The sequence below is a fragment of the Mchenga conophoros genome, linkage group LG23 (assembly GCF_057382185.1).
Source record: "Mchenga conophoros isolate Kocher_MC1m ecotype Shallow Benthic linkage group LG23, M_conophoros_male_GT1.1, whole genome shotgun sequence".
Taxonomy (NCBI): Eukaryota; Metazoa; Chordata; class Actinopteri; order Cichliformes; family Cichlidae; genus Mchenga; species Mchenga conophoros.
In genome coordinates this window covers 53266460-53338548 of record NC_140547.1, presented here as the reverse complement: position 1 = coordinate 53338548, position 72089 = coordinate 53266460, and the positions used below count along the sequence as shown (strand labels likewise).

The 72089-nt window shown below is 42.0% G+C and overlaps 1 protein-coding gene across 1 annotated transcript; it reads right to left on the bottom strand.

The window, feature by feature from the left end:
* Nucleotides 1-31851: 31851 nt before the first annotated feature.
* Nucleotides 31852-69509, bottom strand: pudp (pseudouridine 5'-phosphatase). The gene is made up of 4 exons (XM_085265812.1): nt 69369-69509; nt 68670-68888; nt 64714-64943; nt 31852-33145 (listed from the first exon to the last, which is right to left on the bottom strand). The coding sequence occupies exons 1-4, from the start codon at nt 69430-69432 to the stop codon at nt 32969-32971; spliced, it is 690 nt and encodes a 229-aa protein (XP_085121938.1). The 5' UTR covers nt 69433-69509; the 3' UTR covers nt 31852-32968.
* Nucleotides 69510-72089: the final 2580 nt, after the last annotated feature.

Below are 72089 nucleotides of genomic sequence, written 5' to 3'. Positions count from 1 at the left end.
TGTTTATCCGTTTGGTTCGTATACCCACAGTGGAAACTGTGAACTGACATAATGGTCCTCAGTTGCACATCTCTGAAATTTTAATCTCCTCCTTGCAATCTTCAATTTGTTTATTAGCACTCTTGCCTCTCAGCAACAAGGAATTTGACTCCAATATCTACCCCGGGTCTTTCTGAGTTTGCAGTGGTTCTCTCCAGGTGCACCCACTTCCTCCCACAAAGACATGCAGTAAGTAGGATAAGGTTTATTTCTCAATTGCCAATAAATGTGAATGGTTGTCTGTCTCTCTGTGTTAGCCCTGCAACAGTCTGGTAACCTGCCTGGGGTGTACAGTATGCCACCTCTCGCACTATGGTAGCTGGAATAGGCTCCAGCCCCACTGGGAACCCTGATAAGAAAAAGTGCAAGAGAATGGACAGATGGATGCTGTGGCAACCTCCATCACAGTTGTGCATCAACAGCTGCAATGGAGGTTGCCACAGCATTTCTCTAAAAAGTTTCAGAAAACTGCTTTACAGTTGACGAGTTAACTGTAAGGGGAAAAGGGCATTACGCAGTGGATTGGACACAATTTACTTATGATCAAAGAAGCATCATTAATTAGATTTAGATTATGTAATTATTTTATATTTTATTTATATCTGTAATTTATATTTTATATAGTGATGTTTATCTGCATCATGATTTTACTGGAAAGCACTTTGGTGTACTTTGGTCTTTAAAATGTGCAATATATATAAATTTTGATTGATTGATTAATATTAATATTGTCAATAGTAAATCCATATAATAGACTGGCCAAAGAATCTGCCCAGGAACATGAGAAGCTTCATTTATCTGTTGAAAGAAACCAAAGCAATCCAGAACAGGACAAAACTCCGTGACCATGGTTTTACAGGCACAGCAGGCGTGGATGTTAAAGTTGCCCAGGATTAACAGACAGTTATATAATGATGCATAATGACGAGAAAAGAAGGGGGCAGACGTAATAGGAGAGGAGAGAAGTTAGATTAGTGAAAAAGAGTGAGAAAAGACACCAAACAAAGTGAAAACATGATGATAGGGACAGCAAGGAAATAAGTGAAGGATGCAGAAAAGGGAAGAAAAGCAAGAAAGAGAGAAAAGGAGAGAGGAAAACAAAACTGAGTGGATAAGATGACCTGACAAAACGAGAAAAAAGGCCAGATATAAAGAAATAATTTACTTCATGTAATAAGTAATAGAGGTTCTCCTTGATTTGTCACCTGATTGCTACTAGTAGCCTTTTTACACTGTTAGTTCTTCCAGAAAGCATCTTTGTTGAAGCGTGGCCTTTCTACACTAATTAGCTGATGGAGATGTTGGATTCATGAGCAAAGGCTGGCAACATCCATCAGAAGTCTGGTCTCTGTCAGCCTGTCTGACTTCCCTAGAAAAAACACAAGTATTACCAGTGCACTGGGTTGTCTGCATATGCCCCCCATTTAACTAACTTTAAAGGATTTCACAGAAATAATAAGTGAGTAATGTGTTCAAATCAGGAGCAGCCTGTAAACTTTGACAATCCGCCAAGCTAAAAAAGGAAGCAAATATGGATATGTACACAGCTAATCACTGAAGCAAAAAAAGCAGGAAAGTGTGGAGGATTGCAGATTCTTTTCATGTATGGAATGAGGTGCCAGCGCATTTTTGCATGAATTCATCCCATTTGAACTTAATTGAAACCCCTCTCCTTGGGTAGGCATTACATTAATTCTTCCAGACAGCAGCTCTTATCAAAATGCAGCAGGCCTACGCAGGTAAATAAAGGTCTAGTGTGGGGAGAGGAGGTTGCAGTGTGCTACTAGTGAGCCGTGGGTGCATATAAAAAGATATTAGATCCATTCTAATTATCCTCTTGGAAACATGGTGGCTTGGCCTTCCCTATTTACAGCAGAGGTCAGGGAGAGAAGTATATCAGTGATTATGAAATCAATATCTCTGTACTGAAGGGCCAACTGATTCCAAAAGGCCAATTATCGTGGCAGCTTTTTCTTTACTGCAAAAATATAGTTTGATTAAGAGTTTTAGTTGTGAGCGCTGCTTACATGAAAATTAGAAAGATATACAGATAAGAGCATTCTGATAACTAAATTGTTGACTTGTTTGTATTATTTCTATCACTCCCAGAACCCCATTAACTCTTTGTTAAACATGGCCCAGATTGGAGTTCACAGCAGGACCATATAAACCCTTACATGGCCCTGCAAACTCAAGGACAAACTACCTTCACTTTACAAACTACTGTAACATTTCAAAAGACTGACCTAATGGTGACTGTAGGCCAATCCTGTGAAATGCTTTCACCATAAAACTGGGGAACGGACACTGGCCAGACCAAGAAAGAGTTCACCCCTTTCTTAGTATGGCCATAAACCTCCATCGCAGAATTGGACAGTCTAGTGGCTGATATGGTATCTGTAACCCTAACAGTTTAGTGTATGTCGAAATTTCTTACTAACTTTACTTTTTGGAGTATAACCAGCAAAGGTTAGCTCAGTCCAATTACAGTGGAGTGATTCTTAAGTGATGCATGAAAATTACTTTCTTGAGTTTAATCTGCGGTTGAACTTGTGGTGTCAGAAGCAAGATGGCACTTCCCAATCCAGCACACACGGCTGCAGTCCCAAAAGCAAGAGCTTCATGAGGAGAAGGCATCAACTAGAGAAGATCCAGCATGGGAGACAATCTCCATCCATATCATCCTCATAAGCAGAGCGCCAACAGCTCAACCACAACATGTGGAACAGATGGTGAGCTGATGGCAATGATGAAGGACTCCCTGGCAGGACAGCAAAGCAGCAAGGAGGTTCTCTTGGCAGAACTCAGAGGACTGAACACCTCTTTACCACAAAGCGATCAGTTGCACTTAGCTCCTCAGGTGTGAAAACCAAGAACTGGTTCTTGTAGAGAACCACTTGCCAGTTGTCCAGTTGCTTGGAATCATTAGTTTGCCTGCCTATCGATCCCGCTTACTGGTTCTTGCACTCTTGCTACAATCAGCTGATTTCAGTTCATGTGTTAGAGGAGGAAAATAGTGATGTAGTTGGCTAGTTTTATTATTTTTTGCACAAAAGGATGAGAGCGCGATGGTAAAGTGGAGACTGCTCCAGGACAGAAATAACTGCATCACACTGTTAACACAACTTCGACTCTTCACAAGCACCAGCACAGACAGCATGCTAACGCTAAGCTAGCCAAGAACCCAGAGTGATGTTAAAGCTGAGTAAATGCTGACCCCAGCACTGTGATAAAGGGAGCTGTAAACTGCAGTGAAGCTGCTGAACTTCAACAGGTAACAAACTGATGAGCAGTCAGGCTGCAGCCTGTTCATGTTTCTACAGTAGAATCACCGTGGCGATCACTTTAAACTCTCTTTGTAACTGGTCTTTGATTTGTGTTGTTTTGTGCTATACCTAAATACTAAGAGAAGGATGACATGTGTCCTCATTGGAATTGGGATTTGTGTTGGTGTGTGGGGCTGTAGCCTGTAGCTTTATATTGTTATTTATTTTTGTGCCACTATTCTGAACACATGTAAATAATAATAATAATTAAGCACACAAAAAAAATTGCAGGTGCAAGTGTTGCATTTTAAGGAGAAATTTATTTTGAGCAAAGAAAAGCTAAATTTGAGTCAACAAAATGCATTGCTATGTGCAAAAAATGTATTTCAGTGTTTGCTATTATCCACACACACAATAGCAGCCCCTCTGCTAAATGTATGGATCACAAAATATGATCCACATTTCAAAATGTCTTGATAAATAATTTAAGGTGTTGGATAATGATATTAAGAAGGTGTCAAGAAGGCAAATGATTATGGTTCCTGTGAAAAATATACAGGAAAAGAAATAATAAGCTTTAACGCCAGAAATTCTAAGTGATGTTAAACTACTTTTCTTCATATCCAGAGTGACACAGATGAGGACCTTACTTTGTGTCAAACAGCAGGAAATTTCTATCATGATATAGAAGGCCAGATTCAAATGGAAGCCAAAAAGCTTCCTATTAAGGAAATGTGGAGGAAACCTCTGCTGTGTGCAGAAGCCAAAATAAAGAAGATGAAAGAGAAAGCATAAGATGGAAAAGAAGAGAATAACCAGAGAGAAGTTTTCCAAAGAGAGCATTTGAACATGATAGATGAGGAATGCTTTCCATTTGGAGATGCAGGGCATTGACTAAACAAGAGACAAACAAAAGAAAAAAAAACCCTTCAAGAAACAACACCAGGCTAAACAGAAGAGAAGGGGTGCTTTTAATGTGGAAAAAAGAAGCTATGACTGAAGTAAAAATAAATAAATAAATAAAAGCTTTTAAAACAGAAAGGGAGGCGAAAGAAACAATTTGGAAAGCCTTCATGGATTAGAGGAATGCTTCCCATGGATAAGGGATGCTGCAGAAAGAAAACATGAAAAAAGTAAAAGGTTTCTTTTTGCAAAAGAAGTCAGGGAACAACGCCTAAGAGGAAGGTCTTTGCTACTGAAAATAATTCCACGGTTTGTGACAGTGAGCCCTTTATGAAAGAAAAGGAAGAAATGATGATGATGATGAAGGTCTACATTAGAGAAAAGGCAGGTATCCAGAGAATGAGTGATGCTCTCCAGCTGGAAAAGCAAAGCACTGAAAAAGAAAGTGAGAGAAAGAAAACTTTCGGTGCCAAACAGGAAACTATTTGTGAGTAAATAAATAAATGGTAAATGGCCTGTATTTATATAGCGCTTTACTAGTCCCTAAGGACCCCAAAGCGCTTTACATATCCAGTCATCCACCCATTCATACACACATTCACACACTGGTGATGGCAGCTACATTGTAGCCACAGCCACCCTGGGGCGCACTGACAGATGCGAGACTGCCGGACACTGGCGCCACCGGGCCCTCTGACCACCACCAGTAGGCAACGGGAGAAGCGTCTCGCCCAAGGTCACAGCGACCGAGACTGTCCAAGCCGGGGCTTGGGGACAACGACCGAGACTGTCCAAGCCGGGGTTCGAACCGACAACCTTCCGATTGCAAGGTCAACTCCCAACTCTTGAGCCACGATCGCCCCTCAAAAGTCTGTTGAAAGTTGTTTATATGTTAGTCTCTTCCTGAGGACAGCCACAACTCCGCCCCCGCGTTTGCCAATCCTCGGCAGATTTAAATAATCACAGTCAGAAGGTAGGAGTCCAGTAAAACAATTGAGCTCACCTGGTCTCAGCCAAGTTTCCGTTAGGAGCATGAGATCCAAATTGCGGTAAGTAAAAAAGTCCTTTAAAATAAAGGTTTTATTAGCTAACGAGCGGACATTAGCAAGGCTAATCCTTAGTGAAGTCCAAGGCTTAGTAGTGGAAATAGGCGCCCGTTGAAGCGTCCGTAGGTTCTGGAAGTTTACTCCTCTCCGACGATGTCGCGGAGGTCGCAGGCATGGGTTTATTGTAGTAATCCCAGCGACAGGAACCAAACAGAGGTAGATTATGGTTGGGGAGGTCCAGTGTTTCACGTAGTCAAATCTGGCTGCCTAAAAGTATTGATCATTCCGGGGACGTAAGAAGGCAACCTTCAGTCTCACCAGTCGACCGCTTCGCCTTCCCTGGCGCCGGCAGTGCCTGGGTTGTAGGCCAAATTTTAATAATATGTATGCATTAAGTCCATAGTAACTACATAAATTGCAAAAAAGTGCAATGAAATACATATAAAATTGAAAATCGTTTTTGGTTTTTGTACATATATTAGAAATGTAAGAGGCTTATCCCTCAAAACTGTAAATACAAAAAAGTTTCATAAAATAGTTTCCAGCCACAGGAAATTTATTTTGAGTGTCTTCATAGTTTTATTTTTGAGATACACTAAGTTTTATATACTGCAGGGAAAACGAAAATAAATATTATAATGCAAACTTGCAAAAAAAGACAGCATGTGCATCAAAATAAACTATTTCCAGCAGTGCAATTTGAGTTCTAAGCATCCCAGAAACTATACAGAAAAGCATAAAGTCAAACATAACTTTTAAAAACACCTGTCCCCTCCAACTACTGACCAATAACCTGCGTCAGCACCACGTGGAAGCTCCTGTCAGGCATCATAGCGGCTAAGATGAACAGGCACATGGGTCAATACATGAGCGGGGCACAGAAAGGGATGGGCAAGAATACCAGAGGCACAAAACACCAGCTACTGGCAGACCAAGCAGTAAGCTGAGACTGCAGGACCAGACTGACCAACCTGTGCACGGCCTGGGTTGATTACAAGAAGGCCTATGACTCAATGCCCCACAGCTGGATACTGGAATGCTTAGAATTGTACAAGATCAATGGGACCCTAAGAGCCTTCATCAGGAACTCAATGGGGATGTGGGGTACAACACTAGAGGCCAACTCCAAGCCCATAGCACAAGTCACCATCAAGTGCGGGATCTACCAAGTAGATGCTCTGTCCCCACTGCTGTTCTGCATAGGCCTGAACCCCCTCAGTGAGATCATTAACAAGACTGGCTACGGATACCGACTACGGAACGGAGCAGTTGTCAGCCGCCTCCTGTACATGGATGACATCAAGCTGTATGCCAAGAGTGAACGAGACATCGATTCACTGATCCACACTACCAGGCTATACAGCAATGACATCGGGATGTCGTTCGGACTGGAGAAGTGTAGTCGGATGGTAACAAAGAGAGGGAAGGTAGTCAGAACTGAGGGGATTGAACTACCAGAAGGCAACATTGCAGACATAGAGGACAGTTACAAGTACCTGGGGATCCCGCAGGCAAATGGGAACCATGAAGAGGCCGCTAGAAAGGCTGCAACCACCAAGTACCTGCAGAGGGTCAGGCAAGTCCTGAGGAGTCAGCTGAATGGTAAGAACAAGATCCGGGCCATCAACACGTACGCCCTGCCCGTGATCAGGTACATGCTGGGGTAATAGGCTGGCCAAAGGAGGAGATAGAAGCCACTGACATAAAGACAAGAAAGCTCCTTACCATGCATGGAGGGTTTCACCCCAAGTCCAGCACCCTGAGGCTGTACGCTAAGCGGAAGGAAGGGGGCCGGGGACTGGTGAGTGTCAGCACCACAGTCCAGGATGAGACAAGGAACATCCAAGAATACATTGGGAAGATGGCCCCAACTGACCGAGTGCTCAGTGAATACCTCAGGCAGCAGAAACCCAAGAAAGAGGAGGGAGACGAGGAACCATCATGGAAGGACAGGCCCCTGCACGGTATGTACCACCGGCAGATAGAGGAGGTGGCTGATATCCAGAAATCCTACCAGTGGCTGGACAAAGCTGGACTGAAAGACAGCACAGAGGCACTAATCATGGCAGCACAAGAACAAGCTCTGAGTACAAGATCCATAGAGGCTGGGGTCTATCACACCAGGCAAGACCCCAGGTGAAGGCTGTGTAAAGATGCCCCAGAGACAATCCAGCACATAACAGCAGGGTGCAAGATGCTAGCAGGCAAGGCATACATGGAACGCCATAACCAAGTGGCCGGCATAGTGTACAGGAACATCTGTGCCGAGTATAACCTGGAAGTCCCGAGGTCAAAATGGGAGATGCCCCCAAGGGTGGTGGAGAATGACCGAGCTAAGATCCTGTGGGACTTCCAGATACAGACGGACAAAATGGTGGTGGCTAACCAACCGGACATAGTGGTGGTAGACAAACAGAAGAAGACGGCCGTAGTGATCGATGTAGCGGTTCCGAATGACAGCAATATCAGGAAGAAGGAACACGAGAAGCTGGAGAAATACCAAGGGCTCAGAGAAGAGCTCGAGAGGATGTGGAGGGTGAAGGTAACGGTGGTCCCCGTGGTAATCGGAGCACTAGGTGCGGTGACTCCCAAGCTAGGCGAGTGGCTCCAGCAGATCCCGGGAACAACATCGGAGATCTCTGTCCAGAAGAGCGCAGTCCTGGGAACAGCTAAGATACTGCGCAGGACCCTCAAGCTCCCAGGCCTCTGGTAGAGGACCCGAGCTTGAAGGATAGACCGCCCACAGGGGCTAGAATAGAACTTGAATATATTGAACGAAACTTGAATATATAGAATGATCTTCTGATTATGCATGTCAGATGCTTTGGTTATTAGTAAATTTGGTTATGTTCATTAGAAAAAAAGTTTTTTCTGTGCCAGACACTAAAAATTGTGAAATATCACAATATTGAAAAAGTTCCAAGGCTATTATTTAGGTAAAGGTTGATAAGACTGGTTTTATCTTCATATTCCTTTGTGCCATTTAAATCATAAAAGTAGTCAAATAAAGTGTTTAAAATATACTTTTCTTTCATGACAAACCATACTTCACACATACTTCATCACAGTAAAAAAATGTCACACTATATGTTACTTATCATGGTATGATGTACTAATTTATCTGTTAATAAACATGAATTGTGATTCTTTTATTAAATAAAATACCTGTTATACATTTTTAACTATCGAACAGAGAAGTGTTTTTATTTAAACTCTTACAGGCTGATATTTGGAAAAAAAAAAGACACATAAAAGGTAGGAACACAGAACACTTTATTTGTGTATTTCCAGTACCCAGAGGAAGAAAAGAGTATTCTGTAGTAACAGGGCAACACTGACCTTAAAAAAACAAAGAAAAGAAAAGAAGGGGAAAGGAAAAAAACAAACAAAATACAATTAGGCTGTCTAATCAAGTAAACAAAATCCTTAAACATTCCCTAAAGAATGTACACCAGGTTATGTTTAACAGTTATTATCATTATTATTAGTAGTAGTAGTAGTAGTAGTATCATTATTTGATAAGAATGCAATGTCATATAGTGCGATGATGATATAATGTTCATATTTCAGCTATATATTATTATATATTTCAAGTCTGTCACATTTATAGACAACTTGCTGGCAGTGTTGGTATATAGTGTTATATGTTATATATATATATATATATATATATATATATATATATATATATATATATATATATATATATATATATATACACATATATAATGTGTATATAATATACTTTTTTTTTAACTAACCCTAATCCTTCAGATGTCTAATTAAAATCCAGTCTGTGTAAATGCCCTGTCCTATATCAAGCCCTGTTTGGCACACAGGGGAGTGGGTGGGCATAAGCTTCCCAGTCTGTGCCAACTCCCAGAGGATTTGGTTTCTGTCATGGTCTCTTGGAAAGGCTTTAATTTGATGCTGTAATAATTCCTTTTAGTAAGGCTACCACGTACTTTACCTCCTCGGGGCATGCACAGGGATTTGTAATTGGCTGTCGTTCCACTACTATTCCACTGCTGCTCCACTATATTTAACCATGCATGCCAGGAAATGCTGAATAAATGCTTCAGTGATAACATTACAGCCTTAGGTTGAGTCTATTTCTGCTTTACATCAAGTTGAAATTAAATTTACAAAAGCGAATTAAATTCAATAACTATCATCAAGACAAAGATCCAAATGTATGTGAACATGTTCATAAAATAAAAGAATAATGTTTATGAGCTTGTTACATCTATCTGTGTGATAAGTCATATTTGTTATTATCAAGTTTATGCTTGTGAAAATGTAATAGAATATTTGACATGCTGTTTCTGATTTATAAACAGGGTTTTATTTATTATTCATTTATAATGAGGAACTCAGGAGAACATAACTATAAGAAGCTAATTTACAGGTGACGTAAACATGTATCACCAACAGCTAAATGTTATGGTGTTCATGCTATGAGATTCCACCAGCAGGTCTGCAGTTTGTAGTAGGCAGGTTTAATATCAGCAGTATTAGTATAAAAAATATTTTGGCAGCTCTACTGTCATGAAAATAAGAAGATGCTGAGAGACTTAGAAGATGCAATTCTTCATATGTATTTATAAAAGAGAAAAAATCAAGTTCTCAAACACACAACACATCAAACACCATACAGATGGACAGCAGAAGACCACACCGGGTTCTCCTTTTGTCAGCTAGAAAGAGACAACTGAGCTGGTCTGTTCCACGGACTCTAAAACAGTAGATTTTTTTACCCCTGTCCTGTTTGGCACTGTCACAAGCAGAGTTATCATTATTATTGTCTCAAGGCCAAGAAAAACACCAATATATACTATTCTTTTTATTATTAACCTTTATTTTACCAGGAAAAGTCCCATTGAGATTAAAAACCTCTTTTTCAAGGGAGTCCTGGCCAAGAGGCGACAACATGTTAAAATTACAAAGTTACATACATGTTATAAGTAACAATTACATATACATATATTCTGGTCATAGTTTATAACTGCCGAGCAGCACACGCGATTAATAATGCATGATATGTTTGGAGGCAGCAGTCAGCCCAGACAGTGTGTGTCTGTGAGTACCTGTTTGTACACCTGTGTGAACACCTGAGTGTGTGTGTGTGTGTGTGTGTGTGTGTGCGTGTGTGTGCGCGCTTGTATTCACAAGGTTTCTCCATGTAAGGGTCTAATAGTGGGTCTGGTGAGCCATAGCCCCATCCCCCAGGACAGGAAACAGGGATGGAGGAGAGCCAGGCCCCAGACATCTAGAGGTCCCCTAGAGCACGAGAGCCAAAGGAGGACCACAGGAGGGGCAATCATGCCACCCACCTGGAAAAGAGCTAAGGGGGGCCCCAGATGGGGGGTCACCCAGCAGCCACGATGCAGAAGCCACAGGGGGCTGGAGCAACAATCCCGCCTATGCCAGAGCAGATCAAGCCCGGGCTCAGAGACCTAAGATCTGAGGCCCCTCCACACCACGGAAGGGGCTTGACAGAGCCAGGGGTAAACAGCCACCAGGAGTGAGCCAGTACACATCTGAGCACCCATGGATGGTTCCCTTTACTCAGGGGTGGAGACAAGCAGACCGCCCCCAGTCCTGCAGCAGCAGGGAGGCCCACCAGCCCAGATCTTGACCAGACAGCCAGCTTCTCCTCCCAGCCCCCCACCCCAGATGGCAAACCGAGAACAGGTGTGTGTTGAAGACCCCGCGCCTCACTCCACCCACTCAAATGTGGTGTTGATGCTGTTCTAAAATAGTAGGTAAAAAAACTTCGGTACTTCAGTGGCCTCCTCACTCATTAGATTTTAGACCAGTAAAGCAATCTTGGAATTTTTCAAGGGGAAATTTGTATGAGCAGCAGACAAATTTGCAGTGTTTGCAGGTTTCAACCTTATAAACAGTACATTTGCATAATGACTGAAACCAGCCCACTGAAGGAACAATGGGCTTGCTTTCTTGCTTTCTTATTATTTATTGTCATTGTCAAGAACAATGAAATTGCGTTTGGGGCTTCCATACAACCCAAAAAAAGAAGAAAATAATAAATACCCCTTAAAACCCAAGTGTACATATTTAACCCAGTGTGACTCCAATGCAATAAGACAATCCTTAGCAATAATGTTCGTAGAAATTCAGACAAAGACCTGAGAAACATGACAAAATACAACAATGCAACCCATTCAATATTATTGTACTGTGAGATATGATATCAGATATGATAGTTATCTATTTAAGAAAGAGGGGGGGGGGGCAGGAGGGGGAAGAGAATAAAGATATGATGCACCAGTGCAGACCAGTTCATTGCTATTAAGAAGTTGGATATGGTTATTGTCCGTGAGAGGGGGGCAGAGAGTTCAGGAGCCTCACAGCCTGTGGATACAGGCTGTTGGCCAGTCTGGATGTTCTGGCCTGTATAGACCTGTACCTTCTCCCTGAGGGCAGCAGATGGAAAAGGTGGCGCGCAGGGTGATGTTGGTCCCGCAGGATACTGTGCACCCTCCTCAGACAGCGAGTGGGGAAGATATTACTGATCTCTGGCAGACTTGTTCCAATAATTCTGCCAGCTTCTTTCACCACCCGCTGGAGTGCTTGCTGATCGGGTGGGAGGTCAGTTCCTTAATCTTAATTATGCAAATTCTCATGACCATTGATCAACAACCACTGATCAACAACCATTGATCAATGGCCATGAGTAATCGGATCAGTATTTAAGGTTTGACTCTTATCATCCACTGGAGCATAAACTGGGTGTCATCAGGACGCTACAACACAGAGCGAACACCATCCCCACAGACAGCGGCCAGGGAAGCAGAAGAACATCACACCAAGAAGGCCCTGAGTAAATGTAAAACATTGATCAATAAGGACCAGAATCTCAGCACCTCGGCGAATTTATCCAACAAATAATTAACGCAGGTCTCAAGGCACCAGCAATGTGTACCTAATAAAGTGGTTGATGAGTGCATTTGTATAGTATATGCCTGTGTGCAATTAGCATTGCCAACTGAATGCTCATAATAAAGAGTCATTTTAATGTTACCACTGACAGTGTGCTACTGGCCTTGAAATACTGTCATTAAAAACATTAATGTAATGCTGGACAGTGTTCAGGAAAGTGAGAGAACTAGAGTCCTAACTGACAAATGTACAAACTATGAAATATGTATTATTGCATGATCTGTCTGAGAAGGAAAGACAAGTGTCGTGGGATCAGCTGCAGGGGTTGATAAGGAGACATCTCTGCCATCGCTCCACCACACCAAGATGTTCCAGGATTAATGGAGTGAAAAATCAATGAAGGGTGGCTCACGGCTGATGACCCTGCAGCTACCCTAATGACACCATCCGAGGTGCAACAGGCAACACCGTTTATCTAACACGCAGAAGCCAAGTTTCTCACCATACAATAGAAAGCACCGTTAGGTAACTGTGATACTGATTTGGTGCTACATAAGTATTGTATTGAACTGAATTCAAAATCCTGCTCCACACATACAAGGTCTTAAATAATCAGGCCCCATCTTATCTTAATGACCTTGTAGTACCATATCACCCTATTAGAGCACTTCGCTCTCGCTCTGCAGGCCTACTTGTTGTTCCTAGAGTATTTAAAAGTAGAATGGGAGGCAGAGCCTTCAGTTTTCAGGCCCCTCTTCTGTGGAACCAGCTTCCAGTTTGGATTCAGGAGACAGACACTATCTCTACTTTCAAGATTAGGCTTCAAACTTTCCTTTTTGCTAAAGCATATAGTTAGGGCTGGACCAGGTGACCCTGAATCCTCCCTTAGTTATGCTGCAATAGACGTAGGCTGGGAAAGATGCACTGAGTGTGCACTCGCCCCTTTTCACTCACCATGTGTTATACACAGCTCTACATTTATTATTATTTATTGTTAATCTCTGGCTCTCTTCCACAGCATGGCTTTGTCCTCTCTCCCTCACCTTCACCCCTAATCATGGCCGATGACTGCCCCTCCTTGCCGGAGGCATTAACCTGTTAAAAGGGAGTTTTTTCTTCCCACTGTCACCATGTCCTTGCTGATGAGGGCTGATATGATTGTTGGGGCTTCTCTCGGCTATTGTAGAGGGTTTAGCTCGCAATATTAAAGGTATTGAGGTGACTGTTGTTGTTATTTGGCACTATAAATAAAATTGAATTGAAACTGTTTTCCACTGATCCCTCACGCGTTGCCTCTTGCTTTGGTATCATGTGTGTATTGTCCCAGTATTCTCTTGTCCATTGTCTTTGTTATCCCTGTCAGGTGTGTTCCTTGTTTTCATGGAAGAGTTCATGTTTCAGATTTTTGTTCCTCACCTGCTTTTCTTTATATTTTTGTAAAAGCTTATCAATAAATCTGTTTTAAGTAAATATTTTCTTGCATATTATACATTTTCTGCAGAGAGTGCCACAGAGTTGGTGTAAAGAATCATTATTTTAGGACCAACTAGAAAATGGCTATATGAAACTTTTTGTCCAGCATGAAGTCTTGAACTTCTTTAAATGTGTTATAGTAGCAGAGACCCTGGAGATTTGCTTCTATTTCTGTCTTCGTTTTATTTGTCACAAAGGAACATTTTTTTTAAAAATAATTCAAAGTCTGTGCCATCACTGAATCTCCCCGTCCTCGCTGGGGATAATCAGAGTCTGTATACATGAACAGCGTTTCTAGGCCAGAACCTCCTGCTGCTAGCAGGCTGTTTTCTGTGGGCCTCACACTGGTTTTCTCAACACCTACTAGCTTATGATAGCATTGATAATGTGCACTGATATCATCAAGGATGATACTCCAGGATGTTTCCAGATAAATCTACATTACACTGGCCTCATCACATCTCGTGACCTCAACTCACATTTAAACAAACTTGTCTCCATCTATTAACCCACTCTAGGCACAGACAATAACATTAGAGGCAAAACTATTGCTGAGTTATGGGGTTGACAGTCAACAGAGATGTCTTGGACACTAAAAAGGTGAATAATTGAATTTATATTAATAAATCTCAAAATGCTGTAAATGCTTATTGGACTTTGAGGTTATATTTGTAGAATATAACCTGAAGAATTGTCACAGGTTATGGTGAAAAACCTACACCACTGGCCAATGTTAAAGCTTTATAAACTTTAAGTGTTCACCAGCAGAGACGGGCAGTTGTAATCTGTAATCTGTTGGGCAGCAACAGACGTGTGCAGATCTGAAATATCTACTCATCCAGGAGAGAGTGCGACCACGCAGAGTTTAAAGCTTGGAAGTAATCACATTACTTTGAGTTTGATTCTGTACAAAGTGACAAAAACATTAGCATCCACTGTTCACTCTGCGTGGGGAGTAAACGTCTTTCTACAGAGAAAAATTAAACTTCAAATCTGAGCGAGCAGCGAGCACGCTGCCACGGGAATGTGACATTCACAGAGAAACCCCCACTGACATGACCGCTGTGGGCAAACCTCCACCCGGCCCACTCCTGCTAAACAGGTGACAGTAGCTTTAAGAGTGACAGGACTCAGTGCTGCTGAATCTTTGATGTTATTTATTTTCTGCTGTGTTTTACTTGCATCTATTTCAAAGAGTGAGTGTAAATACAAAACATTATTATATTTTATCTGCTGGAATGTGCAGACAATAGGTTTAAATGTTAAACACAGTCAGAGAACGTTGCGTATAGTTTAATTTTTGCTTGATGCATAAAGTTAAAAGATTAAAACTAATAAAACAAGTTTTTAAAAATAGACTTTTCCATTTGATTACATTTTATATGATCTATTATGCAGAAAATATAGAACTGGGCTGAAAGGTCTGTTGCTTTATTACGTATTCAGGTTGTGTATCGTGGTTTTTTAAAGTAACTAATTAAAATAGTAACTAATTACTTTTGAAAATAAGTAATCAATAAAGTAACGGGATTTCTGTCTTGGAGAAATAATCAGTAATTAGTAACTAATTACTATTTTCAAGTAACTTGACCAACACTGTTCATCAGTAAAAAGCTGAGATATCAAGTAACCATTTAATTGTTGTGCATTTAAAATGTTTATGAGCGAAGGAAAAGTTTATCAGTTCAATAAAAAGTTCTCAGCAGCGGGGGTGTTTTTGCGTCAGCAGTGTCAGCTGTGTCTTTTATCAGTTTTATGGTCAAAATTCAACCTTTGAGTTTGACATTGTGAGTCCCTCCTTTCTAGTCTATAAGCATCACCAGTTATTGTTTGTTATGCGAGAGTGCTTGAAGAATCATTTAGTATTTAAAGACAAATCTGATACTCAAAGAAATAAAGTTTACTTGTCTCATTTCCTCCGTCCAGCAGATCTGTTGCCCACCACTGATACTTCTGTCATGCACCCTGTGTGGACAGCTAGAGGCCACGCTACTGCATATTGACTTACTCTACAAACTCAGGCATTTAATTCTAAAGCTGTCACCTTTTCTTTGTTTCTCCCCTCCTGCCAAGTTCATAAAAGCATATAAGATGAATTTCAACTACCACTTTAACACCATAACACAAGGAGTTTAGTAGAAACAACTGAGTTGTGTAATACACTTGTTGCCATGGTTTGAGAGCTGTTGACCTCTCTGCAGATGAAGCCAAATGCTTCCATTGACCTGGACACTCCCCAAAGTACCCATCTGCTGCTGACTGCCTGGCCATCTAAACCTTTCATACAGAATGTCCAAAGAGCCTTTTCTAGCCACTCGGCACAATAATAACAGTATTAGTTGATCATATTCAGGCAGCTGGAGGTACTGAGGTAATAGGCTTGTTTCTGACTGAGATCTGTATGTATGAAATTCTTTGCTTTGCTCTGACACTACAAAGCACTCTGCACTGGACAAAGCAACTGTAATGCCTGCATGGCAGGTATAGTCTGTGTCTGGTATTGGGCAAACATTCTCTCCTTTGAGGCTCCACATTTAGATCTGTAATGTTGTGTTAAAATACTGGTATTACTGACATAGAAATAGGATGTGGGGCACTGTTCTAAAAATCTGGAGGGTAGAGTTACAGGCTGGAGCCTCTGCACCATTATTTAACTTCCTGAGACGTTGGCAGGATGCAATGGCTGCAGTTTTGTCCGCCTGTACTGTACCTCCTTCCGTCCAACCGCACACTTTGAGTTCGCTATGAGCCCTTTCTGCCTCAGAGACTCCAGCACCTCAGCCGCCCACTGCACATGCTCCATCCAGGTGTTACTGTAGATGACGTCATCCAAATAGACATCGGCATATACGGTGGGTGGCTGCACCACCTGACCCGTGAGATGCTGAAATGTTTCCAGGCTCCTAACAAGCCAAATAGAAGCTTGACAAATTGGTACAACCTGTATCTAGCGGAGAAGGCAGTGTTTTCCTTAGACTCTGGAAAGAAGGTGGTGTAGCTAGTAGCCCTTGGTCAAATCCAGTACAAGCAATGCCTAGCAACCCAGAGCATGGGGTAGGTATCAAACTGAAACCTCATTCACCTTGCAGCAATCCACACAGAACCGGATAGACTCATCTGAACTATAGAGCTATACGCAGCAACGTGGGGGTTCTATTACCCCAATTTCTAGCATGGCCGCCAATTCCCTCTAAAGTATTTGTTGCACATGTTCAGGCTATCTGTAGGACCAAGAGCACACCATCCCCTGGATACCCAATTCTATAATTATAGAATTATAAATTGATTCAGTATTTAATGAATCAATATCACATTACTCAAACTAAAATCGATTTGAATCGGGGAAATCGATTTTTTATACCTACCACAATCAAGCACCACTCTGTTGCCCTGATTTCTTTCCCAGGTCCCTCACCAGGGGATGTGCTTGTGTAAACTTGCTTATTCCAGGTAAAGCTGGACTGTGCATCACATGCTGCCCATGTTTTGATGCCATATTTGGCAGGTTTGCTCGGCATATATTGACAAAATAGACACCAGCCATGAAACACAAACAAACATTGGTCAACAGTCACATGGAGGCCTAGATCGTACAGCAGGGGTAAACCCTGTATCCACTTGTCCCACATGACCCTTATTGTCATTCAAAGTACAATATTTTCAATCGATGGTGTCATGAAGAGCTAAAATGATGACTTGATGTCCTAAACATGGCTGACTGCGTATCTGGTGGGGTGTGGAACCATTCTGATCATATTTGCAGCACTCAGTTTTTGGAGTTGGGAAAGGGACCATATTACTGGAGGGGACTGTTTCTGCTGGTGGCTGAGAGACAACAGGAGGGTCAACACTCTCGTTCTCATCAGATGAGAACTGCAAGCCACACCGCGAGAAGCATCAAATTTCTCATGGGTGCAATGTCTTCAACATTTCACAAATTACCATGAGAGAAAGGCCTATGCACATAGACTTTGACCTCATCGTGTGTAGATCCCAAAGTAAAACTCGCACAAAGGCAGAAAAATGTATTATTTTGTCAAATTTATGAAGCCGTACATGGTCCTCTTTTGTAAATCTCAATGAATGCACTTTATGGATCATATTGTTGACTTCCAGACCGATCTTAAATGGATGTACACCCTTCCTTTTTCATGACTTATAAAATTGTTGTTTTCATGTCACATAAATAAATATATCTCTGAGAAACAGTGAGAACAAAGCACAATGTCACTGAGTGTGAAGAATAAAACACATGAGACGTAAATATGTACCTGTGCATCATGGGCAGAAGAAACATGACTAAATTTGGCTACCATGCTTTTGTTTTTGACTTTTATTTTATTTTATTGGTGATTATTATTGTTTTTATTTTAAAGAAAACAACAAAACAGTCATCCTGCTGTGCCCTCCGGATTATTTCATCTGAGCAGCTCCTTTGATAGAATTGAGCGCTACAGGTTGGTGGTAAATGGGCAGCAATGTGGTCATGTGGTCATCTGGACAAGGCATCTGGAACTGTGTTGTACTTTTCCCTCCTTTATTCCTTAAAGTGAATCCCTGTAGACATGCACTAGGTGTCTGGACATCAAGGACCCATAATAGTGTTGAATTATCTGTGAACACAGTGAAAAATTCCCATTCCAAGTATGTCCATCATTGCAGGGCCAATAACACAGCATAATAGTTACCTTCTCCACTATTCAGGATTCACCAGGACATCCTCCTTGTTCCTCTGTCTTCTTCAGGCCCATGTCACTAACATCAGTGTAAACCACAAAGGGCAGGTCAACGTTTACATGTTCTCGGATGGGTGGGGCGACCAGACAGTGCAGTGCAACACTCCTGTGTCCATTTCCATTTGCTGCTCGGCGTTTTAATGTATTCAGTCATTCAGCCATTTATGAGAAATTGGGGACAAACTGGCGCTACCAACTGGCCACGCATAGGAAAATTTGGAATGTCTTGATGATGCAACTGGGAATTCAGCCACTTTCTTAGTTTTATCCAGATCCACCTGAATACCTGCAGCTGACACAATGCGACCCAGGAATTTGAGGGATGTTAAGAAAAAGTTAGCTACAGTTTTTGAAAAATAAACGGCCTGGATGTCCTCCTTCTGCTCCTATGATAAAGAATTGATGATGTCATAGGTAAGAACTGGGTTGGAAGTGCATTTTTAGACTGTTAGCCATGAGCTTAAATTGGTATAATTTCCAGGCCACAGACCTTGATTTGGCTTTTCTATCATCCTTTTCAGCACAACCTCACGTGTCTGAATTTACAGTCATGTTACACCTTGCATGTTGCACCTTAGAACACACATGCATCAACACTACATATGAGCGGGTCGAGAGAGGTTTGGAGTCTTCACACACCCCCGTTCTCTGCTTGGAGCGGGGGGCTAGGAGGAGGAGTTGGCCGTCCGACTGCGGTCTGGAGTGTGGGGCCTCCCTGCTGCTGCGGAGTCGGGGCGGTCTGCCTCTCCCCACCGCAGGGAAAAGGGTAACACCACCTGTGTCTGGGTGCAGTTCCCCCCTCCAGGGGCAAGGGTACCTAGACCCGGTTCGTAGAGTACGCTTGGGGAGTGTGATCGTGTGCACAGCGTCTCTTTATGTCTGTCTCCACGTTGGTTGAGTGTGGAGTAAGTGCATATGAGAGCATGAGGGTGGGAATGGATGTTTGTGTCTGTGTGTGCCTGTATGTCTGTGTCTATATGTCAGGTTGGGTATCAGACGCCACCTCTCTGGGGACATCTCAGGCCTAAATTGTTGTTCTTGGCAGCACGGTGGCACGGTGGTTAGCACTGTTGCCGCACAGCAAGAAGGTCCTGAGTTCAATTCCACCATCAGGCCGGGGTCTTTCTGTGTGGAGTTTGCATGTTCTCTCCGTGTTTGCGTGGGTTCCCTCCGGGTACTCCAGCTTCCTCCCACCGTCCAAAGACATGCAGCTTGTGGGGATAGGTTAATTGGATAATCCAAATTGCCACTAGGTGTGAATGTGTGAGTGAGTGTGAATGGTCGTCTGTCCCTGTGTGTTGGCCCTGCGACAGACTGGCGACCTGTCCAGGGTGTACCCCGCCTCTCGCCCTATGACAGCTGGGATAGGCTCCAGTGCCCCCCGCGACCCTGAAAAGGATAAGCGGAAGCGAATGGATGGATGTTTGAATCTTCTAAACTGACTTTAACTGAGGTAACTGCCGTTCCTTAGATCTGCTGGGTTCTTTTGTGACTTCCTGGATGATGAACTCTTGGACTAATTTCTTCTGTTATTTCAGGTATTACATTACACTTGCTTTCTGATTAGTTAATTCCTTTAATTCTACCAATGCTAAGGGTAAAAATCATACAAAATATGCAATTTCTTTAATAATGTCTCAAGAGAATACACTGCTTAAAAAAACCCTAAGAGTTGCTTATTCCATACCTGTTGAAATTTGACATTGATAAATGCTATGAAGTAGTTTCCAGTCCAGATGAACTGCCATTCCTGGATAATGATACGTCCCGGATGTTATCTTCACTATCTGATTCTAAACAAATCTTTCTAATTGTCTCTGTGGGCTAATTTTCTCTTCCCACGTTGATTTCACCTTCCTCTGTCTCTTCTTCACTGTGTTGCTAGGACAGTGTTTCTACATCTGGTGCTGTAGAAACACTGTCACGTAAAGCAGTTTCACCCCAGTTCTTTTTATTCCTCAGGCCTCCAGAGACGACACCGGAACTCAGTAGTTACCTCACCAATCCTTTATTCATCTTCACTCATGCATCTTCTAGAAGGGAGATGTACATGACCCGGCAATGCCTCTGCAAATCTCAACTTCCTTGTCTGTTACAAACAGTTTTATAGAAGCGACCCCCCTCCTGCCGGTCATAAAAAAGGGCTCCCCTCACCCAAGCTACACCGAACTTCTTTACAAAACGTGGTTATCAGGGTACAAGCACTGAGACCCCCACCCACTTATCCCTGGAAACAGACATAAAGAGACGCTGTACACACGATCACACTCCCCAAGCGTACTCTAAGCCCCGGGTCTAGGTACCCTTGCCCCTGGAGGGGGGGAACTGCACCCAGACCCAGGTGGTGTTACCCTTTTCCCTGCGGTGGGGGGAGGCAGACCGCCCCGACTCCGCAGCAGCAGGGAGGCCCCACACCCCAGACCGCAGTCGGACGGCCAACTCCTCCTCCTAGCCCCCCTGCTCCAGCAGGTCGCAGAGAATGGGGGTGAGAGAAGACTCCAAACACCGAACTTGTTTACAAAACGTGGTTATCAGGGTACAAGCACTGAGACCCCCACCAACTTAACCCTGGAAACAGACATAAAGAGACGCTGTACACACGATCACACTCCCCAAGCGTACTCTAAGCCCCGGGTCTAGGTACCCTTGCCCCTGGAGGGGGGGAACTGCACCCAGACCCAGGTGGTGTTACCCTTTTCCCTGCGGTGGGGGGAGGCAGACCGCCCCGACTCCGCAGCAGCAGGGAGGCCCCACACTCCAGACCGCAGTCGGACGGCCAACTCCTCCTCCTAGCCCCCCCGCTCCAGCAGGTCGCAGAGAATGGGGGTGAGAGAAGACTCCAAACACCGAACTTCTTTACAAAACGTGGTTATCAGGGTACAAGCACTGAGACCCCCACCAACTTAACCCTTTTGGAATTCCCCCTGAGCTATAGCTTCTCTTTGTTCTATTTTCACAGCCCAAGGTGGGGAAGGGTCTCCTAAAAGTCTACTCCTAACTTTATGACACGTTTAGGCCTTTACTACATCCAGGGCAGTGTCAGTGTCTCTACAGTACTCTACATTCTATCCAACACATTTCTAAATCCTAAAATGCGCTACAAATATCTTTCGATTTGAGTCTGTGTAGCTTCAGATCCGTATCAAGGTGAACATCTTTAGCCTTTCAACTCAAACAGTCCTAGCCAGAGCAATTAGCCATACTAAAACAGGCCCACAAAGACCTGCCCACAGTAACTTTAGCCCTGAGAGTAATTCAAATAAAGCTTACATTTCAACTGATATTGAAAGTGGGGGTTTTTCAGTGAAAATATGCTTTACTGCTAACAGAAAGTGCTACCGAATTTGAGATTACTTAATTAAAATCGCTACATTTTGTTCTGTTCCATGTTGTACTCTAATATGATCTGTGATTACCTCCATTACATGTGACTATTCAGTCACATATGAATACACTGTCTTATTCAGTTTATGCCATGTTCATATCATGACTCTTTATGATTTCAACATGATGTCTTTTTAACTCTGTACCATAGGAATATGTTTTCTTACTTTCCTTCATGACTCTGGGATTGTCACAATATACTCAATATAAAGTCATACATACTAAAGTCAGACATTCTCTGGAAATTACTGTCTACTTAGTGTTTCACTCACTCTCCCCTCACAACCTCCTGCTCACACAGACACACATCATTTAGCATAAACAGGCCACTCTATAGTGTCGTGTAGGGGTGTGTGGCAGGCAGAGAGGACCCGAAATCCAGGATTTGGCAGACTGGCTTAACTGAACTCAAACTGCTTTATTGCTGGAGCTCAGGAACAAAATACCAAGCCACAAGACACAAGCCAAAACAAAAACACTAGAACTTACCAATTACATAAGTCAGCAAACTGACATGTGTGTGCGCACATACACACAAGGAGGGAATGACAACAACGTGAGAAAGAACTGAGGGAAACTGAGGACTTAAATAGACATGAGGTTATCAAGGAAATAGACACAGCAGGGGAAAACAAGGCACAAGCAAGAAGGAAGCAAAAGTAAACACAACACACATAGGACATAAGACTATCAAAATAAAACAGGAAACAGAACTTGACAGGCCAAAGTAAACAGAAAGACAAAACGGATTAAACATGGGAGATATCACAGAAACACAGAGTAGGCATGGGGAACACAGGGGGGCAGGAACCAGTGAATAACTAACCAGAGCAGAGTGAGAACATAACCTAGGCAAAGATAATAGCCGAACTGAAAACTACAACAATGCCAGACCGAAAAAATCTAACAGACAACTGAGTCCAGAAAATGCTGGCTACAAAACCCAGGATCATGACACAGAGACTCTCAGTGACAGGCCTGCATTCAAATAACTTATTCATTACACTGGTTAAACTCATACTTTTATATTCTGATCAATATTAAATATGATTAACTATCAGCAAAATCACATGTAAATTATCCGTCAGTTTGGCTTCGACGAGGCGCCTCTTTCTCCCTCATCTTATCTTTCCTGTTTGGCTTCTCATGTCCTTGTTCTGAGGCAATGTGTCGTCCAACCTGGAAATATCGAGGTCTCTATTCATGCATGTTCTTCCACTTGTTTAATTGCAAGTAATTTAACACACACACATCCAAGACACTTTGCTTGTGTGCCAGGCAGAGTTAGGCAGTAATAGTAAACAGTAAAAATATCGCGTTACTGTAATTCAATTTCCTTTTTCCAGTAACGAGTAAAGGATTACTATTGGAAAGAAAGTAATTAGATTACTGTTACTTTCAAGTAAGCAGGCTGCGTTGCTAAAAGGTGATTTTGTTTGTGAGAGTGTCTCATCATGATAATATGAGCGTGGCACGTCCGTGGTAGCAACAAACACGTGTGTAGATCAGCAACAGATAACACGGAGCGCAGTGTCCGATTTCCACTGTAGGCTCAGAGTCATTGCGACGCATCGCAGACAAAATACCGACTAAAAGCGGTGCTACGACTGCGGCCGTAATGTTGTGTCATATGCAAATCTCAGTGTGCAGGCGTCTCCCTGACTGGTGGATCCAGAGGATGGACCATACGGACTGGCTAACCAGCTGGAGACAGCTTATATGATGACAGCGCCATGGACGGCCAGCCATTCATCCTCAGGTTATCCCAACCAGCAGACCTTCTGTAACATGCCCAATGCTGTTCACCTGCTACAGGAGTAAGGGTGGACTGCCTTTTTGTTTGATAATAGTTTTCTCCTGTTTTTCATACTTAGGGAGGCAAGTTGCTGTCATTTGGTTTGATTCTTTTGATTAGGTAAGTTTGGTAAATCCTCGAGACAGGCTCCTTTTGTTTGTTGCTTTGGCGTTAGGTCCACCCCAAAACTTTAACCAGCTCCTTTTGTGTCAAATAATCTTACGAATCAACCTATTGTAAATAAATCATTATCAAACTTTACCAATTGTGTGATGTGGCTGCTCGGGGTCTGACGAGGATGGATCACCCTTATTTTGTGGTCTGGCCAACCCTAGATGGGCCATAACAAGCTGCCAGAGAAAGTCATTTGCAGGATATCTTGAGAGAGAATACGACATAATGAACTCTCAAAGAGGTGGACTTTGTTTCCACCACTGCTAACATCTGGACGGTGAATAATAAAAGTTTTATGGGTGTAACAGTTCACTGGATTAATTCCAATTTACAGCGCAACAAAGCCGCCCTAGCATGCAAGAGACTTGGAGGCAGCCACACCTGTGACGTAAGTGGAGCAAGGATTGAAGAAATCCATTCATCATATGGGCTGCACAGCAGAGTCGTTGCCACTGTATCGAATAATGCATCCAACTTTGCCAAAGCATTCAGAGTATGTCAGCCCTGTGATTTGGAGTCTGAATGTGGAACTGACTTTTACTGATGTCAAAGAAGCTCTTTCAGCCACATCTGTTGATGGACAGGTTAGCCTCCCTCCACACTACAGATGTGCATCGCACACAATTAACTGATTTCAACAAGCGATGTTGACACCAAGGCTGTATGTAGGAGTAGCATTGCAAAATGCTCTGTTCTTTGGACTAAAGCTAATCGATGGACATTAGCCTCTGAACAGGTGGAGGGAGCTAAGTGTACCCACATCCACAAGGTGGAATTCCCTGTACGAGGCCATTTCCAGAACCAACACATTTACCTTGAATGAACTTAATCCCCTGTGTGTAAAACTGGGAATCAAGTGCCTTAATTGATGGAAGTACCAATTCTTGAAAGAGTACTGCACTGTGACGAAGCCCCTGACAGCAGCTCTCGACATCTTACAAGAGGATAGGTGCACATATGGGGCTTTACCACCAACACTCACAAGCCTGATGTGACCTTGACCAACACTGGTGTCAGGTGACGCTTGGTTCAAATAAAGAGGAAATGTTTACAGATGTTTTTGGAGATGAAAACACTGTGGTCCATAGAGATTTTGTGCATTTTTGTGTGTGTACAGTACTATCGAAATGTAGTTGTGCAGAGCGGAGACATACTTATTTCAGGGATTCAGTTATGACCAGCTCTCCTGATGTGCTCGCCTCAAAGCTTGATGCTCTTTTTATGAGCCAAGAGAAACTTTTACTGCATCATCATTTGCTTCCCCTTAAACTACTCACAGCTGGGTACATGTATATTACATTGTGTTCGATCTCTGTGAGACAGAGGGCTGCTGGGCTCATGGCGCTCTACTGGAATGGAAGAAGTGGAGCATCTTCTTTTGGCTACATTCTACGAGCTTTACAAAAAAACCTTTAATGCATATAATTCACTCCTAAAATGAGGAGAGAGAAACCCAAAAAGAGACTCTGAGGGTCGTTGAAATGAGATGCTGATGTTCTGGGTAGTTTGTCACTGTTCTCCTTCACAGACACGCCCATGTAAACCATTCATGGCTCTCTCTTCCCTTCATGCATCATTATTGACCCGTGAGCCTCCTACAGGAAATAATCTTTAAAAAAAACAATATTAATACAGCAAAATGTGATTCTGAAGCAGAATCATTTTTCCATGCCACTTTAACAGTAACTGTGGAAACGAGTGGAAGGTGGAATAGGTGCGATTAAAAATGAAGTCAGGAATCAGTCTCTATCATAAATAATGAGCAGAGCAGTGCAGAACCAAATTAAAAGCACACAGTATTATTAATGTATCACAGAGCAAATTTACTCACAGAAACACAATTAGGTTCCTGGACAGTGTGGCAAAAACAAGACTAGAAGACCGTGATCACTCTGACATGCTACAGCGCTACATGCTACTGATGAGATTGCAACTCATCAGTAGCATCAAAAAAGGAAGCTTTGAAGATAACAAAGCCTGGATTTAGTTGGAAGACAAACATTAGCTTATTCTGCCGTTTGACTGAGCTGCATGTATGATAACGTTCCATCACACAGGGCTTGTCTCGTCCTCTTGTCTCGACTGTGAGCATCAGCATCTTGTTCCCCTCCAGTGTCCACTTCCCCTAACGACGTTGTGCGTTGTCCCCAACATGGGCGATCAGGATAAACATGGGCAATCGTGAGGATGGTTATGGTCTTTGCAGCATCCAGTAAAGTAGATTTCTTCCCCAGAATATGATCCCTATGAGTGCCACCGTCATGGTGCAGGGTCGATGACTCAGTGTTTCTAGTTTTCTTATGTTCTCGTTTTAGTTTTGTTTAGCGTCCTTGTTCTTCCTGTTTAATCCTTTGTATTTCTGGTTGTGAGTTCTTGTTTATTTAGCCTGTTTCCATCTTTCCCTCCCTTAATAGGTCACCGTGTGTGTTTAGTTCTGTCTCCGTGGTCATTCCCCATTCTCCATGGCGCAGTTTGTTACTCTCTGTGCTCCACGTTCCCTCTTTCTCCCCAGTCAGTCATGTCTCAGACATGTGACAGTAACATGTTGCTCCATGTCTCAGCAACAAGTTGAACTCTTCGTGGTTCCCGTTTTACTTTGACAGTCTCCTGTCACGTGCTCAGTGCTTTTGCTTCCTCCCTGTCTCGTTTTGTCCCAGCTGTGTTTCCCTCCTGTTTTCCATCCCCTTATTACTCCCTTGTGTGTTTAAGCCCTGTCTTTTCCTCTGTCCATGGTCGTGTTGTACAGCACATGTCACTGTGTGTCTCCCTGTGCCTTTGAGTTTGTGCCACAGCGTAATAAAATTGCCTTCCTAAGTTCATCCCTCTAAGTCTCATAGTCCTGCATTTGGGTCCTTCATGCGGCCTGCCAAGGCACAAGCCCTGACAGCCACTTCCTCCAGAGTCATTACCACATGTGATTAAGGACATAGGACAGGAGATGACTGTTAATCTGGTGATGTATCACAGACTGATGAAGTAAAATTTTTAATTCCAGTAAATTATTTTATCACTAAAATCTCTGTGTTGCTGCCTGCTTTTTTTTTCTTTTTTCTTTTCCGCCTGTCCCGTTTGGCTCTTTTTCATCAGAATTATTGTCTAAAGGCAAAGAAAGATGCCCAACGGCTTTACTTTACCAAATGGACCATCCCAGCCTCGCCATATTGGTCCATTTGATTCACCTTTGCTTTTATTGTTTATTTTATTTTCATTTGCTGAACACAGGACAGACTTGACTGGGGAAAGAAAGAGGGGAAAAAACAGCGAGGAAGAGGGACGGGATAAAGGGCAAAAACCAACAAAACAAACAGACAAAAAATACATCGATCGATCACCTGGATCACCTGTTGAGAAAGAACAAAGAGAAAACAAGCAAAAAAAAGAGAGCAATAGAATAAACAACATCACAATGATATATGGGAATATGACAGTAAATACTAAATATTAAACATTATTGTGCAGCACATAAGATCAACAGCGCACAGTGTGCTTTGAGGTAGGAGCCAAAAAGGGTGTAGTTTGTGTGTGTGATCACCCGTGTGTACACCTGTGAGCATGAATGCGTTTGTTTTTAAAAGGTTCCTTCATGTAATGATCTGCTAGAGGGTGTGAGGGGGCCACAGCCCCGTCCTCCAGGGCATGAAGCAGGTATGGAGGAGATCAAAACTCCAGACATCCAGAGGCCCCCAGAACACAAGAGACCAAGGAAGACCAACAGAGGGGCAGCCGCGCCACTGTCCCAGAAAGAGCTGAGGAGAGTCCCAGATGAGGGCTCACTCAGCAGCCTTGGAGCAGACGCCAGGTGGGGTTGCAGTGACGCGCCCGTGAGCTCCGCCGGCAGCCAGCCGTGCCTGAGTGACCGAGCCCCAGGCCGAGAGGCCGGGGGCACCCCACCTCCGAAGTGGCCCGAGCAGCCACCAAGGAGTGAGCCGATGTGTACCTGGACGCCCATCCACGGACACAAAGAATCACCAACGATGTCTGAGGGCGTCTGCCACTGGCAGGGGGAGTGGTGGGGGGAGATAAGCCTTCATACCTTGGAGGGCCTGAGATGTCCCCAGAGAGGTGGCGCCTGATACCCAACCTGACATATAGACACAGACATACAGGCACAGATACAAACATCCATTCCCACCCTCATGCCGTCTGCTTTTAAGGTGAGGGCTCCATTATAAACCTCTGAAAGGTTAGGCCGGATCTGTTTAAGCATTAAAGCTAACTGTCCTGTCTAATTGATGGAAATCACTGCAGTTTGTTGCAGATCAAAGTGAAATCAGTTTAAATGAACACGTATTCTTGGTACATTTTCTGCGTACCATGACAATCTCTGTGGAGCAACCAACTGAATGAAGCACAAACTGTGCACTGCATCATCACAAGAACAAAAATGAAGCAATTTGGTGATTTAGAAAATGTTGTTTTTACATGATTCTGATCTGAGTGTCATTTTTACACAGCTGGAAAAACAGGAACATACTAAGACTACCTGCTCAATCAGTCAAACTGATTTCACTTTGATTTGCCACAAACTGCAACAGTTTCTCAGGCTGTGGGACAGGAAGCTTTAACGTTTAAATGGATCCAGTTTAAAGTTTCATAGCTTAAAACAAACAGCAGCACTGAGAGCACTCTCAGTGATAAAATAATCAACTGGATTTAAAATGTTTGTTTTACCGCTTCATGCATTAAACCACCATGTAATGATTTCCTGTAGCATTAATCTCTCGTTTGCCACAATGTTGCATTTTACTGTTACATTTTTTATGGCCTTTAAAAATTTGTAATAAGCACTTTATCATCATGATAAAAATTAAATAAAAAGAACAGAAACCACAATGCATCCAATGAAGACATAAAAATGTGTATACACAATGTACAATACCAAAAACATTTAAAAGATCTTACAATGCCATCAGGTATTTCCATGACGAACTCTTAAAGAGGCGCTTTCATTATTAGCTGTAGTAACGACAACATGACCCTGAACTAAAACACATGAATCCATAAGAAATATAGAGAAAATATCAAAGTTATGTTACACTGTAATACTTGGAATTATAGAAAAAGAAGAATGTCCAGTTCTTCGTTAAGACCTGTTGGGGCCAAAATGTCCAGAGTGAAAATCCAAGAAAGTTCAGGCTCTAAAAGTAGAGCATTGATGTCCCCTCGTCTTTTTGGAAGTGTGCATGCTCAGTGCCAATACAACAAAGACAAGACAAACTGGGATTCATATGGTTAAAAAGGTTGGCAGCTAAACCTGACTGATGATTTCTAATATGACACCTATGTTCTGAAATTGTGCTTTTCAGAGACCTGATGTTTTACCAACAAACACCAACCCACAAGGACATTTAATCATATATATCACTGTGCTGGGTTTACATGAAATCATCCCCAGATTCCACAGCATTCAGCCACAGAAGATGGCGGCCATGACTTCAGTCAAAGTGGAACATTGAATGACACAAGTGATCTTAGTACTCGTGTTTGTGTTGTATCGAGTGCTTTTTAAAAATTCTAATTGTCAGTCAAAAGATTGTTTAACACTATTTGTCACGTCTTTTTATAAAGCTTTGTCCTAAATCTGCTGTTTGCTCTTTAAAGCCACTATTAAAACTACATATGTGGTGGAAATGAGACATGGGAAGACTTTTTAAAGATGTAGGACGATATGAAAGCCCATGTGAAGGTTTTCTGTACAAGGAAAAGTAGTACCCAAGAAGTCCTTACTACCATAATTGCCTATTATTAATTGTGCATTAAAAACATTTTTGCATTCATAAATCTTCTTCCCAAAATCACCTGCTCCTGTCATCAGTTGCATTGTTTCACGAGTTGAAGCTGAATAAAACATGAGCTATATTTGCATCACTGAGGAAACACTGAGTCCCATCTTATAACCAGGCAGAGTCCCTCTCACGGTCAGAGACCTTCAGTATCTTCATTTCCATAAAATCCCTTTTGGTTTGAGTACGGTTGCACATTTTGACAACAGAATACAAAATGACATCCAGCAGAGCCACTATTACTGGATGTTGGCATTCTTATGTGCGCTAGCCTTCTTGGCAGTTTAGCCACAGCCAGTTTGTTGATGATAGGCAGGCTTGAGAGACGCTTTGGCGTGGGGTGTTGAGGGTTAAAAACTAAAAGTTCTGCTTTCTCGCACAGAGTAGAGCTATTTGTTCTGTTCACATCTTTAAAAGTAGGCTTCCTCGAGGACTGTTAACAAAAGGACTTGGCAATGTACAGAAGTAGTGCAGTGTGCTTGGATGAAACCTTTTGGATTCTGATTACTTCTGGGACAAATGAATTTAAATATTTACACTACTGCTCCTTGAGTTGATGTCCAAGGCTCCCAAAGGTTACAGCCAGCACTTCTTCCACCAAGGTGGCAACTTCTTCTCTCTTCAAATCCCATTACAGAAATATGAGTTCTTTCCAAATCTTCCAGAAAAATGCATCCCTGCTTCTTCAAAGATATGACATTCAGTAACTAAGTCCTAAAATATAGGACGGCTTGCCGGCATAATCTGATGAGCCTTCCTATCCAGTACTTTCCATATTCAGTCACAGAGAGCGTCACTGCGTGGCACACACTAAGAAGAAAAATGTTTAAATGAGGTTATCTGTACAATGTCTCTCTGCTGTCCAGTGATTTGACTTTGCCTGTGGAGAAGCTGCTTGTCTAAGTGCTGATAAAATCCGGATATAAAACCTGACACTGAAGATGAATGTGTCCCACAGCCACGCCAGCCTATCAGTGGTGAGCACAGACGACAACACGGGCCTGGGAAACGTGTCAGCGAGCTATCTCTGCGCTTCTTCCAGGCTCTCTCCTGCCCTCTTCGCTCACAGGCAGAAATGAAGTCGAAAAGGTTTGTGGCAACGATAAAAGGCGAGGGTGACTGGCAGAGATGGGAAATAGTAGAAACTCACTTTGCTGTTTGCCTGTTTTCGCTTGTTTGTTTGTGCACTGCCTTGAGCGCTCATACAGACTTTATAACAGCACTCTGTAGCCAAAAGACCTAAAGATGGCTGTGTGACAAATGCTGGATCTGAAAAAGTATTAGTCCAGAGCAGAAAACCAGGATCTTCAAACATGTATTAGAATACAAAGGCATGCTCCTCAGAAAGGCGCTGTTGGAGGATTGGTGCCAGTCAGTGCGCACTGGCCATGGCAGGAAAGAACACCACAGCCATTTAATTATACTGTGGTCTGGTGATTCTTACATTCTCATCAATGCACCTGTGAGTAGTTTCATTAGGATGAATGTGATCAACTTTTCCATTGATTTGCATTCACCTTTTCTTCTTACGGGATAAAACCACGCAAAACACCCCACAACATCATAGAGCCACCAGATCCCCTCACTGATATCCATAAATCCAACTTCCACGGACTCTTTCTGCAATACCTAAAATCCAGAGTTCTCTAAAGTGGGTTTAAGTGCATCCTCTATGTCAGTCTTTTTGTAGAATGCTCTTCTTTAAAATTAAATGTGATGATTGAGACATTTAAACAAAGAGAGACAAATGCAGTACTAGTGCTACATTATGTAGGTAAGTGTGCGAGAGATGATATGTGGCGTGACAGGTAAACTGAACACTGCTGGACCTACAGACCCACAAACCCCGCTGCCCATTACAGTGGATGAAACACCACGGGCCTTTTTTATTATCACCTCTCAAAGCTGTTTAGCTTTGGCAGGTGGCAGCATCTCTCATCTCTACTTTTATAGAGCACAAATACTCTGTAGTTTCTTTCATCTTGGTCTCTTTGGTAAAATGTGGGTCGTTCATATGAAGCCGTAAACAGTAAGGAGCTTTGTCTTGTACTTAATCTCCTCCCTTCAGCAGCACCGCTCTAAATCCTGCAGTGATTGTGCACACTTGGTCCTCATGATTATCGTCAGCATTTCACACGTTAACTGATGCTATATGAAATGTTTTAAATGCCTAAATAAATTAGCAATGACGCACAGCTGCTATGTGTTCATGAACTCTATGCTCTGAAAAGCTGTGCTGAGAAATGTATGCAAGTCTGAAAATAACCAATTAACTAATTAAATCTGAAATCAAAGTCAAGAAGAAAATTATTAGGGATTAGGAACGAATGCAAACGTATTATCTTCTGGGTTTGTCATAGGATTTATTTATTCATTTAAGGAAGGTGGAGAAAATGAAGTCAGGTATTATTTTTCAGGCATAATTCTTTTGGAAACAAAATGTAAAAAAACACCTTTGCCTTGCTGGAAACAAGAAATGAAGACACACAGAAAATGAAACAATCACATTTCAGGCCCAGAGACAGTGACGACTCTGTAAGCAACAAGCACAGAAGAAAAAAACAGCTGAGACGACCTTGTTGTTGAGGATGTGAGGCTATGAAAGGGGAGTCGATGGGAGTAGACTGAGGAGCTGCGGCACCAGCCTCCTCCAGCGTTCCCCCATTAAAGCCTGCTCTGCAAGCAGATGGAGTCAGTTCAGGAGTGAGGACGACTCACAGCCTCTTCACTGGATCACACTGAGCAGAGGAGGATTGCCTCTGACATTTCAAAAAGGCATCTTAGACGAAGTGTATGACAAGAACAACTTCAACTTCGCGATGTGTCCACATCCAGACGACCACAAAAGGTGATACTGTGTTAGAATGACAGACCTGCATCTGAAGCTTTTCCAGTGACTCCTCCGAGAAGCTACAGTTCATAATATGAGGATATATACTTCGGGATAACAGCACCGACGCTAATATTAACCATTCATTATTAAATTAAATTATCAGATTAAAAAGTCACCTAACGAATGTAAGACAATTACTTGTGCGCGTGTGTGTTTGTATTGTGCATCATTGAATAAGGGCCAATGTGCCTGCTACTCTGGGTATTTTACAGGTGACAGTGAAGAACCTGAACATGGCTCAACTCAAACTGCTGATGTTTTCTTTATTAGATTTTTGTACGGTTCAAATGAGCCTTTCGATAACAGGAGTACGATAATAAGACGAGTCACATGACGTAGTTTACATCACCACCACCCTAAGCTGAACGGTTCCCTTTGGAACAAAGATTAGAACCATCAGGTTAAACTTTTTAGTAAGTAAGATGTGTAGGTGTAATACAGATTTACATTTGCAGATTTACGGTGCCCATCCATTTACTAATAGTTTACTCATTTATGAAGTTATTGTTTAACAACCAATCAATTAACAATGGTTACTAGCTTCCTGAATTACGTGCTGGGGTATGAGCCATTTCAGTCATATGCTGGCAGGCCAAAGAGCTCCGGCTCAAACTCCTCCATACTCCTTAGTCGCAGCGTAGCCTCCTGGATAAGGCTGCGGTCCAGGTTGTCATCGGGAATCGCGACCACCTGCATTCCTGCTGCCAGTGCTGCCTTTACACCATTGGGAGCATCTTCAAACACCAAGCACTGGGCAAAGACAGGAGAAAAGAAAAACAGTGATATTATCCTATATACTCACCTGGATTTCACCTCCTCAGATGGCACAAACATGAGAGAAAATTATATAATTATATAAAAGTATAATTAATTTTTTCTCTGTAGCTTGACTCTGCTTAATCCTGTCAGGTAGAATATCCATTTATTTTAAGAATAATGACCCTGATGAGCCATAATGCAGGCCAAAACTTCAAACATACTGCAGCTGCCAGTGCTCCCCCTCAACCTCCCCGTAGATTCAGTTTTATTTAGATAGCGCCAAATCACAACAGCCACAAGGTGATTTTAAGTTACAGACTCTACAATAATTTATTGCTTTTATTTCATGTCACTAAGGATTACCCAGAAGTTCTTCATCTTTTCCTATTTTATGAAAATGTGATGGTTATACAACAATATCAGGGTCCATGACAGACTCAATGGTGCTCAAGTGGTTGAGAATCTGCCTGCTGTGCTACTGTCTGTCAGAATGACCACCTTCAAACTGTGAGGAAAACGACACCGTCAGGTGGGAGCCCAGTTTAGAGGTAGTGGTAAACAAAGATCGTGGGTTTTCACTGCACTGTGGGCAGCTGCATGATGACGTGTGATGCTCAGCAGCGGTTCTGCTGAGTTAATGCACTGTGGAATCCACTATGACCAAACTGCTCTGACAGCGTCATCAGTTTCACAGTAAAGCTGATGTTTGTGCATGTCCATGGTGCAACTGCAGAGCATATATGCAAGTGGTCCTGACAGGACTTCTAGGGTGGTATGTGAAAATACCAGCCGCACAGGAGTCAAGACAATCCTGTGTAAGTCAGTATATTTGTTTTAACGAATTGGACGCTATCAACACACAGCCCACAGGAGCAAATGCATCTATGATCACATCTCATAGAGCTAGAGGTTGAAATTTCTACTGTGGACACAATTTATTTTTAAGCAATATAAAAAAGACAAAATACAAACAAATAAATAAACTAGATCTTCTGAATTTACCACAGGAAATATATAAGAAACTTCTTTTTCCATTTTCTTTTCAAACAGGCTGGAACTGAACATAGTAATAATAGCTGAAGCATTAATAATAACACAAAAAACAAGATGTTACGTAAAAACATTTTTTTAAAAAACACGCAGACTAACTGCCTTTAAAAAATGGTTTATGCACATGTTCAGCAAGGACAGTGTGGCAGCTGCAGCCTTCACTGGGAGGTCGTTCTGCTTTCACTGTTCAATAATCACAGGAGAGAAGCAAACAGTGGTAAGAGTGCAGCACTGTCAGGTTTAGGAGGAATATTTAATCCCAACTATTCAAAGAGATTTAGCTGGAAACAGAATGACATCTGTGCAGATGTAGACACAACAAACTACCTACTGCAGGGGTGGGCAACTCCAGGCCTCGGGGGCCGGTGCCCCTGCAGGTTTTAGATGTGTCCTTGAACCAACACAGCTGATTTAAATGGCTAAATTAGCTCCTCAACATGTCCTGAAGTTCTCCAGAGGCCTGGTCGTGTGATTCAGGTGTGTTGACCCAAGGTGAGATCTAAAACCTGCAGGACACCGGCCTTCGAGGCCTGGAGTTGCCCACCCCTGGCCTACTGCCATGCCAAAATATACGGTGACGTTGGAGGTGAACTATTTAAACGCAGCTGAAATTAAGCCCATGACACTTGACCAGTAAAGTGAACAGTAAACACAGACTTGCAGCAGAAAATCAGTACAATCAGCACAGTTAATTGATCTTGTTCAAGATTTATCTAAAACGTTGTCAGAATTAGAAAAAGAAGTGTTTTGTGTGAGGGTGCACTGATCTTCACCTTCAACTGTTAGTCCTTCACTCATCCAAATGAATATTTCTATAATCAAATTCCCTCAAGACTTTCTGTGTAACTCTTCGGAAAAAAGGGAATTCTGATAGCACGCAAACGGATCTGAGAAATTCATCCTTTAGTCAAAATAAATGTCAGCAACAACAGACAAAGTTTTCAGTTTGGCACAGAGATGCACTGTTTGCTCTTCTGCCTCCACACACATATGACATCCCATTCTTAATCCATAGGGTTTATTATGATGCTGGCCCACCCTTTGCAGCTATTACAGCTTAAAGTCTTCAAGTAAGGCTTTTCCACAATATTTAGGATGTATGGGTGTGTTTATGGGAATTGTTGAGTCACTTTGGAACAGGAAGGAGCCATCCCAAAACTGTTCCTACAAAGTTGGGAACAATAAATAGTTCAAAATGTCTTGGTATGCTGAAGACTTCCAGGGGAATAACATCGCTCTTTTGGACCATCCTGCGTGTTCCCCTGATCTAAATCCAACTGAGAGCCTTTGGGGATGGATGGTGAGGGACGTTTACAAAAATGGACAACAGTTCCAGACAGAAGATGCCCTTCGTGTAGCTGTCTTCACCACTTGGAGAAATGTTCCCACTCACCTCATGGAAAGGCTTGCATTGAGCATGCCACAACGGATTTTTGAAGTGATCAACAATAACGGTGGAGCTCCTCATTACTGAGTTCATGTTTGGAACTTTGATTTCTGTTTTGGGGAAAAGTATTGTTGTTTTTGATCAGCTGTAAAACTATAATGCACAAAATGTTTTCAGGAGTGGCCAGACTATAAAAAATCCTCCAAAAGCACACTGACAACTCATCCAGGAGGTCACAAAAGGACTCAGAACTCTAGAAATATCGGGCTGGCTGTAACTCAGGAGGTAGACCAGATTATCTAGTTATGGATCCCTGGCTGGTGCAGTGTGCATGCCAAATATCTTTGGCCAAGATACTAACCCTAAGTTGCTCTCCACTTCTTCTTTCCTGGGTCTTTTCACGTGTGTTATGAACAAATCTTTTTTTCGGTACCGGTACCGGTTTTATTTTGTTGTATTTATCCGCGACACCTTAAAGGCCGGTCCTGGAAAATATTGTCGGGCATAAACTGGTCCGTGGCGCAAAAAAGGTTGGGGACCGCTGCGGTAGAGCTCAAAGTGGAAATACACTATTTTAAAAGGGCTGTACACACCCTGTATGCATAAGCAGAGTATATTATCATGCATCAGTGACAGCTAGTCATTGACAGCTAGATACGATTCCTTTTTTGGTGATTTTCTACAATTAACTGCCTCTCGCCCCGCTGTTTCCTGTTGTTCTCTTTCAGCAGCATAAAAATAGACGATGTCTATTATGCATCAGTATGAATGTGTGTGAATGTTAGATAGAAAGCACTTGTGTAGGAAAAGCATAAAAAAGTGCTCCCGGTTTAAGTGAATAGTAACATTCATTCATTAAAGTCAAACATTTGGTCTCCTCCGTTCCCAGAGAATGGACCACTGTTTAATGAAGAGTGGGTGCCTCACAATGACATCGCGCTGTTGTGTTTTTGTTTTTCATCTCCAAATGCTCTGTTTAAACTGAGTTTTGTTGTTTTATGCGTTTTATCCTGAAATACGGGTTATGATTTATTCACACAGTGCTTCTACATTTTGACTTAGTCTTTGATGAATAAACAAATATAGCGAAATGCGACATGAGTTGTTTTTCAGGTTGTATTACCTTCATTCTAACACCTGGTATGGGCTGGACAGTTCTTTATTATATCTTTACAACTGACAGAGGGTGTACTTTCTTTTTTCTCTTTATCACAAATTTCTCTTTCAATTCCATTTTTTCTTTTTTGTGGCTTATGGCTCCAAACAGCACTTGAGTGTGAATAAAGGAAGTTGCAGTTTAATGAATCTTAAGCTCTACAGGAGTCACCAAACGCTAAGCTTTACTGAAGCCTTAAAAACTCTTGTTCATTTCAAGTCTAATGCTCAGGCTGAACAAAGGGGCATCCTCAAGCCTCTTTAAAACATAATTGACTTCTGTGATGTCACTAATCCTGAAACTGAAGGATCTTGAACAATGGTGGTGGAAACACTCAGAGTCCAGAGCACTCTTGCTAATTCCCTTGATTGAGAGCAATTAAAAACGGTAATTATCCAATGAGCTCGTGCAATGACCTTTAAATCTGCTTCCTGATTGTGCTGAACTGGATGAAAACAGACACAGATGCACAGCAGACTAATAGCTTGGGTGGATTACAAAAGTCAAAAGTTAAAGAAATGAACTAAAAATTTCTAGAGCTGCACAAAACAAATCTGTGGATCAACAGAAATAGCAAAAAGAAAAAAGAACCACTGAAAGGATTATATGCATGTTAGATACACTACTGGTCAAAGGTTTTGGACCACCCCAGTGTTTCCAGTTATTTATTGAAGTTCAAGTTGATCAAGTCCAAATGGTACAAAGGTGAGTGGTGAACTCCCAGAGGTTAAAAAAAGGAAAAACAATGTACATTATACATAATTACACACGAAGGCCATCTTCAGGGAATCCAAATTCAAAGCTTCCAACTGACTCCGCCCAGCCTCCTGACTTAAGATCCCCATGAGCAGAGTTATGAGGAGACACAGCGCCCACTGGTCCTGCTCTTCAAAAGGTACTATGTAAGATTTACAACCTGTCCTGGGGCCTGCTCCCAAACACGCAAGAACCAGCAGAACCAACACAATCTGGATTCACTGTGTACTCGAGTACACACTGCTGAACGAGTCAAGACAAAGTACAGTGAGGCAGAGCTGTGTGTTTGCTGTGGGCAGATTCATACACAGACATTTGTTACAGGCTCACACACATTTGGCCCTCTAATGCAAACACATTGCCCCTTTAGAGGAGCATGGTGCAATAATGTGACAGCAGCAAATGCCTGCATGCTGTGATTTGGAGGCAACTTGACTGGCTACAGTCTATGCTGCTGGCTATGGACAACAGTTCAGTAAACAAGGCTCTCATCTACAAGATTAATGCGACTGAGGTGAACAGTGCGTACAACCTGAAATATAATTTCTTTCTACCCAGAGATTAATAATAAATAATAATAATGGATTGCATTTATACAGCGCTTTTCAGGACCCTCAAAGCGCTGTACAATTCCACTATTCATTCACTCTCACATTCACACACTGGTGGAGGCAGCTACAGATTAGCCGTCATTTACCCTCAAGAACGCTGCACAATTACGATCGTGGCTCAAGAGTTGGGAGTTCGCCTTGTAATCGGAAGATTGCCGGTTCGAGCCCCGGCTTGGACAGTCTCGGTCGTTGTGTCCTTGGGCAAGACACTTCACCCGTTGCCTACTGGTGGTGGTCAGAGGGCCCGGTGGCGCCAGTGTCCGGCAGCCTCGCCTCTGTCAGTGCGCCCCAGGGTGGCTGTGGCTACAATGTAGCTGCCATCACCAGTGTGTGAATGTGTGTGTGAATGGTTGTGTAAAGCGCTTTACGGACTAGAAAAGCGCTGTACAAATACAGGCCATTTACCATTTTTACTCTGCACAATTATTTCCCCGAAATCAGAGAAAAGTCAAGATTCTAATGCAACAAAAACAATAGCATCTTTGCAGTTTTAATTTAAAAAAAAAATCAAGCAATTTAAATAACATAGGACTGCACTGCTGCCATTTGGGTGACTCTAACCCTCATCAACACTGCTACTGTGTAATCAGCATCTAGCTAGCACTCCAGAAAAGGAAAGAGGACTAACATTTCTACATGACATAATGTTTCTACAACATGTCCTGTCATGTCAACCTGTCATGTTTCGGTAGGTTTGAGAATTGCTGACAAACTAAAACTGGTAGGAGTTTTGTATTAAAGCTTTATAATAAAGAGGTCAGAGTAGGGAAACACGGCAGACACAAGAACATAATAATATGGTAATTTCTATGTTATTACTATGCAATTAGCAAAGTAAAAACCACTTAATACCCATTAATATCAAGGTAGCAACAGCGGTTACAGCTGAGTAATACTGCCCTGAAATTTATGTAATAGAATAATGAGAACCCACAAACTGGGGGTAATAATATGGAAATACAACTCCATAATAAATTGTTAATAATAGGGTAACAAGGGAGGAACAAGAAGATAATACAGTGTTATTACCACTGAAATACCTGAGCTGCAAAATGCAAAACTGCCTGTTTCTATTTAATAACACATTAATAACCAAATAATAACCTTTTAAAACAAACCTAAAAAATAGTAATGACACCTGTGCATAGTTTCTGTGTAATAAGGAGCAATTTAATACCACGGTCATGATAGCTGATTAAAACAAGCATCAGGAAGTCCTGATGACCTGTGGTTAGTTTTGGGTTAGCAGAGTGTAGCAGAGTTAATTTACATTTATACAGACGACACAGATTAATTCACTGAATTTGTTATACCAACTGTATCTGCTCTAGTATGAAGACAATATACAGTAAACTGGAAATGAAACATCTGCTTTCATCGTGTTGAATTCAATTCAATTCAGAGCCACTACAACTGATCTGAGGATTTTCCCCACTTGCTGAATCTCACTTTCACCCCTGACTGCTCTCATGTCTGTTTAGGTGTAGAGGATAAGTCACCCTCTACCATGTTGGCAACCAGAGATGGGCAGTAACGCGTTACTTGTAACGCGTTACTGTAATCCGATTACTTTTTTCAAGTAACTAGTAAACTAAGGGATTACTATTGCAAAAACGGTAATTAGATTACCGTTACTTTCCCGTAGGAACGCTGCGTTACTGCGTTACTAAAACCGTGATTTTTTTGCGAGAATGTCTCATGACAGTGACGTAAGCGAGTGCGACGTTCGTGACAACAGCTGTGTGCAGATCAACAATGGATCATATATCGAGTGCGGGAGAGAGTATGAGCGTGCAGCGTTTAAAGCGTGGAAGTACTGACCTTACTTTGAGTTTGATTCCATAAAAAGTGACAAAAACATTAGTGTCCATTAGCATTGTGCGTGGGAAGAAAACTTCTTTTTACAGCGAAAAAAACCCCTAAACTTCCAAGCAAGCTCCGAGTGCGCTATGACGTAATGGGAAACTCACAGAGAAACTGCCGTATCCTTCCACTGACCGCTGCGGCACACCTGCACCAGGGTAAACCTCCGCCTACCCAACTCCTGCTGTACAGGTGAAAATAGAGCAACAGGACCGCTAGTCTTTGATTTTATTTATTTTCTGCTGTGTTTTACTTGCATCTATTTCAAAGACTGAGTGTAAACACAAAAAATATTTTATCTTATGTGCTGGAATGTGCAGAAAATAGGTTTAAATATTAAACAAATTTCTTCCAGTCAGAGAATGTTGCATATAATTAAATGTTTGCTTGATGCATAAAGTTAAAAGATTAAAATTAATAAAACTATAAAAGTTTTAAAAAGAGACTTTTCCATTTGATTACATTTTGTATGATGGATTATGCAGAAAAAGTAGAATTGGGCTGAAAGATCTATCGCTTTATCACCTCTTCAGGTTGTAAATCGTGTTTTTAAAAAGTAACTAAGTAACTAAGTAATTAATTACTTTTGAAAATAAGTAATCAGTAAAGTAATGGGATTACTTTTTGGGGGAAGTAATCAGTAATTAGTTACTGATTACTTTTTTCAAGTAACTTGACCAACACTGTTGGCAACATAACTCTCTTTTACTGCTTGTGTCCTAAATAATATTCAAACTGAATGCATTCATTAGAATTAGAGTACTTTGTATTAGATTATTAGTATTAGAGTACTTTTTCCACTTTTACTAGAGTAAAGAAGTTGAATCAGTACTTCAACTTGTTCTGGAGCATTTCAAACACAAGTATAGAAATATAACATATAAGACGTTCTTCAAGAAAACACGATTAAAGGCCAAAGGTAAAATTATTATATACATTATATAAAATATATTACACTGCAGCAGCAGTTTTAGCCGTTAACACAGAGGTTCATTTTTAACATTATGAGTTTAAGGTGTGTAAGCCTGCCATGGGGTCTCACGAGTGGAATAATGTGCGAACAGCTCTCGCCTGTGATAAAATGGAGATGTAATGATGGAAGAAATATGGAACAATATATTTTGCAATACCTTAAAACAAAAGACCATAATGTGAAATCATAGATATTTTTAGTTTGTCATTTAATACAGATCATCACCTATATTGCACAGCAGGTTACTGAGCTGTGAGGAACATCCTCAATTACCTGCTGTGCAACGGAGCACCCGTCTCATCTTAATGACCTTACAGTACCGCATCACCCCAACAGAGCACTTGAGTGTTTCCTCTTTTATACACCTCTCTGTGTTCAGTTATTACTTATTATTAATCCCTCGCGCTCTTCCACAGCGTGTCGTTGTCCTGTCTTTGTATCCTCATCCCCAACCTGTTGCAGCAGATGGCCCCGCCCCTCCTGAACCTGGCACTGCAGAAGGTTTCTTCCTGTTAAAAGGGAGTTTTTCTTTCCTACTGTCGCCACATGTTTGCTCATAGGGGGTCATATGACTGTTGTGATTTTCTCTGTATTATTGTATTGTTGTTGTATTTCGGTGCTATATAAACACAACTGAATTGAACTGAAATTGCATGTTTAGATTCAAAGCAAAGAGATAGTAGAAATAGTGGGAAGGCGATACACTGTACTGCAAACCTAATACGCTTTATGAATATAGAATCAAGCTTTATATCACTTTCATGTCTTCATGTTTCAAACAATAATGCCAGTATATAATATATTATGTAACTTGTATGTCTGAAATTTAAACATCAACAGGTGCTATGTGCAAAAAATGCCAAAACAATATAGAAACCATGAGCCATAAAGAAGGCTTTCAATAGGTGCTGATCTGTGTGAGAAACCTACTTTTCTCCTGCTTGTCTGGAAAATCTATTTTTGGAAAGTGTTATTTTAAGTTAAATAGGACTAATTAAAAAGTGCCGCCTGTAAACCAGCACATATGATGACGCACACATACACAAACATTTGACAGGATATCAACCAAAACTCCAGATAAAACACATTTATTTCCACGGCATTAGTGAAATAAGTATTCGATCGCTGAGCGAAATATGACAGTACTTGGTAGTAGGGCTGCAGGATTTTGCATAAAATGAGAATCACGATTTTTTTGCTTAGAATTGAGATCACGATTTTCTAACGATTAATCGTGCAGCCCTACTTGGTAGAGAAACGCTTGTTGGCAGTTAGCGAGAAGATGTTTCTTGTAGTTGGTCACCAGGTTTGCACATATCTCAGGAGGGATTTTGGTCGTCTCCTCTTTACAGAAACTCTTAAATCCTTTTGTTTTCTTGGCTGCTGCTTGGCATCTCGAAGCTTCAGCTCCTTCCACAGGTTTCCTATAGGACCGAGGTCTGGACACTGGCGCTCTCCATGACCTTAATGTGCTTCTTAAGTCACTCCTTGGTTGCCATAGCAGTATCTGCTATCTCCAGTGTTCTGGCTGAGGGAAATCGATTGCCATCTTGACTGCCTTTAGATCATTAAACAGCTCCCTCTGTGTAGTTTTGGGCTGATCCCCATCTTCCTCACTCCATGAGGCAAGATCGTGCATGGAGCTCCAGACCAAGGACGACTGATGGTCATTGTATATTTCTTCCATTCCCATTACTAACCGTTCTCACGAAACTTGTGCTGATGATTTTATATCCAATCAACCTTGTGCAGCTTTTGGCACTGAAGTCCTTCCACAGCTCCTGTCTTTGTGATTTATGACTTCCACATAATCACATTATGTGATGTGGCTACTTCTGATGTTTTTTGTTGAAAACAGTTATTTCTATAATCCAACTTATGATGCCAGATATATCCTGGCTGCACTGCAGAGTACCACATCAGTTCGATCTACAGTAAAAGCAGTGTTTTTGTTCCTAAGCAGGGTCCTGACCTCTGGTTGGCATACACCCAGATGTTTTTGTCAGTGTTATGTCTGTGAAGTGCTAGGAAAGTACAGATGTAGCCTACTCCTCCAGCTTTGTAGCTTTGAAGAGAGACCATCAAACCAAATTTACAGCTACACACACCAACACCAAACCCTATTCCAATGAGGGCACATGTGATCTTCCTCTTAGTCAATAGGAATGAACACAAAGCCGATAGCACAAAGCAAAGATGAAAACCAGCACAAAAAGAAAGTGATTGTGATTCTACTGTAGAAACATGAACAGGCTGCAGCCTGACTGCTCATCAGTTTGTTACCTGTTGAAGTTCAGCAGCTTCACTGCAAATCACAGCTCCCTTTATCACAGTGCTGGGGTCAGCATTTACTCAGCTTTAACATCACTCTGGGTTCTTGGCTAGCTTAGTGTTAGCATGCTGTCTGTGCAGGTGCAAGTTGTGTCAACAGTGTGATGCAGTTGTTTCTGTCCTGGAGCAGTCTCCACTTTACCATCACGCTCTCATCCTTTTGTGCAATAATAATAAAACTAATGTCCACGCTGCAGACTGCGTCACTATTTTCCTCCTCTGATTAACTGAAATCAGCTGATTGTAGCGTGAGTGCAAGAACCGATAAGCGGGATCGATAGGCAGGCAAACTAATGAATCCAAGGAATTGGACTACTGGGAAGCGGTTCTCTACAAGAACCAGTTCTCGATCCTCATCCCTTCCTGTATCCCTATTTGATTTTGGAGTAGACTTTATCCAGTAGGTTTTTCCTGTGTGTAGCACAGTTCATATGCTGGTGGAATTTCAGCAGCACTGCTTTGACTCAACATGATGAAAGTCCAGCGCTATTATGTGTGCTGCCTCTGGATATTTATGAATTTAGTGCTAATGACACTAGAAAGCTAAGGGCTGAGCCAGGTTTAGCATCAAGGGCTATATAGAGAACCAAGCCTATTCATTTATGTCCTCTTTAATGGATATTTGTTTTTGGTTTACATCTTTTGACTTGTTTGAGCTACCCTACTAAGTCCTGATGTACTAAATGGAGGACATCCCGGGCTCTCCACTGACACGTCATGTGTTTGAGTGTCCTCTTTTAGCTCCAAAGAGGCAGGAAAAAAAATTCAATGACAGGATTCTTTTTTCCTCAGTTCTCTGGAGGATATACACAGGCGTGATCAGAACAGCGGTGGATGGAAATAGAATAGAATAGAATAGGCTTTTATTGTCATTGCACATGTACAACAAAAATGTAGGAGAGCAGGAATAAATGACAAACAGGAGAAATGTATATGAGTTAGGGCTGCCACGATTTGTCGACTAGTCACGATTACGTCGACTATCAAAATCGTCGACGACTGATTTAATAGTCGACGCGTCGTTTGAAGCTTTGTAAGATCCCAAAAGACGCAGGAATAAGTAGCAGGATTTAAGAGTGTAATAACGGACTGAAACAGAAGATGGCAGCACTGCATGTACAAGGATGCCAGCTGCCGTTAAACCCCGAAGAAGAAGAAGAAGAAGCAGCTGTGTCCCAGAATTCATAGCGCGGCCCAGCTCAGTTTCCAATAATGGCGGCAGCTAGTTAGTTTTAATATTACTTATTATTCTTTCTGGGTCACAAAATAAACGTTTAACATATTTTCAGGCGAGAATGTAGCTGTGTAAACCTCAAATATCTGCTCAGTTTATCAGGACACCGCATATTTTCAAAAGCGCTCCGACGTTTTCGGAGACGTCTGTTACCCACTAGCTCGATAGCGAGCCGGGGGCTAGGTCACTAGAGCCGTGAGAACACCGGACTCCCGGCAAATTGTTTTCAAACCCACCGCCGTCTTTCGCTACTCAGGTTAAACATGATATATGAGTCACTTAGATAACTTAAAACTGTTATTGTTTGGCTTTTTTTTTTTTAGTATTTTATTTGTTCCTGAGTAAATCAGTTTGTCTGAGATTAAAGTTATAGTTTTTACACAGCTGAATAAACGTCAAGCAGACAGCTGATTATCAGAAGTGTGAGATGCTCCAGAATTTACTCCGGTGTCCTGTTATATTTTAGATAGCAAGGAGTTTATTAAACTTCACCGAAACAATCTGCAGATTTCATTAAAATTGAATAAACTATCATCTTGTCTTTATTTTTAGTTAGCACCTTAAAAGCTTAAAGCTGTAAGCTAATTATAGTTATATAAGAGCAGATGCTGCTGGTGCAATAAGCTGTACGTTTTACGTCCAGTGGATGATGATCTGATTAGTCGACTAATCGCATAAATAATCGGTGACTAGTCGACTATCAAAATAATCGTTTGTGGCAGCCCTAATATGAGTCCATGTGTGAGTGGCCTGAATGATGAGGGTCAGATTGGTGAGTGGCTAGGCAGGGGTGGGATGTGGGGGGATAGGGTTTGTTAACCCTTTAAGACCTACCATAGAACCAAGTCCGCCAGAGCTTATTTTATATTTTTACATGCTGTGGAGCCATTTTTTGGGAGCATTTCAAGTTGTTATACATCAATATACCCATTATAGTCCAAATTTTAATAATATGTTTGCATTAAGTGCATAGTAATTACATAAATTGCAAAAAAGTGCAATAAACTACATATAAAATTGAAAATCGTTTTTGTTTTTTTAACATATATTTCTAGCTAGAGAAATTTAAGAGGTTTATCCCTCAAAACTGCAAATACAAAAAAGTTGCACAAAATAGTTCCCCACCACAGGAAATTTATTTTGAGTGTCTTCATAGTTTTATTTTTGAAATACACTAATTTTTATATACTGCAGGAAAAACGAAAATAAATATTATACTGCAAATTTGCAAAAAAACAGCATATGCATCAAAATAAACTATTTCCAGCAGTGCAATATGAGTCCTCAGCATCCCAGAAACGACACAGAAAGTCATAAAGTCAAACATAACTTTTAAAAACACAAGTATAGGCTCATAAGGCCCTGAAGATAAAAAAAAAAAAAACTACATTTCCTCAAAATGACATCACTTCTGGTTTCAGGCCAACCCGTTCTCACTCCCAAAGCGTAACATTTTACGCTAGGTGACAAATCGTCACCATATTACGTTTTCGGCTACCCACCACGTTCCTAAATGACGACCTCGGAAAAAGAGGAAATATGAGAACCGTCTGGACTGAACCTACACATGTTCGCTCTTTTTCTTCAAATCGCTTAGAAACACGCTATTTAACATCATTAAAGTCCTGGTTAAGGTCAGGAATAAGGTTATGGTTAGGGCTAGGGATAAGGTTAGGTTTAGGGCTGGAATACAGGGCTGGAACGTCTACTACCGCGGGAGCGTCATTGCACTGGATTCCAGCCATAACCCGCCGCGTACCATAAGAACGCCGAAGGTCTCCTTTCGCGTTCCTCAGGAACGCCGCGGGACGTGACAAAACGTCGACATGTTACGCCTCGGGAGTGAGAACGCTCTGTTCAGGCAGGTCATGGCGGACATGCGATAGTTCGCGCTGATGGACGTAGGAAGTGTTACGAACAGCTGATCAGATCGGCAAAGCGTGTTTCTGGAATATTATGTTTTTGTTGCTGCAAGTGCTTTTTATGCAGTTTTTGCAAAGCTTTATGTGGAAGGAAACTGTGACCGAGGACAAGCTGATGGCATAAGATGTAAGTACAACTCCTCCGGTTTCATATGCAAAAAAATTATTGCGCTACCTTAAGTAGTTGCAGAGCTACCGGGATTTAAAAATAGTTACGCAAAACTGAGTGTTAAAGGGTTAACAGTCCAAATGGCCGAGGGGAGGAAAATGTTTTTGTCTGGACGTGTGAGACACAACTGGTCTGAGGCGCCTCCGGAGGGCAGGTGATGGGCAGAATGCAAGGGGTCAATCAATCAATCAATCAATCAATCAATCAATCAATCAAGGCTTTATTCGCCACGTGCAGGTTGCCCTGCAGTGAAATAGGACCCCCTCCCCCCGCGCGACCTTACACCCACGACACAGACACCACATGGGGATACAGGTCGGAGATCGGTAGCGTTACAGAAAAACACTGAAATATACACTACAATGGGAAAGTACAAGAGGAAAAAAAGAGACCTCTACTCATGCTGGGCTCCTGGGAGGACAGCATGAGAACAGGAAACAAAAAAACTCCTCTGCACAAAAAAGCAGATAAATGTCCACAGCACAACATTATAGAGCACGTGACCAGCCACAGGGTCGGGTGGGGGGTGAGGAGTAATCCGAAGCAAACACAGCAGCCATCCTGCCCAGCGCTACCATTCCAGCGCAGGCTCTGACCCGCCGTGTTCCCAGGAGGGAACAAGCATCGAAGGCGTTTTGAAAGGGAGGGGGATGAGTGTGTGCATATCAGTATATGTATGTGTGTGTGCGTGTCCAGAGTTCAGCTGAGACAGTGTCCTTCGCCCTGCCAGGCTAAGTAAACAGTCTGCCAGCCAACCCAGGTGGCCTTGCATGGAACGGGAAGGAACAGACTCAACACAGTCGTTATCAGGCCACCTGTGATGGTCCTGGTTTTCCTGAGACAGAAGTTCTGGCTAACTCTCGAGCTAACAGGCAAACGGGCATCGCTGGGTGAAGACACGAGTCTGACACGACCAGAGACGGTCAGCAGTCCCCAATGAGTCGCCTGTCTTCCAGCTGTAGCTTGCAGCCAACCAGCTGGAAATCAATCTATTATGTTTATTATAGTTATTATATTAAGCATATGTGATGTATCTCCATGATAACATGCTACGTTAGTATTTTCAGGTAATTCACTTTTAAACAACATACTGTAAAGATAAAATGTTAGGATTACCTTCTAGTTTTCAAAGCTTCTGGCATCTAGACACTCAGTATTACCAGTGTAATGACGTATGTGCTATCCTTTTCATGTTACTGTTATACATTTTCAGAAACATAATGAGGAATACAACAGGCCTCATGGAAAGACTTTTTTAACCCTAATCTAATTCTGTTGTAATTGTCCCTGTTTATAAGGATGATGAGAGGTGTTGTGTTTTTCTCAAGAGGCGTGTCAAGTCAAGTCAAGTCAAGTTTATTTATAGAGCACATTTAAAAACAACCAAGGCTGACCAAAGTGCTGTACAGTAAATACAGATAAAAATACAATAGAACACAATTTCGTAAAACACCTCGCTGATCAAAATAAAATAAAAATATATAAAACAAATAAATTAAACCTTTCTAAAAGCCAATGAAAAGAGGTGAGTTTTAAGAGCGGTTTTAAAAGTTTCTAGGCTTTTGGAGAATCTGACGTGAGGAGGTAAACTGTTCCACAGTCTGGGTGCAGCCACAGCAAACGCCCTCTCTCCCTTTGTCTTTAATTTATACCTGGGAACATCTAAAAGCATCAGGTCGGCTGACCTCAAAGATCTCCTGGGGCGATAAGTTCTAAGGAGTTCTGACAGGTAAGAAGGTGCAGTGCCATTTAAAACCTTAAAAGCCAGCAATAAGATTTTAAAATCAATCCTAAAGGCAACTGGGAGCCAGTGGAGAGAGCAGAGAACCGGAGTGATGTGGTCTCTTTTTTTTGAACCGGTCAACAGGCGAGCGGCAGCGTTCTGCACCAGTTGAAGGCGATGTAGACAGGAACGATCTAGGCCAGCATAGAGGGAATTGCAGTAGTCCAGCCGTGAAGTAATAAAAGCATGGACCACTCTTTCTAGATCGTTCCTGCAAAGGTAAGACTTGACTTTGGCTAAAATCCGCAAATGATAAAAAGATCCCTTAACTACAGAGCTGATTTGTTTATCAAGTTTAAAAGCATTGTCAAAAATAACACCAAGACTCTTAATGGAAGAAGTGCAATCGGAGGTTAGGGGTCCCAAAAAGTCAAGAGAGAAGTTGGGATCTTTAGGAAGCCCAAACACAATGACTTCAGTTTTGCTTTCATTAAGGTGTAAGAAGTTAAGAGTCATCCAAGTCTTAATGTCAGACAAGCAGGAGAGTAGCGGCTGCAAAGAAACATTGCAGTTCAACCTCAGAGGGAGGTAGATCTGAATATCATCGGCAAAGATGTGGAAGGACACATTATGTTTACGGAGCACATCGCCCAGAGGGAGCAAGTACAGAATAAACAACAGGGGGCCTAGTATGGACCCCTGAGGTACGCCACAGGTTAAAGGAGCTCTGGGAGATGACAGTTCACCAAGGTGAACAGAAAAACTCCTATTATTCAAATAGGACTGGAAAAACTTTAAGACAGTGCCCTTTAAACCGACACAATGTTGAAGGCGGGATAGCAGTATGTTGTGATCAACAGTGTCGAAGGCTGCTGTCAGGTCCAGGGTTACTAAGACAGCAGCACAACCAGAGTCAACAGTTAAAAGCAAATCATTAAAAACTCTCAGAAGGGCGGTTTCTGTGCTATGCCGAGCTCTAAAACCAGACTGGAACTTCTCATAGAGATTGTTATTGTCAAGAAATAGCTGGAGCTGCGTGAGGGCGGCTCGTTCCAGTACTTTAGACAGAAAAGGGAGGTTGGAAATGGGCCTATAGTTAGAGAGTAGGGATGGATCTAGATTAGGCTTTTTAAGGAGCGGTTGAACAACAGCGTGCTTGAAGGGTGTTGGAAAACAACCAGAACTGAGGCAGGCATTGATCAGGACCAGAAGGAAAGGTCCGACTGAGTCCAGAACCTGCTTCAGAAGCCGAGAGGGGATAGCATCGGTGGAACAGTTGGTAGTCTTAACCTTGCAGACTATTTCATGCAGCTGAGAGAGAGAGATTGGTTCGAACTGATTAAAGGCAGAATGGCACAAAGACAAAACACAGGGATTGGAAGGTGAAGATGGAATGACAGACTGCAGGGAGGAAATCTTGTTTACAAAGAACTTTAGAAAGTCATTACAGAGGGTGGCAGAAGGTGTGAGGCTGGTGGATGTGTAAGGATTTACAATGGAATTTAAAACACAAAACAGAGTCTGAGGTTTATGGACACTACTGCTAACCAGGTTTGATATGTAGGAGGACTTGGCCTCTTTAACGGCTTTCTGATAGGTTGAAAGAGAGTCTCTGAGGATATTAAAAGAAATGTGCAGCTTGTCCTTTTTCCATTTTCTCTCAGCACACCTACAGGTGCGCCTGAGAGCACAAACAGAGTCTGTAATCCAGGGTTCAGCGTGAGCTTTGGGACGGAGTGTTTTTAGGGGAGCGATGAGGTCCAAAATAGAAGTACATGTTGAGTTGAAAAGAGCAGTTAAATCTTCTGCACACAAGGAATCAATCCAGTCCACCGTGGAGAGCTCAGAGTTGCTAAAAGCAGCAGAAAACTGAGATGGTACATGGGTATTGATGATCCGGTGACGGCGTGAAGGAGGTTTAACTGCAGCATCAGAACAATGTGCAGTGGCAGAAAATAGAACAGGAAAATGATCGGAGATACACGCACTCTCACAAATTTCAGAGATGTGGATACCCAAGCCGTGAGACATGACAAGGTCCAAAGTGTGACCCTTCTCATGTGTGGAGCCAGACACACACTGAGTAAGGTTGAAGGAATCCAACAGTGAAACAAAGTCTCTAACCAGGGGTTTAGATGGACAGCACACATGAATATTCAGGTCACCAACAATAAGAAAATGATCGAAATCTACTGAAAGCCCTGAAAGGAATTCCCCAAACTCACTGATAAAGTCCTTGTTAAATTTGGGAGGACGATATACCACTGCAATCAGTAACGGAGTGGATGAGTTTAGTTTAAAAAGCTGTAGTTCAAAGCTGGAAAAAGAGGAAAAAGAAATCTGATGGCAGTCATAAACAGATTTAAAAACACAGGCGAGGCCTCCGCCTTTGCCAGAGGACCTGGGAGTGTTTAAAAAACAACAGCCTGGAGGAAGAAGCTCAGAGAAAGCCACAGTCTCACCAGCGCGTAACCAGGTCTCCGTCAGGAACATAAAATCCAAGTCGTAAGAAGAGAAAAAATCCTTGAGCAGAAACGTCTTATTGGAGAGGGATCGAGTGTTGATCAAAGCCATAGATAAGGTGAGATCAGTAGCTGTCATCGGGGTTGATATGCGGGTGAGTGGGCGTAGGTTAGAGTTTGTAGCACCAAATCTGCGGATCCGTGGCTGTAGGAGAGCTGATGACCGAGGACCCGGAACGGAAACAGCGAGCGACGGACCCGGAGAGTCACGCAGGAAGGGAGCAAACACCAGGCGTGGGCCGGAGATGGCAGAGAGTCGCCTACCAGAGGAGAACGCCGCCGCCGGCATGGCGAGGAGTGAGCCAGATGACCGAGGGAGGCGCGGGCCAAGAAGCGGGCCTACCGGTAAAGCCGGAGCAACAGCAGGCGGAGTTTGAGAGACGGTTTTCACCCAGGGTCCTCTGGGCTGGAGTGAGCCCCTCACCGCAGCAGAGTAGCAGAAACCCATCTGAGCGAGGGGAGGATCAGCCAGGCAGGAGAGTGATAGAAATGCCTTTGTGCGAGCCAGGAGACCACTTCGCTTCCCTCGTCTTCTCCAACGTTTTTTCCGGTGTAGCTTGGGAGGGAGGAACCAGGTGCGACGTAGGTAAGGTGGAATACCATCGAACAGTGGAGGCACACCGCTTGTTTGTCCATCAAAGACAGAGGACAAAGGTGCTGACACTGCTGAGTCTCGAATAATAAAGAGAGTTTGCCGGTCATAAGTCCGGAGCGAGTTGATTTCCACAGTTAAGGCAAAGAACAGCAAACAAAAAACCAAAAAACAGGAGGAGGAGTGACGGCGAGCCGAACATACTGGCGCCATCTCATGTTTATATCATCATGGTACGATATCCTTTGAGGAGCACTTTGAGGAGCGTGTGATAGTAAGACATATACAACATGACAGTGGTGTTAAAAACACGTGAAACAAGGTGACACACTTACATATAGATTACAAATAGATATATGAACGCGTTCCAGCAACATACAGGACCTATACGAGTGTGTGTGTTTGTATGCTGCCTGCAGTGGCGAGTGAATAAGTGACAGTGATAGATTGCCCATTGAATCTTTCAAATGATGATGAAGCCTAGAGCAATATGAGCCAAGGATGTTTACCATTTCATCATTTCTGTTAAGGAGAGCAGAAATAAAGCCAGTGCTGATGATGGACAGATACGCACAATGGCACACAAGACCAAGTGCAAATGCATGTTTTAGCATTGTGTCTCAAATGTCACACTGATTGGTCCAAAGGTCGATCCGAGGATCCTGCCTCCCTGAGGCCAAGTTTGAATGATTGTTTGGGTAAAAAACAACGTCGATGGCAGAAACAGCCTCCAAGGAAAATAACCATAATGTACATTTATGCAGTCTGACCACATTATTAAAATACAGGAAGCTGCTTGATAATCCTAATACAGTGCAGTGGGTATGGACATAACCCAAAAGACACACAGCAAGAGATCACAAGTAAACAAAGCGGCTTGAGGCGACTGTTGTTGATGCTGTACAAATAAATTAAACAACTTGAAATAGCAGAATGTTTTCCCCTCACAAACAAAACCTAAGGGTTCATTCATAGATCACTTCCAAACAACAGGAATATCCATACCTCATGATGGAAAAACTCCTCTTAACCTGACATGTATAACATGAGGTTATACACACACAATACGGTAACATTATGTTGAAGCACAGTACGTATCACTCCGAGAGGCTCCGCCTACGACAGCCGTAATGCTCCGACAATCCATCAAGCGGTGCGGCTTCGTAGTTTAGCAAAGTCGTACTGAAACATTTGACACAACCAGAGTTCATACATGAGGCACACGGGATTATAAGGGGCTCTGTCGACTTTCAGAAAAATCAAAGGATGATTTTAAGTGTGCCGTATTTTCCAAACAACACGGTAATAACGACGGCCCGCTAGCATGCGCTGCCAAAAATGTTGTTGTGTATCTGACGGACGAAAGCTAAACCAGTTCCACACCAGTGAAGCTGCAGCATTTTTACGAACCAGTTCAGGTTCATCGTTTCATTCAACGATCCACTTTCATCCTTCTCATTCTGCGTCGCCGCCATGCTTTTTCTGCCATGTGCGTATGAAAACAAAGGCACTGCGCACGCGCGTTTTACCCATATTCTATTTTACCCATAACGTTGCCCAACATTATACCGGTGTCGCGGGCTCCTTCTCCTAAACTTCCTCCGAACAAATACAGGCGTAGTCGGAAAGCATTCAGTGTGGATAATTTATTTATTTTGCCGGCCTCCCAGGTGCACAAAAAGTTATTTACAAAGAAATAGAACTGACTTAAGTCAGCACAAACAAATATCTATATACAAAACACAGTCTGCATGTTACCCTCTCTGTAACAGCTCACTGGAAAGAAAGCAAAAAAGCCACAGGTGGGCCCTGACCGCCTTCTCTTATACCCCATAGCCCCTCCCACTAGGCGTAATAGTCATCTCTTTATTATTATCAAACCGTCTTTCCCCCTCAGCTTATTTCCTGCTGTAGTCCTACAATACATATATGTATATACAGACATTTATGGCCACTTCCCGGCAGCCTACAGTGTTTCACAATAACACCAAACAAACCAAAAGAATAATGCAGTTCACGTGACTCTTCAAGCGCGCGCGAACCCACTATTTAAACCCCGGAACCCCATACCATCGGCTTGCATAACCCCCGTATAATTCGGCGATCATAGCGAGTCTCCGCGACCGGCTTTATGGAAGGTAAGTGGGAAAATACGTTGGCCACCTTCTGCGCTGCTCAAACTATACCTCTCACCCCTTTTTGTTTATCTGCCCGGTCGCCGAAAAGCCGCGCAGCCCCGGTAATTGTAAAAACTAATGGTGGTGGTGCGTGTATGCGCCCAGATCAGCTGTCGGCGGCTCGGGACGGGGTGACTCTGTCACAACCGGCATTACTGTATTGATATGGCCCAGCCCTAATGTTCATACTTCATACTTCATTTACATTTTGCATTTTTCAACTAAGGTAATGCATGCAGCGACGTAAACCAGCTACCTAAACTGTTGAGCCATGTGTTCTATTAACTTTAACTAGTAATTACTTTATGAATTTCTTCACAAATAAAATGTTACCAATTTGAAAAAACATATTGACAGCTTTCCAATTGGAATATGATTAAGAACAGCAGTTTTAATTGCTCTCCTCTCTTTATAGCCCAGAAACAGCATTAGTGAAGGTCACCCATGACGTTCTCATGGCCTTTAACAGTGAAGTCATCCCTATGCTTGCCCTCAGTGCAACAGCAGTCAATACTGTTGGCCACAATATTTTACTACAGAGATTCAAACATGCCATGGGAATAACAGGAATCGTGCTGCAGTGCTTTGAAGTGTATATGTTTAATAGACTCCAGTTTGTATATCTAAATGGGAATGCCTCTCACGCAAAAGTTAGTTATGGAGTTGCACTGGGTTCTGTGTTACGAGCAGTACTCGTGCTTGCTTTAGGCAATATGATTAGAAAACAAATTTCATTGCTATGTAGCTTCATTTATCCACGAGGCCAGATGTTACGAATCAATTTAAACTGTAAATTAAGAAGATAAAGCATCAGAGAAAAAATCCACTTGACCCATGGCAACAAGGGGAGAACAAAAACTAGGAAGAATTTCTATTAAAATGCAGATCGTTACGATCATGGATTTGCATTCCTGTGTGAAGAGATCATGGCTGACAAGGTAAAATACAACTTAAAAACAAGGTCAGACAATATTTCAAATAAAAATATGAAATTATTATTTCACTGTTTTTCTGTTTGCCATTCAAAACTATTTCTTTTGATGTTTCACGCAGTAGTCATCATATATTTGTGCTGTAACAGTTTGCAGCTGTGTGTCTGAATGCTCTTCACTAACAAGTGGTATGAAAACCTTTGAATCCAAGTGTGCGTTCCTGCACGTGTCAGCGGTTAATGCCTTTCCCTGACCACTGTAACTGCAGGGAGCTCAGTGACTACAGACGCTGGCTTCATAAGCTAAGGATGTCTCAGCTGTCAAACTTTCATAGGTTGAGTTTTATATTCAAAATCAATGTTTTAGAGAAACCATTTCGTTAAACTCGTTAAATGAACTGCTGATGTTTTCTGAACAGATGCCTGTTTTAAAGCATTTGAACCTTTTTTGTTTTTGTAGGCTGCTAGTTTATACTTTATTGTAGAGAGAGAAGATGTCATGGCCTTTTTGACTTAACAGAAAAGTATGGATGTGTAGAAGCAGTACTACAGTTTTATTGCAATCCTTCTGAAAGAGTAGGATTATGGGCATGACTGGGCATTAAAGTACCAGTTTAACAGGTTCTCTGTGAAACTGGTGTGCAAAAAAAGACACATTAATTAAGACAATTTTGAAAGCAGAGGACTTACTACTGTGCTGAATTTAAAGAGATTGCAAATGGGAAAGAAACGTCTTTGGACAGTCCACAGATTAAATCAAGAAACCATCACTAAGCAAACATGGGTGCCTGAAAATGTCAAAGCCACCCTTCCAGGGCAGGCTGGTGTATCCAGGTGTAGTTAAGCAAATCATGTATTATAATAGATAAGAGAAATGCAAAGGGCTGCGGCGTGGGCTCGGCCGTCACAGCACTTTACGCCATGAACTGACATAATATTTGTATTTTATTCCAAAAACTTACAATTTGATTATAGCAAGTAGAAAAAAACCATCTAAGCATGAGCACTGAAGTTTACTATGGACAGTGAAGGCATCACTATAACATCACACCTTCTCTATCAAAACACACTCATCTGTTTTATAAGTGAACCTGATCATGGGGCCAAGTCAAATTCAAACAAGAGACAAATAAATTACGTGATGAATGAACAGCTGGAAATCCACATCTTTCGCTCCTCACTGTGGATCACAGCGCTGATCCTTTATGTGAATCCCTGCAAAGCCCTGATGGTTTCTGAGGAGTGAAAGCCAATAAAAGTATGGAGGTGAGACTCCAATCATAGTTGCTGTGTTGTTGCAGCATCATTATCTACACATCCAAAGCTCCTCTGGCCAAAAGGGAATTCACCAAAGAACCGTACCTGACTCTCTTTTCTCAGACCAAGCCTTCCTAAAATCACACTGCACTGTTTGGTATCACAATAGCCAGGAAAATGTATGTTGTTTGGAAATTATTACAATGTACTTTAATGCAGTTGTACTTGTTATGTTTTATTACTTTTTATTTTCAGTTTGGGATTTATAAAGGGATTCAAACACAACACACGACGTTGATGAAAAGGAAAAGCCTCTATTCAATGGCCCGTCCAGATCAGCGTTGGTTAGAAGTAACAATTCACCCCAGTTCCAAACAATCTGGTCTCCAATGGGAAATGTAAATGAAACCATAATGCAATGATTTACAAATCTCATAGTCCCATATTTCTTTTGCAATAGAAAAAAAACGAGTATTTAATATTTAGACATTTTAATGTTTTATGATAAATATTAGCTCATTTTGAATTTGATGGCAACAATATGTCTCAAAAACTTTGAGGGGGGAAGGAAATGTTGTAAAAGGGAGTGGTAAAAGAAAGAAACAGCTGGGTTATAATATCACAAATGTCAACTAACATAATCATCCTGCTGCAACCAGGTTTCTGTAAGGCAGAGTAAATCAATTTGTTGATCAATTATTAAGTCATGTACTAACAGAGACTTGGAGGAGAGAGACCTAATATTTAATAATCCACATTTCACTGTTTTACTCTTTGGTTCAGATGTGGATACTGTATTGTTCTTTCTTTGTGATTGTTTATGTTTAAGTTGTTTGTTGCTGGTTTTTAGTTTGTTTTTTGTCTGTTTGGAAGCTGACACAGTCTCTATGGAGATGGGTTTTTGGGGGGGTAGCAGGAGGAGAGAAGCTGCAGAGAAGCGTGTAAGACTGCAACTCTGCTTCCTGGTCCCAACTCTGGATAGTCATATTTTGGGGGGTTTAATAAATTTGTCCATATTTCTAGAAATGAGAGCTGCTCCATCCAAAGTGGGATGGATGCCGTCTCTCCTAACAAGACCAGGTTTCCTCCAGAAGGTTTGCCAATTATCTATGAAGCCCACATCGTTTCTGGGACACCACTCAGACAGCCAGCAATTTAAGCAGAACATGCGGCTAAACATGTCACTCCTGGTCTGATTGGGGAGGGGACCAGAGAAAACTACAGAGTCCCACATTGTTTTAGCAAAGTTGCACACCGATTCAATATTGATTTTAGTGACCTCCGATTGGCGTAACCGGGTGTCATTACTGCCGACGTGAATTATGATCTTACTGAATTTACGTTTACCCTTAGCCAGCAGTTTTAAATTTCCTTCAATGTCGCCTGCTCTGGCCCCTGGAAGACAGTTGACTATGGTTGCCGGTGTCTCTAGCTTCACATGTCTGAGAACAGAATCACCAATTACCAGAGTTTGACCCCCGGCGGGTGTGTCGCCGAGTGTAGTCTTCATTTAGCCCAGAATGGCTAAATGAAGCAATCCCATCCAACTAGCAGCCAATAGCCTGTCTCAGCACAACACGAAAGCTCGCGTCAGCCTGACTTCAAGAACCTCAAGGGCGAACCCATCCAAGCTTTTTAGTAGATACACCCAGGGTATCAATTTGAGCTTCCTATGTCACCTCGTTCTTCAGTTACCACATTCACAAACTTAGGTGTCCACGCCACCCGCCCGTTAGCCCAACGTTGTCACCACAGTACTCCATCAGCTTGACCAACCAGGGAAAAACCGTGCTGGGAAAAAGCATCTGACTGATTTTGTTTTTGCTTTCAGCACATTTTCCAAGCGTATCAATCAAAATTGTAATATTCTGTTTTGTTTTGAATTTTAAAGACAATCTGAGTAAATACAAAATGCTGTTTAATTGATCAAGAGGAAAATCTAACCTGCGTAGTGCAATGTGCAAAAGCATTCTCCCTGTTTATTTTATTTATTTATTTTTAATGTTCTGTGATGTTTACCTGTTGCTAAACAGACAGGAACTCATACAAGCAGCATTCTACTCAATCTAAGAACTCTACCCACGTTCATTCACCCAATCACACATTCATACAGTGCTTTTATCTAACATTCTTACATATACTCACACTCTGTTGATCATATCATGAATAAATAAATCAGAATATTGTTTTTACATGTCATATTTCACACTGGGAGATGAATTAAAGTAAAGGATGAAAGACGGCTGCAGTGAGAAACACACAGACTGAATTACAAGTGAGTTCTCGGAGCATCAGTTGTGTTACCTGTCACCCACTGACAGGTAACACAACTGTGGAACACATGGGATGTCGTACTGAGCAAGAATGTGCCATTTGGCTAATATAGTATGTGCTGCCTTCATTCCTCTGCAATCACACTTCATCCTGTCTGCCTAATATTTTAAATCAGGGGTGTGCAGCTCCAGTCCTGCAGCTTTTAGACGCATCCCTACTCCAACACAGCTGAATCCGATGGTTGGATTCCCTCCTCAGCAGCCATCACGTTTGGCCTGATAACAAACCATTCATTAGATTCAGGTGTGTCGGAACAAGGATGCATCTACACTGTACACGGTTTTTGCTTTTCTATGTTTTCAGAAATAATCTTTGTAGTAAAAATGAAAAGTGAACACAAAAGCTGATAAAGTGGCCTCAGAATGTCAGAAAGTCAGTAGTTTATTTAGTCGCTTATTCGTCACTGATTGTTCTTTTAAAGATTTTTACACCAGGGATGAGACAATACTGCTAAGGACTGACACTAAAAGACAAAACATGCATGTATGATGTACAGATGGCTGACAAAGGAACGACCAACATGTTGGAGCCCTACAGTGATGGCTCTGTTACGCTGCGTGGTTCTTTTCGCTGGTGTAGTTTGCAGCAACCTGTCTCCTTAAAGAAAGGATATCGTCAAATCAACAGAAGTTTTATTTCTGAGCGATAACCTGTAAATAAACATTTCTACCTGGGAACCTGAACACTGATCCAAAGATCTAATGTTACCTCAGGGAAATCTGTCCATCTTCAGTTTAACTGAAGGGTGAAGAAAAGCATCATAATCAAGCTTGGATAAGTAGTGGGTCCAAGTCCATGACACTTCAGTTCAATGTAATTACATTTTTTTATAGACCACCAAATCTTTCGCTTCAAGGCATGTGCAGAGAAGACAGCCCTTATTTATTCTTTTAACAGGTTTTCTTGGAGCTGTGTTCAGGCTTCACTATTGCTCTACAGCAGGATGAAAACACGATCGGAGCATTTCTCCAGGAAAAGTGTTCAACTACAGGGTAACAAAGACCTTCTTTATCCTTGTGAGACGGTGCAGATCAGTTGTTGTTCTCTTCACCCTGATGGCGTTTCGCTTCAATCTCACCGATACAAAAATCCACCTGACCAGCGCAACCAGAATCTACAACCCCAAAAACAGGAGGCTGGATGACACGCACACTGTTGAATCAACAGTAAAATCTACAATGCTTTGGGACTGCACGCTCTGACTGCAGAAACAATGAGCACTTAGCAATTTAAAAATGACCTTGCTACTGAAGCACATTTTCATGCCACCCTTCTACAGAGAACGATGTGCTGGTATAACGGGTGAACGCTAAGCTTTGCCAAAGTAGTAATGAACCAACTGTCCAGATAAAAAAGTTTATGTCTTAACTGAACCCGGTCTGATTATCTGGATGACAAAGCCTCCCCTGAACGATTAATAATTTTCTATCTGTGTGAGCTAAACTAGCTCACGTTCACGTTTCATCAGCTTGCGGCTGCCGAGCACACCTTTGGTAACATCTCCTGTTTCATCAGCCGTGTTACTTCACAGCTGTGAAAAATGTTTCTGTTTCCATCGAAAACAGAGCGCAGCTTTTTCTTTTACTTTGGTGACCTCAGACACGACACCACATTACTCAGCTGTGAGCTACAGTGTTCACCGTTTCTCTGCCTCCGGTGTTGGGAATATCCCATTAAACTCCACTGTAGGACATGTTTTAAAAATCATTCTGAACAGGACTACAGCTTTTTTACTCCCATATTGAAACAGTGAGAACAGTTACCCACCACGTTACTGACTAAACATTATATGCCTATAACTCTATATGAGGAACTAGACCGTTGTCCTTTATCTAGCATGTGTCTCAGAGGATTGGAAACACATACAACAGCTGATAAACCAAATGTCTATATTACCAAGTCCGTATCTGTCCACGTGTTTGATAGAGATCTTGCTTTTTGTCCGATTTTCCCATTTTACAGCGCCCTAAAAGGAACGTGCTTTTTCCATCAGAGCTGAGAGGAGGGCAGAAAGAGCTGATAATTGGATGTGTGCTATTACCATACCGCTGCTTCTTGTGTTTACCTCCTACTCTCTCCCTCTGTCTCATGTCTCTGCCGCTAACCCCTCCTCCTCTCCTCTGTCACGGAGTGGGAGCCAGGGAGTGACGCATCATCATTCGTTATTCCACTGAACACTCTGTCGATTCCCCTCTGAGCCGCAGTTTCATATCTCATCAAGAAAAATGCCAGCTCTAACAGTGGCTGGCTCCAGATTAAAAAAATCAGGTGCACCATGCCACAGGCAGGCCTATTTGCAGCAAAATGCTTTAAAGGGAGAAGAGTTAGCGATGCATCTATTGGAAGCCACAAATTTCCCTTTAAAATTAGACCGTAAATCCCATTATTGCTACCTTTCTGAAAGGTTTCTGTTTTGTCTACACTGTAGTTTTCATATTATCCACAACCTAATTATAAATGTAGGGTGTGTTGTTAAAATGGCTGCGACGTTTTATTAAAGCTAAGAGTTATACCTTCATGGATGATGCACCTGCAGAACGTGAACATCTGATGTGTGACGTGGAAAACTAGTTTACAACCTCCGTTTACACACAAGTGCTAATAAATAAGTGTCTTACTTCAGCACGTGAATAGCCAATTAGACTGGCAAACTACACATTTCCTAAATAAATATTGTATAATTTATGGAATAAGCACATTTCATTAATTTACTGCATCATTTCTTCTTCTGCAGCAACTTCTGGAAACTGTTTACTCCTTGCAGTGGGAATGTGTGAGGCTCCTATTGGAATAAAGCAAAGACAAAAGCAATGCAACTAGATATCACTGTTCAGTGAAAACTGGGTCATGAGGAGAAATGCTGATTAAATAAAAGCAGGAAACGATATGATTTGCAGAGTGAAACAACACAAACACTGTTAACACTTATGCCGGGCACAGCTGCGGGTTTGAAATTCTGTCTGACAACATAAGATAAAAACTTTTGATGAAGGCAATAAAGCTGCCACATTAATCCAAAGTAATTCTGTTTTATTTTTAATATAAATCATGTCAGAAACGGTGACGTCAAGTAATAAACTGTAACACAAAAGTGATTGCATCAAAATACATTTCAAAACCAAATCAGGCAACAGCAGCCAATGTGCAGCCACGTCTGGATCGCACATGTAATCGGCTACATGTGTCCGAATGAGAGTCGTGTGCCTTTGAGATGATTCGGGGCTTTAATGCCCTCCATCCTGGAGGCGTCTACACGGTGACCATAGTGCTCTGGTACAATCACTCAAAGGAGCGTGGCACGCTCATTTTACATGTTGCCTATTCCATCCCCATCAGCTATTTTTAGAACTGGTTGAATAACAATGTCACTGACTCACTGCTAGAAGTTTGTTATTTACTCTCCACTTTCCTCCTACCTGCTGCCAACGTTGCTGCAAACGTAACACAAACTAAATGCTCACAGCAAAGCTCTTGTTGACGTTCATTATCAATACACTATTCATCTCTTCTACACAAATCAACAACGCGAACATGATAAAAACACTGCATGTAATTTTGACCCCATTTACTCTCAAACTGACACAGACTGACACTCATTGCTGGCTTATTGCAACTGACTGCAAACAGTTGCAGACCTGGTTCATTCTTCAAAGCAGGGAGCAACAACATCACAAGCTGATTGCACACCACAGTTGTAAAATCTTCATATATATAAACTACAGGACATGTATGCACACAGTTCAGGTTTTCATAGTAGAATATGTAGCTGAAGTGAGTGGTTACAAGTGGCTACAGGTTACAGTAGCCAACCAACAAATGCATAAAGTGCACCCACATTTCACTTCATAGAATGAAAATGTTTGTTTTGTTGTTGCTTTCGTTTCATTTTCACTTTTCATGTTTCCAAGCCAACGGTGTCATTTATTGGTCATTTCTATAAAGCCAGGAAAATCATTCAAATGGAGAATTATTTGCATTAGTGTTGAATGTGATGAGTAATGCGTGTGGGCATCTGTTAATAAGAAATATTTCACATAAAAGATTCTTTCCACATTAAAATGCAGTAACCTCTTCAGGCTTTATGTTCCAAGGATATGTTGCCAGTTCAACGTTTGTTCCTGGCTGTCCTGACCAAAAGTGAAGACAGTAAATGTGCTAGTTGAAGGCAGGGCTTAGAAAAGGGCAACATCCTTGGTCTGATTCACGACAGTCAAAGCAAAAATCTGAATAAAATCCATTCACAAGCAAAGGACAACTCCGTTTAGACTCAGCTTTAAAGTGTAGCAGCAGAATTACCACTGAGTATCCTCGCGTACAGCATGGGAGCGATTTTAGAAGAAACAAGTGAAGAACAGCATCGTGCAGATGCTGACAAAGGGTAGTAATTTCAACATGATAAATGAAAACTTGTGACAGAAATCTAGATGCTATTACACAGCCTCCCCAACCAGGAAATTCAACCCAGCAAAAAAGACAAGACTCCTGTTTCCACAGGGAAAAACTGAAGTAAACTAAAAGTTGGAAGAGCATTTCCTCAGTGCTGAAAGCTCCAGGGTTCAAAGGTGACATTCAGCTCGCATTACTTCCACCAGTGTTCCCTCCAGTCAGCAGTTACAGAGTCCAGTATTCTGGGTAAGTCTTTGTAATAGGGTTTTTGTTCCATATGGACTCCGTGTGTAAAGGCCTGGCATGTTCCTGCATCTCTGAAAGTGTTGGAGTGATTGTTTTGGCTCCTGGTACTCCAACACCTCTTCTATTTTACAGAGGTGACTGTGTCTCTGGGACCAGTCAAAGCAGTAGGAACAGTCTCTGTCTATTTGTCCAAAACCAGTGCTAATCAGAGAGGAGACACAGAACCATCTGATTGGTCGAGTTAGCTAATACAAACAGCAAAAGCCTTCATGTAACCTCGAGGTTATCTGCTACTCCAGCAGTGTCTGTAAGTCAATGCACGCTTCAGCTGAGCACATATTCTGTGATCATTATCATGCGCCTTTCTGAGAAGGATTAAAAATGCTGCTTAGGTTTACTCTCCAAGATAAATTTTTATGAATATGTACGTAATATTGTACCTACATGAAATGAAGGGTTCATGGCTACAATGAACATCCCTGAACACATATTGAATCGGTGTAATAATCAGCAGCAGATTTAACGTGTGGTCTAGAGTGAGAGTGTTATCATAAAGTAGGTCAGCTCTCACTGTTATTTGGTTCTTTTAGGGAGATATTTGGCAGCTATTTTTGACTGACTCAACGCTGCAAATGGCTTCCAGAGTGGCTGAAAATATATCTTAAACAGCCCATGAACCCTGAAAGCTTCCCACTTTTGATCAAAGTGCTGCAGAAGATGTGTGTGCCTGTCAGTGCAGAGAGCGGCTGACATTAGGTCCTGTCTGCATTACTGCAAATGGAACACATTAGCTGCAAATAAAAAGGCTGACACACTGGCAGTTAAATACAACTAGATAAAAGACTCACATTGTGTGACTTACTGTTGACTGCAGTTCTACTGCAGTACTGAAGATGCATCTTTCATCTCTGGGATCATATTTTCTACATATGACTTTCATCCAGTGTGTGGAATCAGCTCAGCGTTAGTGGACTGTGCTGAGCACACACGTCCTGTGCCAACGTCTCCTCAGTAGCACCATTCATTTTTAGCATTTTTCAACTCAATTGAATTTAACTGTATTTACACGGCACCGAATCACAACAGCAGTGTCCTCACACAAAGGTGTTGCAGGAAGGAGGCTTGAAAATATCAGTTCTCCCTGTTTCAGCATTTGATGTGATCCTTTGTAAATTCTTTTTGCAAAGCAGCCCAACAGTGGTTTCTGTTGATAACCACTGTTTATTCATTTATTTATTTAGTTTGTCTCTCAGTTTGAATTTGAGAACTTGCAGTACAGGAAATCCTCTGATGTGACGACGTTTCAGTGGATTGTTCTCGCTCGTTACCGTGTTCTACATCCTGAAATAACTCTTTATGAGACACAAAGATATTTGTGCCAGAAACATCTTTAAAGATCATTAAAGAGAAGAATAGCGAGTTAGTGAGTATCAGTGCCTGTCTGTGTGTTTTCAGTGTATTAGCAGCACTGCGGACACACACACACACAGACACACACACACACACACACACACACACACACACACACACACACACACACACACTATATAAACGCACTGGATCAAACATTTCGAGGCAAAGCAGACAAGAATGTTTTTCTAACTGTAAAGATTTTGTTCCACCTGCTGATAATAAATATCGTTCACCTGCACACAAAAATCATCTCATTAATAGAAAATCATGTTGCTATTATCTATTACATGAAAATCTAAGACAACTAAAAATTATAATAAGAGGACAAAAAAAACTATTTTTTGAAACATTGTTTTAATATTAATTATTTTAAATAATATTTCACTATCTAATTATAAACGTAAAGAACTTTTGGTTCCTATTTTTGAAGAGTTTTGTGAAAAAACAAAAACAAATGTTACAAAATAGATTTTTGTTACTTTGATCTCGAATGCTGCGAATGACGAACAGACGGTGCACTCCTCACCTTCTCCGGAGGAGCTGGGGGATTGAACCGGCCGGCACACACCAGGAAGGAGTCCGGCTGAGGTTTGCCATTCTTCACATCTGGATCGTCACCCAGGACAATGTGATCAAAGACAGCGAAGAACTCTTTGTGTTGACTCGTCTTCAATTTGAACGTCACGCCAGCTGAGCTGGTTGCCACTGCAGTGGGGATTTTGTGCTTCTGCAGATGACGCACAAGTTTCTCCACACCTGGTGGTACATGCGTTGCAGAATTAGTCTTAATGTAGGAATAATATACTGGTTCACCAATTTACAGGATAACATTAAAACATTAATTAACAAAGTGTTTTGTTAATTAAGAAATATTCCCAACATGTATTCCCCTGCAGAGCATAACAGTCATTTTTTCTTTTTAAGTTTGAAATTTGGACTTCAGGTTGTGCAGGGGAAGAAATGTGTCTGTTTGATGGTTACTGAGTGGTGATTTAATGCGTTTCACATGGATAATTTTTACCTGTGACCTATAAAAAGTGCTGCCTTCAAGAGCACATGAATTTATTTATACTGTTTTCCAGTTACTGAGAGATGTTTCCTGCCCCCTGATGTCATATACAGGGATGCAACAGGGACAGACGCTGATGTGGAAATATTCAGAGACCTTGTTGGACGAAGCAGTGTGGTGCTGACTGTCACAGTGAGCTTCAAAGGCAGGTGTAACCAGGCCCTCTGCATCCCAACATTAACAGTTATTCTGATTGTTTTTCTATTCCTTCAGAATTTTCCGATTGCTCCTCGTCTCCTGAGGCTCTGGGATGTCGCACTCGAGCTTCAGCTCAAGTGCATCAACTATAATCATAGACGAGGTTCCTAACAAGACACAACGAACTGAGGGTGCACGTGACGCAACATCAGCTAAACAGCTTGTAAGAAAGATGGTTTTTCATGAAGTTCCCAACATTTCACTCAGAAAAGCTTTTAACACCATGTTTTTGTTGCTAGTTGAATCTGTGCTAGGAGGTGGCGGTGAAGGAGTACTACAGGAGTACAACTGGAGTACTACAGGAGTACTACAGGAGTACAACTGGAGTACTACAGGAGTACCAAACAACACATGGCACAAGAAGACAAATAGTTACCATCCTGGTGGCTCACCTGGTTGATAATCGTGTGTGTATGTTTCAGGGTTTTGTTTTCATATTTGTGCCGCTGCACAGCCTTTGCCTACATTTGCCTACATCTCAGACCCAGCTGAAACAACACTGGGAGTGAGAATGACAACAGGTGAAAGCAGAAATCCAGTACTTATGATCAAGTACCTGTAAGGGATACTTTTATACAGACTTTTATATATGTATTTTATATATGTATAAAATACATATATATGTATATATGTATTTCAGAAAGACTGAGGTTCATGTGCAGAAATCCAGACATCTGTGTGCTCTTAAAGGCGTGTAGATCAGAGCCTGACTTTTCTGATGCACGTTATTTTAAAACTCCGCTTTAGTTTTCAGTCAAAACACACACATTACAAATTCAGCTACACTATGATGACTGAGAAACAATCCCCTTGGCTCCAGACGTCTTTATTTTATTGTACGAAACTTGCCCCAAAATTTCATTTGGTTTTGAATAACATTCATCTGGTATCACTTTTCCACACGCGAGATCTGCACAGAGCCGAGGGCTAAGGTATATGGCACACTCTCACAGCTCACTGGAGATCATCTAGGAATGGACCTAATTCCTGGTTTTAATGAGTCGTGCAGTAAACATCATTTCTGTCGTTTGATTGAGAGCAGTGATTCTCAAACAGTAGGATGAGCCTAAGAGGATCATGCATTTCTCCAAGAAACAATTCAAGTCTTTATATTGTTTAAAAAGAAATATTAAAAGTATGTCCGTGTTTGTAATAACGACTGATCTGATATAATGCATGATCAAACTGCTTTTTGAATATCTCACACAACACAGAACAGGACTTAGTTTGGAGAGAGCTGGTAATGGTTTGTGTCATGTGGGGAACATCCCACTGTGTCTGGTGACATTATTCCTGCAGCAGACGAAAACTGGAATTTGTTGGTGTTGTTACTTCAAATAATGAACGTCGTTTTCTCCCCGTCTCCGACTGCAGGTATGTCAGTAGATTTATAGCATTTGATTGCTGAGCACCAAAACTATTGAAACACTTGTAACCACATAGAAACTTGATACCTAAGCATCCTTGAATGATCCATTACCCGTGTGCTGTTGGCCCTGATTCCACATTAGTCCTTATTTTCAAGAGAGACCTGGCACATGTGGACTGTGTGAGGTCTGAAGTCTTTTAAAAACAGAAACAGATCACGTGCTGAAAAGCATCAGACGGCCAAAGCTTATCACTGGGAAACCTTCACCATCAAACGAAATGAATGCCAGATCAAACGAGCTGTTCTCAGCTAGTCGAGTTAAAGTTGATAGTTTTGATTATAACGCTGCCTCGCTGCAGTCTTGACTCTTTTCTGCCAAATACTTTTGGGAAAAAATCTTTTTTCTTGTGACAAACTGCTCAGAGAAAAGGTTGATGACCATGGTCATTCACTCAGTACAAAGTGAGGAAAGTCGTATGATTCAAAATATTTGAGTTTAAATTTCACAAACCATTTGATATTCAAACAGTGTTCAGGTGAAACTTTGTATTTTATACCTTCGTTTACGGTGTTTTCATTCAGCTGTATTAATGACTGCAGGCAAAAATACACTTTTATTTGGAAATTTATTTGTTTATTGGAATTCTTATTCATTTTAACAGTTTTCAGTGTTGACACTTGGGGGAGTGAAACTAGCAAGAAAGTAGCTCTGAGCGCAGTTATTTGTCTTCTTTTAGTGTTATTTTAACACATTTTTGTGAGTTAAATAACAAACTGGCATTGTGTTAAATATTTAACTATTCTGAACATGTCCGTTTACATCTGGCTCTATAAACCCTGAAAAAGTGTTGAAACCAACTCTGTGAGAGTTAATTCAACACTGAAACAAAAATGCATTAAAGCTCTTGTGTAACATGGGCAGTGTGATAAGAAAACACGGGAGAAGTCATCCACTGGTCAGAGTCTGTTTGGCTGTGATTCAAGCCTCTCGTGCCCAGTAATGGATATCATGTTTAATCCACACAAAGCAGAAAACATGTGATCAAAGTTCTTCTTGTGTCACTGTGGGGTCACATATACAGTTGGCAGAAGATCAAACCTCTAGACCTAAACTGGAGTCCACTCAAACTAAACTACTTACTGACATGTATAAAAAGCTCCAAGATTAGCAGAGTCCCTGCTGTTCATCCACTCATGAACATCTGTCATGTGTTGACCTGCAGCTGGACTAAGCTCTGCCCACTAAAGCGATGTTTCCCTGTTTAACAATGACCGTCAGCAGCACCAGCCTGTAAGAGCAGACAAGGAGCGTCTGTGAAAGGTTTCACTAAGCCTGTGTTTAGTAGCATTAGCAGCACAAATGAAATCCTGTCTGCAATAATTTAATTATGACACGGCTTTCTGGATGAAATCCAGGGAGTTGTTGGTGTATGTGATTATGAACTGCCAGTGTAATGTAACACAAATGGACACGTGATGGATGCGCGTCTGTGTCTGACTTCTAATGTTCATGCAGGTGTTTACAGGTGTCCAGCAGCTATCACACTGGATGAGAGGAGCCTTCGGTCACAACACTTCCACACACTGGTATGATTCACACACAGAACGAGCAGCACTCCTACGTGAAGATCCACAGCCTACACAATACCCAATGAAAGGCAGTTTAAATTACGTGTGTTTTTACTGTTTGCTATTGTCCCGTTTGGACGCTCAGTTTCCTCCTACAGGAGACAATAAAGTAGCCTTAGCTTAGCACAAACAGCTGCATCTTACTGCTGTTTGTCTGCTCAGAGAAAGCTGGAAAACACAGTAACTGATGTCAAATGTCAGGGTAAGTCAGATTTACCTGGCATGAGTTGAGCAGAGGGAAAGATCTTTTCTTGTATTTGTCTGCTTTCAGCAAGCAGCTCCTCAGCTGTCATGGGGAGCTGCAGCCTATCACGGATCATCTGGGCAGCATCCAGAGCCTTCTTCCCCATCACTGACGTCTTCACGTCCCATGTGTACTGCTTTCCAAACCGGTCACATATTTCCTGGAAGGACACGGTGTAAAGTCGCTCGGTGTCTACAATGAGGAAATAAACAGCTTTTACTTAAATGTCACTGAACATTGTGTTCACCACAAACCTACAGGTACACAAACAAACGAGCACATCTGACCTGATGACATTATCAGTGTTTAACATTCATTAAAACCCATTTAAAACAGGCCAAACGCCGGTATCATCTTAGGCAGAATCATTTGCCAGGTATAAGTAACTTAGTTACAGAGTCTGCGTTTAGTGGTAACACAAGTTTACTTACACTCGTGTAAAGACTGGTTTGTTTTATGGTAAACAAGTTGATAGCACAGACTGGTGGTTTAGATTTGTGCCGAATTCAACATCACATATATAAAAACTTTACACGACACATCAGTAATGTTTTTCCACGGGCTGCGGTGGACCGGGTCTTCACCAGACTCGAACACGACTCGAGTGAACGAATGGATTTCAGCACTTAAAACACAACATCACCAGAAGAAGATAAAAATGCGTTTCAGGACCTAATAACAATCCATCCATGTCAAAAATGACACGGTCCACAGGTTTGTAGCTGCCGTGGGACATGTTTCACTTGTGACTGTAGTTCCGCGTGGCCGGAGCAGGACAACCAAAACTCAGCCAGATGTTCGCGTCACGAAACAAATAGCGGCCAAACGCGCGTTTCCACCAACGTCCCCTCACAGACAGCTGCCACACGGTTCCTTATTGTAAACATCTGGTTATAAATAACAAGCCTTTCTGCATTGCTCTCTAAATAAAATATTCGGTCTTCTCATGAATACTTTTTCGATGACCCAGAGCAATGGATTGTGGGAAATGAAGTCCACACGAACCTTTTACAGCAGGGATGTAAAATTGATGCCAAAATTGGGACACTATGTTAAAAGTGAGGGACTTTTAACTAATATTGACTATATATGAGATTTACAGCTTTTCCCACTGATATAAACCTGCCACGACTCATTCAAAAGTAATAGATAACAGACAGAAATCTTTCTGTTTTTCACTTTTCATCAGTTTGTTATTTTCAGTTTGAGCTCAAACAGCATGGTAACAGACTCCTGTTGGGATTGCACTTCCTTTTATTCTTCTCCCAGACTGAAAGGCGAGTTTCACTCATCCAGCCCGCTTAGAATGAAAGTACGTGCTCAACCCGATATCCTGACACAGTGTGTAATAGACACGCTTGTCCACAGTGTCCGTTCACGCTTTGCCTCTTGAAAACATGAAATGTAGAAGTTGCAGTTTGTTGCAGTAATCTGACCCTGGAGTGTACTAATATGTTTTTGCTCAATACCGACTTCGTGGCTTTAAATATATTATTTCCTCCTGCTGGTAGCGCAACTTCTGCACGCCTGTCCATTTCACACTTCACGGTGGACCGGTGTCACATTTTGCTGTGATACTGGGTTGATGTGGTGGTCCACCAGGTAAAAAGAGTTTGACTTCACTGTGTTCCTGTTCCCTCAGAAGTCACGTGTCTGAACTCAGAACTGACATCACTTCTGAGTGAAGCGTGCTCCAATCATAAGGACTGAAAGGAAAACGGGATTTATTTTGCTTCCTTGCGAGGTAGAGTCATTCATGCATCACTAGCAATACCGAGCAATTCAGCACAGTACTTGTTTTTTGTGCTTAAAACCTCGGCTGCAGACCAATCATAGAAAGAGCCTGATCCATGCATAGTTTATTTAGTGTGTCAGGAAGACACCACAGAGGCACAACAGATTAAACGTTGTACAGTTACTGTTTACTTCCTGCCTTCTTGGATTGCTAACTTGGAGTTTTTGAGGCTGCCCCAATTTTCCGAGTTGGAAATCAGACAATCCCGTTTAAAATGCCGACTTTCAGCTTAATCTGGAACGCTTTCCTCACTGATCTGACTGAATGCAACAGATTTCCCCACTGATTGTGAGGCTCATGCTCAGTTTTTTTTGTGTAATGTATAAAAAATAACAACTATGACTAAGAAAACAACAGAAATAATAAGATTTTATTACTGCCTGTGTTGGAGGCTCCTTCTGGATCAGAGGTTTGACATTGGCTGTATCCCATTTCAATTCAATTCAATTCAATTTTATTTATATAGCGCCAAATCACAACAAAAGTCGCCTCAAGGCGCTTCATAGATACAGAGAAAAACCCAACAATCATATGACCCCCTATGAGCAGCACTTTGGCAACAGTGGGAAGGAAAAACTCCCTTTTAACAGGAAGAAACCTCCAGCAGAACCAGGCTCAGGGAGGGGCGGGGCCATCTGCTGTGATTGGTTGGGGTGAGAGAAGGAAGACAGGATAAAGACCTGCTGTGGAAGAGAGACAGAGGTTAATAACAGATATGATTCAATGCAGAGAGGTCTGTTAATACATAGTGAGTGAGAAAGGTGACTGGAAAGGAAAAACGCAATGCATCATGGGAATCCCCGGCAGCCTACGTCTATTGCAGCATAACTAAGGGAGGATTCAGGGTCACCTGGTCCAGCCCTAACTATATGCTTTAGCAAAAAGGAAAGTTTGAAGCCTAATCTTGAAAGTAGAGATGGTGTCTGTCTCCTGAATCCAAACTGGAAGCTGGTTCCACAGAAGAGGGGCCTGAAAACTGAAGGCTCTGCCTCCCATTCTACTTTTAAATACTCTAGGAACAACAAGTAGGCCTGCAGAGCGAGAGCGAAGTGCTCTAATAGGGTGATATGGTACTACAAGGTCATTAAGATAAGATGGGGCCTGATTATTTAAGACCTTGTATGTGAGGAGCAGGATTTTGAATTCTGGATTTAACAGGAAGCCAAAACAGGAGAAATCTGCTCTCTCTTTCTAGTCCCTGTCAGGGTGTCTCACCTGCTCTTGTTCAGGCTCTGCAGCCTTAAAGGCCGCATTTTAAGTCCGATTACATCACAGCGAAGCGACGAAGGCTGTCCCAATTCGAAGGCTGCTCGAAATGCGGCCCTCAAATGCGTCCTTCATTTCCCTGGATTTTAAGGCTGTGGCGGTGTAGACTTCGTGGCCCAACATATCCCAGAATGCATAGCCTGGCGGTGGGTGTGGATAAATTTGCCGGAAAAAAAAACGGCGGATGAGGGGCCCCCGAAGAGTAAACTTTAAGTAAGTACTGAATATTATGTCACTTATTTATGTGCAAATGTTTAATAACGAAGAACATTAAACATTACTGTTGGCCACATGTCGGCAAAGTTATGTGACATTAGTGACGTTTGTACTAA

Bases quoted from the DNA above. Each gene is read 5' to 3' on its own strand.
- pudp (XM_085265812.1), bottom strand. From the start codon at position 69,432: ATGTCCCACGGCAGCTACAAACCTGTGGACCGTGTCATTTTTGACATG. The intron at 64,944-68,669 runs GTAAATCTGACT...ATGTACCACCAG, and splicing joins CTCTGCTCAACTCATGCCAG to GTGTGGAGAAACTTGTGCGT. The intron at 33,146-64,713 runs GTGAGGAGTGCA...GTCTTTGCCCAG, and splicing joins CCCCAGCTCCTCCGGAGAAG to TGCTTGGTGTTTGAAGATGC.